At 36.6% G+C, this 72,089-nt stretch overlaps 1 protein-coding gene across 1 annotated transcript; it reads left to right on the top strand.

The window, feature by feature from the left end:
* The first annotated feature begins 22,438 nt into the window (after positions 1-22,438).
* LOC141666783 (uncharacterized) lies at positions 22,439-30,907 on the top strand. The gene is made up of 3 exons (XM_074472969.1): positions 22,439-22,916; positions 28,625-28,855; positions 30,234-30,907. The coding sequence occupies exons 1-3, from the start codon at positions 22,680-22,682 to the stop codon at positions 30,561-30,563; spliced, it is 798 nt and encodes a 265-aa protein (XP_074329070.1). The 5' UTR covers positions 22,439-22,679; the 3' UTR covers positions 30,564-30,907.
* The last annotated feature ends 41,182 nt before the right edge of the window (positions 30,908-72,089 follow it).

Genomic DNA, 72,089 nt, shown 5'->3' on the forward strand with positions numbered 1-72,089 from the left:
CGAGAGAGGAAGCCCGAGGAGGAGAACTAGAATGAGAAGACTGCTGAGGATTTTGACTTGGATTTGATTTGTGCGACTCTATGTAGGCCGGGCATAGTGTGGACCTTCAAGACCGGCACTAATGAGTATCGTCACTTCCCGGCGATCGCTATGAACAGGTATGCCCGTGCATGGAATGCATTTATTTGTGCTAATATTTTGCCTTCTTCGCATGCACACGAGGTCACAGTTGAGAGAGCACAGTTGTTGTGGGGAATTCTTCATGAGGAGTACTATGTGGACCTTGGTGAGTTTATCTACCAAGGAATTCTGAAGTTTTTGAGGGGAGCTAAGCATATGAACATCCCTTATGCATCCACGGTTATGAAGCTGTGCCGAGCAGTAGGAGTGAACTGGCCGGCTCATGAGCAGTTGCAGTTGCCGGCAGCTCCGATTGATTCTGGAACTCTCAAATGGGATGCAGGAGTGGACCGGTGGTGAGCCTGAGGAGCATGGGCTGGGTTATCGTCTTCCAGGAGGGCGTCCAGCATGAGGTGCTACTATGGCTAGGCCTGGGCGTGATGGGGCTGGTTCTTCGAGAGCCCAGGAGGGTGCTGGGATGGCTGATACCCAGTATAGGAGGCTTTCACGGCGGATGGATGCCATGTACGAGACGCAGAGCAGGTTTGCTCAGGAGCTCACCCTTGCGTTAGGGACTGCTTTTCGGGGCCTTGGAGCTGATATCCAGTGGCCAGTTTTTGGTGAGGACTCTGCATACCCGCCGCCTACTCCACCCACTGAGGGTGATGATAATGATGACTTCGAGTAGGTATACCCTGTGTTCCTTTCTACTACCTTCACTGAGGACAGTGAAGATTTTAAGTTTGGGGGTGGTAGTTAAGGAATACTGTGTGTGTGTCATATAGCTGCATATTCATGATAGTTTAGTTCATATAGTTGCATAATTTATGCCATATAGTTTTTTTTTATATAGCTTTAATTGTTTATCATGTCATGTAGCTCATGCATTTACCATGATCCCTTTTGCGATGATTTATCGATTGAATTGTGATATTGATGCGAGTGTAGTGATAGCATTAAAGTGATATTAAGTCGTGTAGGTTGATATGCATGCTAGAAGCACTTGTAATTCCACTAAGTCTTAGAGAATGCGTAAGGGCTAGATTGTTGTTATGATTTGATTGTTTTCGAGGTCAATTTAATTATTATGCTTAGAATTCGATAATAGGCTCTTAGTGATAAAGGCATGAAAAAAAAAAGAAAAAAAATTGGAGTAAAAAAATGGAATTTGTTGCTAGTTGTGGCTAGGCGTCAAATGGCTAGTAGTCGGCTCGCATGTTGTGCGAGTAGTCTAGGGTTGAGCAAGATGGAGCAAAACGCACTTGCTCAGAAATTTTATAAAAAAAAAATAAATAAATAAATTTGTGGTGTTTATGCATAATTGATCAAGAGTGGGCTCTTTGGTATTCGAGTTATTAAGTTCTTAGGGGACTTTGTGCCTAGTGACCTAAGGCTTTTAGAGTCTGGGATCCGCTAACCTAACGCTCGTTACATGGATACCATTATATAAGTCTTTTGTGGACCTCACTCATTGCACGGTCAAATAAGCATTTGTGTTGTAAATAAAAAGCATGATTCCGTAATAAGCTCCAGAATTCTTGTAGTGTTGTATATCACTTTGTGCCTATAATTTTTATTCTTTGTATGATCATGTGATTTCCTTGAGGATAGTCGAGTCATAATAATTGGTCTAGTTCCGAAGCATATCTGTTAAGCATTTGCACACACCACGTTTCTGGCTGTATGTCTGTTGGCATGAGTTTATTGATCTTTAGTTGTCTAACTGCATTTGTTGAGATGTTGCAATTTGGTTGGTTTATTCGTAGTAAGGGGGATCGCTGCATTTTCATATAGATTGCATTCATGCATGTTTTTTATTTGTTTTTGAGTCTGTGACGCTTGAGGACAAGCATTGATTTAAGTTTGGGGGTGTAATAAGTGACATTTTATACCACTTAGAACGTCTTAAAATGGCTTAAATTGGTGTCTTGAAATCAAGTATTTTATGTATTTGATGCATTTTTCTAGTGTTTATGTATTTCAGGGTATTAGTTGCATTTCAGGGGAGTAATCATCAAGAATAAGCCTTGGCATGTGTTCATCATTGAGAGAGGGAAGAAATGGGCAGATTACGGCGAAGGAACGAAGCGAACTCAGGAATTTTCCAGAAGGGTCCTGAGCGCCCGCTCAGCATAGCTGAGCGGCCGCGCAGAAAGCTGAGCGCCCGCTCAGCTATGCTGAGCGGCCGCGCATGGTCGGGGAAAAAAATAATTTATTTTAGGACTTCTATTTCTGTTTGGCTTCCACTTCTATGTAATCTGAGTTTTATGGGACTATTATATAAGTAGATTTGGAGATGTTCTCAAGAGAGAGGATCGTGGTATTACGCAAGGAGCGAAGGAGATAAGGAAGAAGACCGTTTAGTGCACAGCAACGAAGATGAAGCATATTTTCTTGTGATTCTTGTTTCGTTGTAACGTTGGATGCTAGTTTTCTTACCTTGAACCTATTTACTCTTGTGACGTACTCTGATTTAATATAATTAGTTTAGTTATATTTTCTTGTGTTTGTTTATCATGATTTCATATGAACCCATGATGACGATAAGTGCTATTATGGGCTAATCGTGATCATGGGGTTGCAACGGATTTATTATGGAATTCTTTAGTTAATTGTTTAATACTTTAGTGTGTGATGATTATATGATATCTAGTTTTGGTTATACGTATTCGTCTTATGTGCGTCACGAACATATAAGATAGGGTGTTAATCTCTTGTGAAACGACGGTGGATCTTGAGATTTAGAACTTGTCATGCTAGCATAGGTTCATGTACGTTGTGCATGATTAGTGGGTAACTCTAACAGTTTTATTTGCCCTATGTAATCAAAAGGAATAACTTGTGCTTAAATCGTTGTGTTGTCAATTTCTGTAGACATATAGGAACTCAACATAATTGATGACTATTCAACTTCTATCTTGATTGTGGATGTTGGTAGAATGGTATTAGTACAATGAAAGTTGGCTTTTATCAGTTTTGTGTTATTCGATTAATATCATCACTGTCACATGCTAAAGGTAATAACAATGACTATTGAAGGAAGTAGTAATGAAGTTGTGATCTCATGAGTGTTTTATTATTGATAATTTGAAGTGTTAATTAAGTGATTAATTAAGTAGTTAATTGTAGTTAATATTTAGTCAACAATTCTAAGTGTTAGTGTCTTAACATTGAGAAGTAATCATACATTGGTGAGTCAGTTTAATTAGACAATAAATTAGTCCGAGTCTCTGTGGGAACGAACTAGAAAGTATTCTATATTACTTGCGAACGCGTATACTTGCGTGAATATTAGCGTGTGTTTTCGCTCTAACAAACTCCCAAAGCGAAACGACCATACCTTAACCATTACATTATAACAATTTTTTTCGGCAAATATTTTCTCACATCTATTATCCAAACATCAAATTATTTTTATTATAACCCCTAATCCATAACTCCATTAAATTGACCGATTAGGTATACAAGAAATATTTATTTAAAATGGTATATGTTAAGACTTTGTATATCGTTTAGTAATTTATATACCCAACCATACACTAAAGACATATCATAACTCCTAAATCATAACTCCCATATTATAAAGGTATACGTATAGGACATAACTTTATTTCAAATGAACTACGCATATTATTTGAAATATTTGTTCATAATTCCAAATTGAGGTCATAAAACTATGATACATCGTAACCATTCATGTCATCACCATTATAAAATAACTATTATTGTTCAAAATGTTAATTTATTTAATCTTTTTTTCATATAACACTGTAATATATTCTACGACCAAACCAATAACCTCTGCAATTATTTCTATTTTGTGTAGAAGTTATATGAACATAAATTCGTATCTTAAAATACCAAACAATAAACCATAGGCGACATATTAACCCTTAAACCATAATGCAAACATAATAACCCTTGAGTTTTATCAATGAACTTTACCTTTTTTCTATTTTTTTGAGATTATATTTCGTATAAACTTTTATGATAACAATGAACAACATCTATTATAATACTTAGAATATAACATTAATATGGAAGATCAATGAAAACCCCAAAAATATAAATCTTCACTTATATAACATAGCCATTATAGAATAACAAACTATTCTTTCATCATTTTGTAAGATAACACATGGTCTAATTTGTCATAATTATAATAATTAACTAAATACGGAGGATCAATAAAAACCCCAAAAATATAACCACTAAACACTAACTATTCTTTTTCTACCGTGTTATTTATCTTTTTATGTACTTAGATACCACTTTATATAGATGGTGAGGATGGTTGTGCAAAAAATATCACCCAGAATATTGTCTACCAAGAGGTCTTCTATAACTTGCCAAAAACCTAGATGGTGAGCATGGAATACAAGCTTGGCTTTTGAGGCATTTATTCATGAATGTACTACTGGATACAGTGGAGTGATATTACAATGTAGACATATGCAGTATGAAATGTTTTTGCACCCAGAGTACCATTATTAATACATTCCAATTTGTATAAAATTCATGTACTTACTAACCCTGCTTTCTCAATTGTAAATTATAACTCAATTATAAATTACAATTGTAATGTGTCTGTTATTCCAATACAAAATAAGAAATTTTCTACTAAAGACCATTTTATAGTTTTTGATATAAGATAAGTTTAAAGGTTTAATTTTAGTTGCTACAAGTTATTTAACTCTGCTGTATTTTATTCATAATAATCATTGAAGGAAGTCCGGATCATTTAGTCTTTCCCATGAATTAATTTTTATATATATGTAGTGTCTTCTAACCTTTTTTTGCACAGATCAATGAGAAGTATGTTAAATTACCCATTGGATTTGTTGGTGTCAAAGTAGTTTATTTCAATTAGAACACACCAGTAACCTGTTACGTATTAAATTTTTGGTGTCATCACCATTATAAAATAACTATTATTGTTCAAAATGTTAATTTATTTAATCTTTTTTTCATATAACACTGTAATATATTCTACGACCAAACCAATAACCTCTGTAATTATTTCTATTTTTGTGTAGAAGTTATATGAACATAAATTCGTATCTTAAAATACCAAACAATAAACCATAGGCGACATATTAACCCTTAAACCATAATGCAAACATAATAACCCTTGAGTTTTATCAGTGAACTTTAACTTTTTTTCTATTTTTTTCTATTATATTTCATATAAACTTTTATGATAACAATGAACAACATCTATTATAATACTTAGAATATAACATTAATACGGAAGATCAATAAAAACCCCAAAAATATAAATCTTCACTTATATAACATAACCATTATAGTATAACAAACTATTCTTTCATCATTTTGTAAGATAACACATGGTCTAATTTGTCATAATTATAATAATTAACTAAATACGGAGGATCAATGAACACCCCAAAAATATAACCACTAAACACTAACTATTCTTTTTCTACCGTGTTATTTATCTTTTTATGTACTTAGATACCACTTTATATATTGTTCCATTATTAAAATTGCATAAATCAGTTACCAAAAATATATCTTAACCCTTCAACCATAATCCATATACCAAAATAAATTAACCATATACCCCAACTCACAAATCAAAACGACCATACCTTAACCATTACATTATAACAAAGATTTTCTCACATCTATTAACCAAACATCAAATTATTTTTTATTATAACCCCTAATCCATAACTCCATTAAATTAACCGATTACGTATTCCGGAAATATTTTTCTAAAATGGTATAGGCATGAACTACGCATATACAAGAAAATCTCAACTTTAAATGGTACTGCTACACGAAATATTTGTTCAAGTAATCAAATTACTTTCTTTCAAATGAAATACACATATATAAGAAAATATTCAAGAAATATTTTAAATTGACCTATTAGGTATACAAGTAACCAAATTACTTTCTTTCAAATGAACTACGCATATTATTAAAAATATTTGTTCATAATTTAAACTTGAGGTCATCAAACTATGATACATCGTAGCCATTCATGTCATCACCCTTGAGCATTATCAGTAAACTTTACTTTTTTCTCTAATTTCTTTAGATTATACTCTGTATAAGACTTCATATAATGTTTTCTGCTTAAATAATTAAAAATCATATACTAGAATTATATTAAGCCTGCATAAATCATAACCCGCTTAGAATGTTTGCTATTGTATAGCAACTAATTTATTAAGTCGTTTACAATCATACACCTTAAACATTCCATGTTATATTTTCCCAATACTATATATTTTAATAATATATCGAAGAAATAAGTAATTTTTTTTGACAAAAACACATATACGATAACTATTAAGGTATGCCATTATTTAATGATTAAGGTATAAATTAAACGATTAAGGACATAATTCTAATCAGAGCATAGACTTCTGTCATTTTATTATAATTATCGAATGTAATTCACATAATTTTCAGTTGCTTTAGTCCAACAAAATGATTTTAATTTGCAAGCTTCAATTGACCAACTGTTTGGCCTCATCCTATCGAACTGAAATGCATTTGGAAAATAGAAAAAGTCATAGTAATGTAAGGACCACTTACGTTTTATTTATTGCAGATGTCCAAAACTAAATCAGCTATTTTTGTCTCCTTCTAAGAAACACTATTATTTTTTCTACATTTTTTATATGTTGTGCAGTTAGTGAGTATATTGCATCTGTGCTTGATAATGACTACTCATGCATAATTTCTTTTACTTGTACGAGAAAGGAAATTATTTTCCTTGACCAAATAAAGCATAAAAGATTTAAAAAACGATCCATTCTTCTGTTACAAGATTTGGATAAAACAAAGTAGATATTCACATTTACACAGACATTGAAAGACTAAATAATATCTTCATACTGAAAGTTGTACTGCAAACTGTTTCTAACCACATAAAATAGACTATCTCAACTAAGTCCATCATTTTACCAAACTATTGGACTTAACAAATCTCATTTCCTGTAAGACACAGGTGAGAAAAACAACTCCTCAAATTTGTATATTTATAACTTCTTAAGAACAATAATAAGTATGAGGCTCCATTAACATTCATGATGTTAATAAGTATGATAAGGTCAATAAGCTCAAAACTGAAAAAACTGAATGGTCAATACGAGTTAGAACAATGACAGTTTGGAAAGGGATAAACAGGCAGACATAAGAATTTTGTGGGTTAAATGTAATCTTTATTGATGATGAGGTAAGATATCTCAACACTTATTACGTATCAGTTCGGTTGGATGTTTATTTAAGAATTTTGAGATCCACCCCTACCCTATATTTTCTTTCATATTGTAGAGCTGTCGAATTCATGCTTTTATAAGTGCGAAAATTTATGATTTGTTTGCTGGAGACCTGAAAGAAGGCAACATATACAGCATTTCAAATTTTTCATGTCAGAAATTATGGTGGAGATGAGACAAGTAGAGCTGTGAGATTTCAGAAGCATATTTATTTTGCAAACCATATGAAACTCATACCAGAAGAGGAGAATATCACTAAAATTCCACCATTTGTTGTTGATTTGTTTGATTTACATGATGTGGACCGTTTCTTAAGTGATACTCGCTTCTTAATTGGTAAATATATTACCTTCTTTCATTGATAATTTTATTGTACTATGGTAGTTGTAATAAAGTTTAAAGTTTTGGACTTTTGTTGGTTTTAAAATTTCTTTAAACAGATGTTGTTGGAATAATTGAAGAGAATAATGTTAATCTATACCACAACAAGGAGGACAAAAGCAAATCACCCATCAAATTTAAATTAACTGATGGGAGGTAAAAAAATACAATGAGATGTTTTAAATATTTTTCATTTATTTTGTTACAATTTTTTGCAACTATGTAACTACATCTAAATGTTTATATACCATGACAGGCACAATGTCAATGTCACATTCTTCAATGAATTGGCGCTTGAGTTAGAAAAAGCTTTGCTGGAATTGAATACAGACCCAATTGTAATCATTATAGCAAGTGCCAAAGTAAATGTCCATGAGGGTAAAACAAATTAACAGCTTCAATGGTTACAATACTTTTAATTCTTTCATGTGGAGTATGCATTTTTAATCAGATTGTTACAAATAGACTCTATTAACATTAACCAGTTCTTTGACTTAGGAATGTGTTATCATGTTCAGGATCAACATGTTTGAACAATTATCCAGCAACTAGATTCTATCTTAACAGCGACCACTACTATGTACAAATTCTTAAGAACAGGTACAATAATGCGACTATAAGATTAAATATAAAACTCCAGCCTTCAATTAAATAGTTCACATTTCAATTTTTAAAGAGTTGGAATGATTATAAGTTTGATCTTTATAATAATAGTCCAATTGTTTCTTGATTATAGACTCTTGGATTCTTCATCATCTTTAACTGTTATGAATGATATGTAGTTGCAAGTTGATGAAACTCTGGAAATGAAAACTATTGCAGAGATCAAGAAATTGACCCAAAACTATGTTCAGGTGAGGTCAATTACACCTTTATAAGTGGCCATTTATTGTGAACCGTATTTTTACCTTTACCAATTTGAATTGATTTTAAATTGCTTAACGACTTTTAGAAAAATGTTAAATGCCAAATGACTGTAAAGAAATTTGATCAGAAGACTGCATGGTATGACAATGTTTATAGCAACTGTGAGAAAGAGGTGAACATAGTTGAAGGAAGGTGCAGATGTGAGTCATGTAACAGAAATATACCATATCCTGATAAAAGGTATTTGACACATTTTCACTTTATAAGTGGACATCAGCAAATGTTTAGTTTCTTTACAATTATTGTATATCTTCATACTCGGTATTGATCTTATTCGTTAATAGATTTAAGCTGGCTACTGTTTGCAATGATGGAATCGGTAATCTAGCAATTATGTTTCCTGATGATGAAGTAAAATGCATAACTGGAAAATATGTGTTTGACATTGAGTATGATGATAACAAAGTATGCTTGAAAACTTAACACATACATTTCTGTAATAATAGATTTAGTCTTTATACAAAATTTAATGTTCTACTTTCAACTTAGGTAGCAGATGATATACCCTTTCCACCATCACTGCTAGCTTTTGAAAAGAAGGAATATCTCATAACTATGAAGATAGAGGAAAAAAATGTAAACAAGAGCTGCAACATCTACACCGCTACTGAAATTAATTATTCGGTTGAAATGCTGGGAAATTACAATCCAGGGGTAGAAGAGAATACCAAAATCAATACTATTGCCATTACAATGGTAATAGTTGTTTCATTACTCTTTGGATTATGTTAGTTTTTCTATGTCCTAAAAATTCAGTCTCAATTACATTGTTTTGGTTTTACTTAGGATATTGATGAAATAACACATTCAAAGAATAGTCCTCCTACCGGAAAGTCTACCAAAAAAATGAGAGCAAGGCCAAACAATGAAAATGTTCCTTATGAATTTGATGAACATATTCCTCTTGGCAAGTATAAAGTTGTGAAAACTGAGAAGGTATTAACAAACACGCACATATTCCCTTTGAAATTTATAGAGTAATTAAACATACAATTTGTAATTGTAACAATTTTTTTTCTCTGTTCTACAGATATAATTAAGCTTTTGGCGGACCAGTATGAAGATTATGAGCTATTGTCAAAGTGAACTAATTATTTTCGGAAGTATTTCTATGTACCGTTTAATTTGTGTGTATGTGAACATTGCCTGACTAAGCTTTTTTTTGTTATCCATGTGAACATTGATGCTACTCACTATTTTCTTGGATAATAACTATTCAATATCAATGCTCTACCCTTTAGACCTGAGAAGTGAATATGTTTTTAACATAATGACACTTTGAAAATGTAAAAGAATAAGTTTTCCTTTTTTAGAAGATTCTCAAAGTAAAGGCTGAGAAGTGATTTTTGTATTCAATGCTCAACTAAAATTATACCTACTACAGTTGTTGAATAACTCTGTACCAACATATAATTTTATTCTCCAACTATAAAGGCTTCCTTTTCTCATATGAGATATATCTCAAAGTAAACATCCTTACTATACCAAAAATTACATGGTCAGGAAAAGTTTGATTATTTCAAACAACTGAGGAAGGGAAAGTATGATTGGAAAGTGCAAGCAACGGTACAAAGTTTATGGAGGGGATTCACGAGAACTGGAGAGCCTTTCAAAGCATTCAACATATTACTCCTAGACAGCCAAGTCTGTAAATTTCTTTATGGATTTTCATTTTAAGATACTCTTTCTTTTGTTTTTTATGTACTAATTATGTTCTTATGTACAACGTGGCAGGATTCATGCCTTTGTCCCTGGCAGTCTTGCTGATGATCTGGAAAAAGTTCTTGAAGTTGAAAAATATACTTCATACAAAACTTCATTGTGAAAGACTACAAGATGGAGAACAAATTCAGATGTATCCCGAAAAATATTCAAATTATTTTCGGTAATGATAATGTCATAAAGCCTTTGGAAGAAAATTCAGTGAGTATTGAACGTGCATGGTTCGATTTCTACGATCTTGCGGAACTTAAACCAATGGAAAATCAAAATACATATCTAACTGGTATTTCTACTTCACTTCCTATATTTATTTACTATTCTAGGTAATTTTCATCAAACTTATGAATGCATAAGGACCACATTTGCAGATGTAATAGGAGTAATGGAAGATTACGACCCTATTGGAAGAGTGAAAAACAAAAAAAAATCAAGTAAAGTCACAAATAAAATTTAGAATAACAGATGGGAGGTTAGTACATTACTTCAATACCTTCATTCATATACTTCAAACCAATACAAATATCCTTGGTAGTATTTATCTCATGTTCCTCATATTAAATTGACAAATATAGCACAAATGTTCAAGTGACTTTTTGGGATGAATTTGTTGAATTCTTTGCGGATGCTCTTCAAGGAGATTATGAACATCCAATTATTCTTATAATTGGGAGTGCCGGAATAATAAAATGGAATGGTATATTGTAAAAATACTTTATTTTCAGTCAATTAATAAGTTATATGACACAAAGAAACTAATGTTGGACCTGATAGATGAAGCTATCATCTCACATGTTGGAGCAACTAATTTCTACATCAACTACAACCACCACAGTGTTGCAAAGCTAAGAAAAATGTATGTGAGTTTTATTATTAAGGTAGTTCTAAATTTGATCTCAACAACCAAACTATATGCAGCTGCATGTATCATTTTATTAGGATATCAAAACCACTCTTTTCAAATCTCAATCTCTCTACACCTAAGAACCGCTCCCGAAAGATTTACAAAGTTGAAGATGTGAAGAATTTGGGTGAATCTTATATTGAGGTATGAAATAGTCATTAGCTTCCTTCCTAACTTCAAATTTCAGTAGGGAAATATGTTGCGAAAAAAATGGTTATCTAATACAAAAGTACAAAATATTGTAGGCTGAGGTAATCTGTCAAATCAAAATCACTACTTTACAGCAGATTAAATCATGGTGTAATCCTATATGTACTTCATGTTAGTTTAAAAGTTCCAGAATTCATGATGTTGATCAATGTAGTCTCTGTACACGAACTATTCCATATGTGGATAAGAAGTATGTTTCTACACTTTATTTATTAGAAATAATTTAATAATGTAGACTAACAACCATTATACTGTTATCATATAGGTTTGAAATTTATATAAGTGGAAAAGATGAGACAGGAACAATTCAGATTATGTTGGAAGATCGGGAAGTCAGAACTATGATTGGGAAATCTGTATACGAATTGATCAACGAGGTACACTTTAATACTACGGTAGACAATTTACTCATTAGAATCTTTATTAAATATAGCTTATACTATTGTTAATCAATTTGTGCAGGGGAACAAGGAGGACACATTGCCACAAATCTTCAACACAATACTGGATAAGGAGTACACAGTAAAGATCATATTAACCAAACAAAACTTAAAAGAGAAGGAAGAACTATACCTTGCTACATATATAATGGAAGGATTTGACATGGAAATACTATATCAAACTACTCAACAAAGTATCCCTCATCCACTAAGCGACAGTGAACCAACAGTAAGGATTTATAATTCACTCTAAAGTTATAAATTATATATGAATGCAAATGAATCAATAATAATTTACAATCAATTCAATCAAATAGGCATCTGGATCAAGTTTTCATTTGACATCATGTGGACGGTAAACCCAAAGAAGTACGAAGAATGACTTGAAAAAAGGAAAATATTGTTACTATGCATATTTTTTATTAATTTCCCAATACCTTATCTTTGTACAAGACTTTCATGAAGCAAGCAACTAGAACAATAGCATCTTCAGTATTATCAGTTCATTCTCTATTTCTGGAATAATATGCCTACTTTTTATGATTGTTAATAAAATTGACAACATGAGAAAAGGATTAAAATAAAATAAACAATCCAAATAGTCATTCAACAATACAAAACATTCAAAAGTTAACATATAACTCAGTAACTGAGTTACATTCAAATGTTAACATAAGTACTATCATAGCAGGACATAGTTCAAGATTAACATAACTGACCAATAGAAAAGTTCTCACTGTGAACTTTTGATCACTCTCACAGTAAAATGACAAAGAGAGTCAATAGGGCACTCAAACACACATGTGTCCCTAACTTGAAGGTCATTGTCCTTTCTGAAATCTACCCAACAATTAAAAAATTTTGTGCGCTTCCAATGATTTCTTTTTCTGATTTCAAGTCTCCAATAACGGTTGACCTTATACGCCATTATGTAATCACTTTTATCCCAATACGAACGTAGCTCTTTGAATTGACATACAATATCCTACAATATTTATAATTCCTTATATACTAAAACCACTTCGAAACAAAGAAAATAAATATATATAAACCAAATATGATATTAAATTTTTACTCACCACACCATAGTTATTATCATACATATGGAATGTCTGGACCTCTATTTCAAATGTAGCAAGAACACCGCCTCCATCTACACTCTCTCCTAATATTGCAAATAAACATATAAAAATTAATATTAGTCATACAATATTTGCATCCTAATTTATTATATTTGGGTACAAATTTAAATTTAATAAATTTACCAGCAACAATAGGTGCACCAGGGAAGACAATTTCCATATTGTTGGTGTCAAAAGCAGAGATGTTAAACAAAACTCCACCGTCAAATGTAAACAACAACATATGAAAATAATTGAGATCGACAATTCCTAAAATTGCACACATAGAGCTAAATCCATTCACCTTACACGTCTCTGCATCATATGACCCATCAAATTTCTGTCCATTACTTAGAACGAATCATAAATTCGAGCGGACTATCTTTGAAGCACAATGGTCCAGAAATGATTGAGGTGGTTCCTAATATAAATGTGTATGACATTAAATTAATTATAAATCAAAATTACAATTGCAATAAAATTAAATAAATGGTCACCTACAATTTCATCAACAATTCTTTCATCAGGATCAAATAATTTGGCAAATTTCCAACCACCGGCACTCAATTTCACTACAAGAACATACATGCAACATAATGAAAATAGAAAGTAACAAAATACATGACCAATACATATAATAAAGTGTCTTCTTATATCATACCTTGGAGAGGATTGTATGTTTGAGCAGGATGAACAATATAGGGATAATCAATTTCTGAGCAATCACTGCCTAAAATATTGAGATTTAAGTGCGAACGACCATAATACTCGAACACCAGAATCTCTCGTCCTCTAAGTCCAAACTGATTATAAAAAATAGACAAACCTTTCAATATCCCTCTTATTTTATCCAAATTGACTGGAATCATGTATCGGGTACGTAGTTTCAAGTAACAAATACTTGGTATGCGATCGCTAAATTTTGCCCAAAAATCCGAAGGAATACTCTACATATACAACACAGTAATCTGAATTTAGAAAATTAAAATATGCATACTGAGAAAATTACATAGTAAATGATTCATCGCTCACCAGTTTATCCAATTCGGTATCATTATGACTCAGAAGCTTCACAAATCTGGGTGTTACAAGACCAAAAGATTCCATATCTTCAAGGATGATATAACAAATTTGATTAAAATTGGACATGCAGAAGGTAAAAAGATAGTTTTCTAATTTCCGATGATTAATTTCAAAATAGGTTCCAGTAAAACATGTTTACCTTCCGGCAGATGAATAATCCAAGCAGTTTTGTTGTGAAGAAGATTTAACTTTGTTCTTAATATAAACTGTTTTAGTAACTTAATGTTTTGTTAACAGTTGGTGGGTAGATTTTAGTAAGCAATTAATGACAAAAATGTTACAATAGTAAAATAGTCAAAGAATAACACTGCCCAAGACATTCAAGTTTCAAAAAAAATGTCTCCAATTTGAGAGTATCAATTAAAATTCATATTTGCAAAAATTTAGTTAAAAACCTTAAAATTATTTATTTAAAACTTAAGAAAATAATTTTTATAGCCATAGCGTAGCGGGCATAAATACTAGTTTAGCATAAAGTATGTCGTGTGTTGTGTGTACATATATGTCCTTGTATTGCCTTTGTTCGTCTTTATGCCTTGACAAGTATGCAACAAATTTTTTTTTACCAAATAGAGGAGGTGAAATTAATAATAGTAGAATAGTTGAGATCATATTTATTTGTGCTAAAGTTTTTATTATATTGTTATATGTCCTCTTAGAATGGGTTGAAAGAAGAGGGGAGAAAATGGGCAGAAAAAAATATGAAATATGTACAAATTAATGGAAAAGGCAAGAAGAAGTACGAGAAAGTAATGAATTAATAAGTTGTGCCAATTAGTGAAGTCTATAAAGGAGTTTTTAGTTTCCAAGTTAAAATTGAACTAGCTTTTATCATTTTTACATCTTATATTGGTCGAATGAAAACACATATGTGTTCAGGTAAAATTGATCTGAAAAAAGGAAAATCTGGGCAGGAGGTTGCCCCCTTTTCTACCACCAGGACGGCCACGATAACAATGCTCAATCGCTCACCACCCATCCACCCCTCAGCAATAGAAGAGTAAATAGCAACTTATTAAAATAGTAACTTGAATACTAAAAGATTTTTTAACTAGATTTCAATAAGAAATTAAATTCGGCTTTTTTCTGTTTGCTGGTCTTCGAGTATTACTCGTCTCCTATTTACCAGTTACTTACCCCTTTGTCCTGAATAAATCATGGTTGGACTGAGTTGCAGGTTCCATCTATTCATTTTACTTGATTTACCTTAGTGCTCTTTGATAATTAGTACTGTAAATGTCGTGTCTTGTTACATATCAAGAAATAGATTTACCTCATGTTTTAGGATTTTCAATTTGCAACTTTCTTCTTCACCATATATTGTTTTTTCAAGTACCTAATAAAGTTTGAGACAGTGTAAACTGTTCACGTGTATGGTTAGGAATAACGGTTTTAACACCACGTCTACAGTTGTCCTTTAAAAGATTGTGGTTTGTTGTCACAGTAAATGAACTGCCAATTAAGTATATATTGCACTATCTCTTTTTTTCAAATTTTTCCTCCAATCCTCATTAATTCCTTTTAATTTCAATAATTCTTTTCCTTTCCATTCATCTCAACCAAACACAACATTAAGTAATCATTTCTTACTTTTGATTGATATGCACAGGCAGAAGCAATATTCAGGATCAATGCTGATAATGGACAGGACGAGATTGTGAGAAATCAACTAAATTCTGGAGTTGTTCCTGTTATGATATGTGATACCACTGCTGCTATATCATCAGATGCTGCTGATGTAACTGATGACCACAAGCAAAGTCAATGATAGTTAGTTAGAGAATTACAACTGTATTTAGCTGTCATTTCTATTTTGTTAATATATAAACCTGAGTATGTAGTCTTATTAGTTTATTAGAATATATAGATACATCTCTCTCTTATCTTCATATAAGAATATAACTTCAAGCTTTATTTCAATGATGAAATTTGATGCTTGATTGATTCATCTCTGTTGCACAGAGCTCATGTTCATTGTTCTGACATGGTATCAGAGCGGCGATCGATTCGTATACAGGTTCTCCACTGCGTCATCATTATTACTTCATCTTCTTCGTGTTTTCCGTACGACGCCATTGTTACTCTGTGTTTCACCTAATTTTTTTCTTCTTTAATTGCATCTGTTTGATAATTGCAATGATATGCTGCTATACGATAACTTTTGATACTTGGATCCAATTTATATATGTGTAAACAAACTTATTCCGCTGTTATTTCATCGTCATCTACTCCTACAATGCCTAATCAGACTGCATCTACTAGTAATGAATGTAATTTCTGCAAGAGGAAGGACAACGTTCTACTCCTATGAGTTCTGTTCCAGAAAACATTGCAATGAATGTAAAGTTTGCAGGAAATAAATCTAATCAAATTACTTCAGCTAGCTCTAAGAAGAATAATGTAGATGAACTATGTGTCTTTTGTCACAACACAAAACATCATCAGGACAAATGTTTCTTTTTGCATGGCTATCCTGACTGGCATCATCTATATGGTAAACCCAAACAGAAGATGAACGTCGCAGGTGTTAAAAAAGTTGCACAAGTATCTGCCAAGCCATCTGCTTCTACAGATATGATCAGTACTGCTAGTTCAGATGCCTTTTCAGAAGCCCAATGTGTTCAACTTACTAAAATGATTCAGGAGAGCATGAAATCTATGAGCAATTGGACATCTTCTTCACACTTGTCAGGTATTCATAGTGTCTCTTCTGCTCACAATGCTTATACAGCACACACCAAATCCAACATTACCTGGATATTGGATTCAGATGTTACTGATCATGTTGTGTCTGATATTTCTTTGCTCAGTCAACCTAAGTTTGTTAATGCAGTCTTACATTTACCAAATGGAAGTGTTGCTTCCATAACTCATATTATAAATGTTATGCTGACATCTGATATTGTTTTATCTGAGGTTCTTTGTGTACCCTCATTCAAATGCAATCTTGTTTCAATCTCAAAACTCACTGCAGATTCCTCTGCTTCTGTTTTGTTCTCCAACTCCACTTGTCTGTTACAGGACCCTTCCCTGAAGCAGATGGGCAAGATTGGTAAAATGGAAGCTGGACTGTACTCTCATACTGCCATTCCTAATACAACTACTTCTACCTCAAATTATATGTGCAATAGAGTCCATTCAGAACCATCTCTTGAAGCTCAAATCTGGCATGCTAGATTGGGACATCCACCTGCTGTTATTCTAAACAAATTGCCTCTTCTTTCCAATGTGAATTCTTCTTTGTTTACAACTTGTGATGTTTGTATTCAAGCTAAGCAACACCGATTTTTTTCCCCCACCAATCATTGTCTGAGTATGGCTTATTTGAACTCATTCATTGTGATCTCTGGGGTCCATACAAAGTGTATACTCATGGTCGATGCAATAGATTTCTTACTATTATAGAAGAATTTACTAAATGTACTTGGGTTTATTTGATTTCTGACAAGACTGAGGTTCCAATTATTATCTAGAACTTTATTCAACTCATTAAAACTCAGTTTCATGTTGATATTAAAGTTGTTCATTCTGACAATGGTACCGAGTTTGTTAATAAAAATCTTCAAAGTTTCTTCTCTAATGCTGGTATAATTCATCACACATCCTGTTCTCACACACCCCAACAGAATGGGGTGGTGGAACGCAAACACCAACATATCCTTAATGTTGCTCGTTCTCTTATGTTACAAGCGTCTCTCCCTAAGTCATTCTGGGGGGATTGTGTTTTGGCCGCTGTTCATATTCTTAATCTTCTTCCAGTTCAACAGTTGAATTTTAAGAGTCCTTATGAGTTGTTATATAAGAAGTCACCTGATTATACCTCTTTAAAGGTCTTTGGATGTCTTTGCTATATAGATGATGTTTATAGTGCTTCTGACAAATTTAATCCTCGTGGCTTGAGATGTGCTTTTCTTGGTTATCTATTTGAAAAAAAAGGATATCGAGTCATGCATTTAGACACTAAGAAATGCTATATTTCGAGGGATGTCATTTTTGTTGAAAACATATTCCCTTTTCATACTTAACTACTGATCCTTCTTCATTTATGTTTACTTCTCAATCTGAGAATAACCATCATTTTCATTATAATAGTGAAATTGTTCCATCCTCTATATCCTGTGACCATACTCCTGTTACTACTCATGTTCTTTCTAAACCTTCTGTACCTATGGTTGAACAACCTATTCAATCTGTCAGACCTCAACGATCTAAACATGTCCCCAGTAAATTTAAAGATTACACTGGTTTACCAAAACTGGTTTCTAAGAATGCTGTTGCTGATGTGAATTTGTGTATGCATCTAATGCATAAATTTGTGTCTTATCATGTCTTTAGACAACCTTATATCAAGTTTCTAGCCAACATCTCTACTGTTCCTATTCCTTACACCTATAGACAGGCTGTAGTCCATAAACCATAGGCAGATGCTATGATTGCTGAAATTTCTGCTCTCGAAGATAATAAGACATGGGACATAGTACCACGGCCATCTAATAAGAATATTGTTGATTGCAAATGGTTATTCAAGGTCAAATATACTCCTGAAGGTACTATTCATAAATACAAGGCAAGGCTTGTTGCTCGGGGATTTACTTAAACAATTGAAGTTGACTACTTTGAGACGTATGCTCCTGTAGCTAAGATGACTACAGTGAGAGTTGTCATTGCTTTGGCTGCCAAGTATAATTGGCACATCCATCAAATGGATGTCAATAATGCATTCCTCCATGGAGTGCTTAATGAAGAGATCTATATGCGACTTCCTCCAGGTTTCCAACAATTATCAACCGTGTCGCATACATTTCCTGCTGATACTGAGTTGGTTTGTAGACTACGAAAATCTATATACGGTCTGAAACAGGCACCAAGGGTGTGGAATTGTAAATTAGCTACTTCTCTTTTGCACTATGGGTTTGTTCAGGCAGCTTGCGATCACAGTCTTTTTACTTACAAGAAAGATGCTACATTTGTTGTGGTCATTGTGTATGTTGATGATATCTTAATCACGGGAAATTCTGCTGGATTAATTGCTAATGTCAAAACTTTTCTTCATTCTCAATTCAAGATCAAGGATCTAAGGCCTATAAAATATTTTCTTGGCTTAGAACTTGCACGTTCTGCTACAGGAATCTTTCTTAATCAAAGAAAGTATGCCCTTGATATCTTATCAGATACTGGTATGACTGCAGTAAAGCCTTCTGTGGTTCCTATGGAACAGAATCACAAGTTGATTGATAATACTTCAGCTTTTCTGCCCCCTGCTGATATCTCTATCTATAGACGTCTTGTTGGTAGGCTTCTATATTTGACTATTACTCGTCCTGACCCATCCTATGACGTTCATGTCTTGTCTCAGTTCATTTCTTCTTCTCGGACTGATCATCTTGCTGCAGCTTATAAAATGGTCCGATATATCAAAGGCACTGTTGGCCAAGGTCTGTTCTTTCCCCATGATTCTTCTTCTCAACTCACTGCATATAGTGACTCTGACTGGGGTGGTTGTGCTGAGACTCGTAGATCATTGACAGGTTATTGTGTGGTTCTTGGTGAATCTCTCGTTTTTTGGAAGTGCAAGAAACAACCTACAGTATCACGCTCTTCTGCAGAATCAGAATATCGCGCTATGGCTGATGTTTGTTGTGAAGTCAAGTGGCTTGTCTCTCTGTTGCAGACTCTTCAATCTGCTACACCTGTCCCGGTTCCCCTGTTCTGTGACAACAACTCTGCTTTGCACATTGCCTCCAATCCGGTATTTCATGAACGCACAAAGCATATTGACATTGATTGTCACTTTGTGCATGATCAGTTCAAAGCTGGGTTGATTGCTCCTTCTCATTTCAATACTTCTGTGCAACCTGCTGACATTTTTACCAAGGCTTTACCTTCCTATCAGCTTGCTGCTTTACAGTCCAAGTTAGGAGTTATTAATCTATTTGCTCCTCCTAACTTTAGGGGGGGTGTTATGATATGTGATACCACTGCTGCTATATTATCAGATGCTGATGATGTAACTGATGACCACAAGCAAAAGTCAATGATAGTTAGTTAGAGAATTACAGCTGTATTTAACTGTCATTTCTGTTTTGTTAATATATAAACCTGAGTATGTAGTCTTATTAGTTTATTAGAATATATAGATACATCTCTCTCTTATCTTCATATAAGAATGTAACTTCAAGCTTTATTTCAATGATGACATTTGTTGCTTGATTGATTCATCTCTGTTGCACAGAGCTCATGTTCATTGTTCTGACAGTTCCAGTAGGCATTGATGTACACTGTTTGGCTGGTCTCATCAAGGTAAATTGTAGTGGAAATCTTTTTTGAATCTTTTATATAAAAAAGATTTATTGCATGTATTTATAGTGCCATAACTTATTGCATATATAGAATGTATCTTGTGTTATAAATTTCCATTAGCTGTGTGCATTGTGTGAAGTGTAGTTTCCATACTGTCAGTTGCCAGCCTGGGCCATGCTTAGGTATAGAATCACATTGATGTCCCAAAAGAGTCTATGCCAAGGTTAAGATGATCAACACTTTGAAACATTACTTTTTTTACTTTCAGTTCCAAGCTAAATATATAAGTGTTTATCTATGAATTTATAGCCTTTACTTTGTTAGCTCTAAGCTAATTTAAATAACTTGAGTGAATTATTACTTCAATAATCAGCTTCACGTACCAGCTTTTATTGTTTTAAAAATCAATAAATAGGTTATTATATTACCTGACATAATTATTTCGGGAAAAACATGTTGACAATCGTACTAAGGCTAAATCGTTGATATACCTGATTCTCGTAGTCACTGCCCTAGAAGTGGAAAAATAAATTGTCATCCAGCATGGCTGTCAACATATGTGGAACCTCTACTAGTGTGTAGTCATTTTATATCAGAAGGCTAGCGTAGTGCAACATAATCATGGAAGTAGACGATACCAACTTTTCCTTGTATTTCTTTCAGCTGCTGACGCTACATTGTTTACCTGATATCGTCATCTTCATAGTTTTCCAGAATTTTTTAGATGATGTACTTGTATGCTTTGAAGAACTATGTGCCAAAACTATTTTCCATTGCAGCTTTATAAATTTGAGACCTTTCAGTTTATATATATACGGTCGGATTCTGTATAATTCTGAACCAAAAACCTTAATGAGAACCACTAGGAGTCAACAGATTGAAAATCATGGAGTCTTTATAAAGGTATAAGGTTGTTACCATGTTTAACATGACATTTGCTTGCATAATTTGTAGGAAATTAACATAAGTTAAACTCATTATGATATGTAGGGTAAACAATTGGTATTATCCCTGTGCTTGCACAACTACCTCCATGATTGAAGAAAATTATTTAGACTTCGTAAAATCATGAAGTTTAGAAAATATTCTAAATCTTGTGTTCTGGTTTGTGGCTATTATGCTATAGACACCTGTCTGTCAACTTACTGTTTAATAATTTACTGAAATGATTTATGACCGTTAGTTTTATTCCCCTCAGGTGTTAGAGGTGGCAAGTTTGTTATTGGTTATTTTGTCTTTGTCTGACTATTGTCTCTACATATAGTCATGAGTAGAGGTGGCCAAACGAGCTGTCCGAACAAACCGTGCCGAATTTTAGGCGGGCCGATTCAGCTAATACAGGACTCGTGAACGGCACGCATAACTGGACAAGTTGTGCCGGGCTCGTGCCGATTCAAGAAATGAGAGCCCGTCAATGGCTCGCGGTTTAGACGAGTCAAACGAGTTATACAATTGTACTAGTTGCATGCTGCGATTTATTAAAGCAGGAGCCCGGGCCGTGCCGAGTTGGCGAGCCGAGGCGAGCTGCATCAATATTTTATATTTACTGATTTCCATTTCCTGTCCACACACTTCAGTCCATCAGCCACCACTTCAATACAATAATATTTATAATTAATTAATTTAATAAAAAGCACAATGAATCATGTGATGATTTAGACTGTTGCTGTCTTGCTAATATTCAAGGAGTGATGATTTAATTTAGTTAGTTGATTACTAACACGGGCCAGGCGGTTCACGGGCCGAATAACGATTAAGCCAGGCTCTTATTCGTTTACGAATTATACGGGCCGGTTCGCGTGCTGTGCCGGTCTGTTCGTGGTTTTAACAATCCTGATTCGTGTTCGGTTCGCCTCTACAGAAACCGGCACGCAACGAGCCGAGTCAAGCGAGTTTTAGGCGAGTCGGTTCACGTGCGTGCCGAGCCAAACCGGCTGTCTGGCCACCTCTTAGTCATGAGTTGTAATAGATAAGGCAGACTGAATATTTGCTTCACAGACCCTTTTTTAGCATTCCATTATTTCTCTCTGAGTCCATCTGTAATGGCATCCTTTTCTTGATCTATTTTACTCTTTATGGTATCAGAGCCAACCATTGCAAGTTGTGTCAAGAGTGGATACATATATTTCAGTCTCATTTCTTTAAAAATTTGTCTCTGTCATTTATTCAAACACCTTCATACCTTCTTATTTCTTCATCTTTCATCACTCATCACACAATGTCAGGGAATAAACTCTCTTTTCAGGATCTTATGAATCCGTTGTACCTACACCCATCAGATGGAGCAACTTCTGTTACAGTTGAAAAGCTTCAAGGGTCGTCTGATTACAGGGCTTGGAAAAGGGCCATGGAAATCAATCTAGCTTCAAAACAAAAGCTGGGGTTTTTCACAGGAGGAGTGCCGAGACCAACCGATCATGTTCAAGCAGATCTCTGGGACACTTGCAACAGTATGGTAATCGCTTGGCTCACTCATAATGTGTCTCCCTCTATAATGCAATCTGTTATGTTTATGAACTCTGCTGCTGATATTTGGTCTAATCTTGAGTTGAAATTTCAATTAACAAATGGTTCTCATAAATATAAGATTAATAAAGCAATGTATGAGTTACGACAGAACACTATGTCTATTAATGAATACTATACTGCTATGAGGGTTTTATGGGAGGAATTAGATACACTCAACACTTTACCCCATGTGTCTAACCCCAGTGCTGATGTTAAGACTCTACTGGAAACTATAATGTCCCAGAGAAATGAGAGTCATTTATTTCAGTTTCTTAATGGTTTGAGTGACATATATAACCCCCAACGCAGTCATTTCTTATTATTAAACCCACTTCCTTCTGTTGAAATTGTGTCCGCTGCCTTGCAACAAGAGGAAGCTCAACATGAAATGTTGAATTTGAACTCGTTAGACAATGAGTCTGTTGCTGTGTTTAGTAAAACCAATGTGGCAAGAATTGATAAAATTTCTCTGTGTTCTGCGTGTGGTGGTAAGGGTCATAAGAATGACAGGTGCTGGTATGTCATTGGGTACCCTAAGTGGAATTCTAAACATGGTCAAACACCCTCCATCCCCAACCCACGTTTTAAGCCTCCATCAAACCCAAAGTGGAATGCAGGCAATAAAACAGGGGCTCCTAAAACTGCTGCTACTGCCCAAGTCACCAGTCCCTCTTCTTCTTTGTTTACACCTCAACAATTGGCTCAACTAGCCCAACTAATGCCTCAGTTAGCAATGCAACGGAGAGGTTCAGATACTGATGAGGAATTAGAGCAGCCTTTTTCAGGTATGATGTCTGTCTCCACCGCAGATTCTACTCTAGACTCATGGATTATTGATTTCGGGGCCACAGATCACATGACCCCAGACTTTCAACAGTTGTTTAAGCCACAAACTCTGGCATCTGCAACAAAGATCAACCTACCAACTGGAGCTCAGGAACATATCTCTCAGTTGGGAACTGTCAAGTTGAACACTGGTTTAATCTTGAAGAATGTTTTATGTGTTCCTAGCTTCCACCATAAACTTCTGTCTGTCAGAAGGCTTATATCTGATAATAAATGCCAAGTACAATTTTATAGTACTCATTGTGTCATCCTTGACAATAGTACTAAAGCTATTAAAGGCATTGGAAAGGCTCATCAGGGGTTGTACTATCTTATTGATCACCTGTCTGGAAATATGCCTGCTTGGTTGGATATTGAGACACCCAGTAGCTCTAACTTGGCAACTTCAAATTCTGATGCCATAGAACTTGATAAATGGCACTACCGCTTGGGACACGCCTCTGCAGCCAAACTCAAATTGATACCTTGTGTGCTGCCCTTTCTGAATCAGCAAGCAAAAGTATGTGTTACTTGCCCTATGTCAAAATTTACTAAATTGCCTTATTCTTTAAGTGATTCTCATGCACAAAAACAATTTGATCTTATCCATATTGACATATGGGGTCCGTTACAAAGAATTCACTAGAGGCAAGTATAAGAATTTTTTGACAATAATGGATGATAATACAAGGCACACTTGGGTTTATTTGCTTCAGTTTAAATCATATGCTCTCTCAGCCATTCAAACCTTCTTGAATTATGCTCAAAAACAATTTAAGCGAAAAATCAAAATTATTCGTTCAGATAACGCCCTTGAATTTGATGACCATGCCTGCAAGGCATTTTTTCACCAAAAAGGGATCCTCCACCAGACATCGTGCGTGAGGCGACCTCAACAGAATGCCAGGGCGGAGCGTAAACACCGACATATTTTGGAGGTGGCTAGATCTTTACATTTTCAAGCTGCATTACCTCTACAATACTGGGGAGAGTGTGTGATGGCAGCGGTGCATATTATTAACAGGTTGCCCACTGCGGTTCTGAACAACAAAACCCCATATGAGTGCTTATATACTGAACTACCAGACTATAGCCTAATGAAAGTGTTTGGGTGCCTTGCCTTCTCAAGCAACCCTACTGAAACGAAGGATAAATTTTCTCCAAGAGGGGTCCCCTGTGTTTTCTTGGGCTGCCCTGCAAAAAGGATACAGGCTCCTAAACTTGTTGATAATGAAGACTTTTGTGTCTCGAGACGTGCTCTTTCATGAATTTGTTTTCCCTTTTCAATCAACATCAAAGACGTCTTAGATGCATCCTATACCGCAAGCTATCCCAACTGCTCCCATACACTGGCATATGAAGATATATTTCCTTTCCCAGAGAGCACTGTTACATCTTTGCCGATTGAGACATCAAATCAAGACTCCAATGTTGATACTCCAGTAGAGGAAGACTCTGCCAACACTGAACCACTCTCTGTGAGACGATCTACTAGATCTCATTATGTCCCAGCTTGGCAAAAAGACTATGTTACAACCTCTGGAATAAACAATTTGGTTGTCACATCTGTTCACCCCACCTTCAGTTGTTTCATGTCTACATTGACTGCTAATTCTGATCCAGTGTATTTCAAAGAGGCTGTTAAGCATGACCATTGGGTCAAAGCCATGAACGTCGAGCTAGAGGCACTGGAACAGAATAATACTTGGATTCTCACCACTTTCCCCCTGGCCAACGTGCAATAGGATTTAAATGGATTTATAAAAAAAAATTCAACCCTGACGGAACAGTCTTGAAACATAAAGCACGACTTGTAATACTGGGATGCAAGCAACAATATGGGCTTGATTATCACGAAACCTTCGCACCAGTGGCCAAGATGACCACATTGTGAACGTTACTAGCAGTGGCTGCAATGCAGGATTGGTATACCATTCAAATGGATGTGACCAACACATTTTTACATGAAGATTTACTAGAAATGGTGTACATGAGTCTTCCTCAAGGCTACACAAATATGGGATGTCGTATTGAAAAATACCAGTCCTCCAAAGCTTCTGATGTGTCACCTAAACTGGTATGCAAACTTCAGAAATCCCTCTATGGCTTAAGACAGTCTCCACGGCTTTGGTTCTCCAAATTTTCTGACACTATTCAACACATGGGCTTCATTCAATCCAAAGCTGACTATAGCTTATTCATTCTTCACTCTCCTTCCAACATTACACTTGTACTAGTCTACGTGGACAATCTGCTGATTTGTGGCAACTGTCAAAATTCGATTGATGACCTTAAACTCATGTTGTCCCAGTCCTTCAACATGAAAGACTTGGGCCCGGTTAACTACTTCTTGGGTATTGAGATACATAGATCCTCAGATGGGTTCTTTTTATCTCAACGAAAGTATGCTACCGACATCTTACATGAATTTGGAATGACACATGCCAAACCACTAAAGCTTCCTTTGGACATAAAGCTAAAACTGACAACAGATATGGGAGACCCTATTCTAGAACCATCTTCCTACCAAAGGCTAATAGGTAAGCTTATTTATCTCACAATCACACGACCCGATATTGCCTTTTCTGTGCAAATCTTGACTCAGTATATGCAGAAACCCACCTCTGTACATATGCAAAGTGCAAAACGCCTGTTGAGATACATCACTGGCACCGTCACTCAAGGTATTCTGCTGACCTCTTCTACTGCTGCACATTTAACCGCATATTACAATAGTGACTGGGCTGGATGCACAAGTTCCCGAAATCAACTTCTGGGTACTGTATTTTTCTGGGGGATTCGCCAGTTTCTCGGAAAACGAAGAAGCAAACAGTGGTTGCTCGTTCGTCTGCAGAAGCAGAGTATAGAGCAATGGCTCTCACTGCTTGCGAAATCACATGGCTGTCAACACTCGTGAAGGATCTGGGCATACACAATCTCTCTCCTGCTATACTTATGTGTGATAACCAGGTGGCTATAGCCATTTCTGCAAACCCTGTCATGCACGAACGCACTAAACACTTTGACATTGATTGTCATTACGTTCGAGATCAAGTAAAATCCGGGCATTTAATCACTGAGCATGTGTCATCCACGGATCAGGTTGTTGACATAATGACAAAGATTCTTCCTGTCAAACTACATCAATCACATGTTCACAAGCTGGGAGCTTCACCAGGTTTTCCCTCACCAGCTTGAGGAGGAGTATTATGCTATAGACACCTGTCTGTCACCTTACTGTTTAATAATTTACTGAAATGATTTATGACCGTTAGTTTTATTCCCCTCAGGTGTTAGAGGTGGCAAGTTTGTTATTGGTTATTTTGTCTTTGTCTGACTGTTGTCTCTACATGTAGTCATGAGTTGTAATATATAAGACTGAATATTTGCTTCACAGACCCTTTTTTAGCATTTCATTATTTCTCTCTGAGTCCATCTGCAATGGCATCCTTTTCTTGATCTATTTTACTCTTTAGTGGCCATTTCTTTTCTAAATATTCGAGTATACAGGCTAGACTTCTACTGAAATTTCCTGAACCAAGGTTCCATAGTTTAAAGTCATGAAATATCTCCTTGCGTGGATATATGTGTGTGTGTGGGGGGGGGGGGGTAAGGTCTAGGTTAAAATCTTCTGTAACAACCTTAAATGAGAACAATTAAAGATTTAATAGACAGGAGATTTTGAATCTTTAAATATACGTATGCCTTAATCGGGGAACTGTGAACACTTGAAGGATATTTAGAAACATCAAGTTTGAACTTAGTGGGAAGTATCACAGATTCACAGTAATAAAGTAAGAATTCAACATGTCCAATATTGAATATTATTGGTTCTCAATTAAGATTCCTTGCATTGTAGCTTAGTGTATGTTACTCTTTTCTCGGTAAGAGCTTGAGGGTTAGAGTCTCAGTGGTGACATAATCATGTGAGTATATTAATTTTGTGGTTCTTACTTCCGGTTTAGTGATAGTGTGATAGATATGATCACCCTTTTGCTTTAACATGGTTGTCGTAGACTTGTAGTCAAAATGCCATCTATAATATCCATAAGCCAGCTTCTCATCTTCTTAAATCTGAAAGTAAGAAATCAGCATGATCTACCTAAAACTATTACTCTGTATTATATAATGTAGAAGCGTATTATGTATTTAAGTTTTTATTCGAGCATGGGTTTGTGGTATGGTAAGACAGCTCTTAGTACTAGGTTATCTCTTCAGATCTATAGCATTCATATTATTATTATAAGCATGGAGACCTGAAGACTTAACAGGATATTATTCTTGCAAAGAATGAACCAAACAGGTTGTTTTTAATGAACTTGAGCAACCCTGCTTGCTGCGTAGTTAATGAGATCACTTTAAGGTATCAAGTTTGAATATTTTTGTTATTCTAATTAATCCTATTAGTTTCAAATTAGAGTCTAAATGAGGTTAAATATTATTAGTTATATTATGTTTATGATTATAAGTTTTGGCCACAGTTTAGTAAATATAAATACTCATAAAGCATTTTGATTAGCTAAAAAATTCCACCTGGTTTCTGGAAATGCTATTTTTGAATTGTAATGGTTGCAATTAGGTTTTCCTTAGCAGCAGCTTTGTATTAATAGTTTTTTGATGGAAGTAAGGTATGGGGATTAATAGTTGTTGCACATGCTAAAAGAAAATTCAGTTTGAACCTAGTGCATTAAATCATTAATGATTCGGTATATATAGGTATGGAATCAAGTACATTCTTAAACATGTATTTATACTATTCATCAAATCCCTGAAGAAGTCTAAGCTCGTTTGAATTGTATATCTATAATCATTGTCTATCTGCTGCTGTAGGCATGGTTCAGAGAACTCCCTGCCGGTTTGTTGGACACGCTATCACCTGAGCAGGTGATGCGGTGCCAAACAGAAGAAGATTGCTCTGCGCTTTTGAATCTTCTTCCCCCGACAGAAGCTGCTCTACTCAACTGGGCCATTAACTTAATGGCTGATGTTGTTCAACAGGAACATTTAAACAAGATGAATACACGCAATATTGCTATGGTATTTGCACCAAACATGACCCAGGTGAGTTATAGTAGATCTGCTATGTAAACCTATGCTATGGATATCCATTTAAGTTTACGCTCCACCTTTTTGTTTTGATCTTATGGAAATTAAAAAGCCCATTGTTGCAGGAACTGTTAGAAGAATATATATAGGGAGCTACTCTAGTCAGACCCCTTATAGTAAGGAACTAAAACCTTAAATATAATTTTGTAATTAACTTTTATAAGTTTTATTATAGAAATAATTATGCATGAACATATATTTTATAATTAGTTCATCATCCAGTCACTGCAAATCCTCTGCACCACCATTGGCACCTTCCTGGCCACTACCAGTCCTGTACCTTCACCACCCTGCTGTTCTAACCACTTTCACTTTCATTACGACAACCACTGCATCATTATCCACCACCACTTTCACTACCACACAACAAACCACAACCACTTTCACCACAGTACCAACACAACAACAACCACCATCATAACAGCCACTGCCACTACCACATGCATTCTTAACAAGTTCAAAACACAAATCGCCAAAAATTAGAGCCTCACAAAGTCGTCATCATTTCCATCCCTAAAAAATTACTAAATTTGAACCTACTCGCAATTCGTTAAATTCCACTCGAATAAAGTGACTTGTAAAAATGAGTACATTTTGACATTGATAAATTTGCCGAAAGTCTCAGCTCATTGAAGGTGAATTTGTATTTATATATAGAGTGCTCCAACAACATCGAGGTGAAGAAATGATGGAGCTGTAAGTTACAATGAAAGTGGTGTTAGATATGGTAAAGAATGGACGTGATAAAGGTGTGCCAATGGAGGAAGAGGAAGGACATGGTCAAAGGAAAGGAGGTGGTGTCGGAATCAGTATAATTGATTGAAAATGAAAGAAGATGAAATTTGTTGATCAAAAAATGGGTGGCAAAGATTCAACATACATATAAAAAATATGAGCCGATATTTACTCTAAGTTCTCAATTTAATATAGGGTGTCATTTGAGCACTTGTATGAATGTGTGTGTGACCACTAGGCTATCCCATCGTGTTGAGGAAGAATATATATTAATCAATTTTTTTCCCAAAAAACACACTGGTAATTATTTTGTAGTGTGTTTTTTGCCACTGGAATATCACTATGTCTATATTTTATCTTTTTTTTAGTATTAATGGTATTATGCACAGCATAAACATAATCGTTCGGTCAAAATGTAGTTTAGAATTGAAGTATTATCGAATTTTCACCAACACATCAGAAATAGCACAACTTCCAAGTACACCTAATTTATGACAGTCTAGTAAGAGAGAGAGTTTGTGCCTACATTTTAAACTGAAGCTATGATACACATCAATCCTTTTTCTCTGCTTACATATTCTGTTTTACCTGCATGCAGATTGCAGATCCATTGACTGCATTGATGTATGCTGTACATGTCATGAACTTTCTTAAGGCGCTCATTTCAAAGACGCTGAAAGAAAGAGAGAATGTCATATCACAAGCATGCCCTGGGTCGCAAGTGGACTCTTCCGATGAGAATGGGCGTCAGGGTGCTTTACAGCCGTGCCGTGAAGTAAGTGGTGAAGAAGATGAAGGAAAGGAACAACTCTGTCATGCTGAAGATCCTCAATCAGAGACTGTGTGTGACAATCAAGTAAGCTACATCAGTGATGAAGAGTATCTCAGTTATACTACTACAACTGAGGATTCTGATGGCGGAGGATAAGGTGACACTCTCGGTCGTAATTCCTCTGTCGGTAATTCAACAGAATCAAGCTTGTCTAGTGCCGCAAAAAGAAAGGTTGAAGATACTGCTCAAGGGAGTGTAATAGGTCAGTCAAGTCAATCAAAGTACAGTAGTAAAATTTCTGAAAAGATCAGTGGCCCACAAATTGTAGTTCAAGCTTTCGGATCTATCGGTGGAAAAGGAATTAGCAATTTCAGCAGCAACGACTCGAGTTTGGAGCGGCTTGAACGCAAGTCAATATTGTTGATGCGTCCGACTAATACTCTGACAAGATTGAATCTTTCCTGAATTCACAAGTTTGCATAAAAACTGTCCTTGGTCGATTTTTAGTTGTGTTTTCTACAGCATTGGATGGCTGCCCTTTTACCATGCTATATCAAATGTTCCCTCTCTCCTAACCAATATTTTTAACCATTTTTTATACTTTTATTTTTGAATATCTTTTTCAATTTTTTACATTTTAAATTATTTTAATAGTAAATTTTTTATAATATAAAAAGTAAACTCATCTATTATTTATTTCCACTATATTCATTTTATATATAAAATGTTAATTGGGACCATCATTTTACTCGTTTTTTTATTTTTTCACTATTATTTTATTATTTTTTTTAACTTTTGTACCCAACCCAAATATAAGTAAATGGTTGGGACCGGAGAGAGTATTTTCTATCACTAGGTTATCTCATCAAACTGTTGATGCTAAATTTTCATCAAGCACATTACTATCGCCATGTAAATTATAGGATTTGCCGAGAATGGTGTATACCAAATCTTGTCTAAGCACAGTTGTAAAAATGGACTATCTTTTGGATAAAACATGTAAAAATAGGCATGCTTTAGGAGGATAAAATACTGAAGGACTATATTAATATTTAAGGCAGCAGAATTCCATGTTGGATAACTCCCCAAATTGCAACCAGAATTAACACCACAAGGTTTATAGATAAATTATAATCATAATTTTGGATGAATTTAACAATCAACCCCCCCCCCCCCACCCACCATATATATATCTTACTCCAAATAAATAGCACATCCTCTCACTGTTCCATTCCTTTTCCGAGTAAATCTCTCCTCAATACCTCTCTCTCTAGAGAAACAAAGAAAAAAATAAATAAACAACTTATTTATCCCCCTTGAACTCTTCCCTCAAACTTGTCTGTTCACTTTATCATCCCCCCCTCCCACAAGGATAATAAACATAAGCAGAGCCATGGCAGCCTGTAGAAGCCTTCAACACATATTTGACAATCCCTTACCTTTGAAATCCCTTGAAGAATCTTTATGCTCCGGATATGATTCATCTTCACCATCATCACCTTTCTCATCTTCCTCGTGCTCTCCTCCTTCATCGTTTTCGTCTTGTTCGCCTTTTTCATCTTTATCATCAACCTCATCATTACCTAAAGATTTTGAACCACCCAAACCTAACTTCCAAAGAAGACAACATTGTCATAGTGATAGCTTTGTTTTGAGTTTGGGAAGCTTATCATTATGCACAGAAAATCTTGGTGAGGATGTTGACATCTCCATCAACAGAAACAACAATGATTTGAAAAAACAACAAGTGGTTTCAAGAAACAATCATATAAGACACAAATCAGAGGAGGATCTTTCATATTACACAAAGCATTGGCTTCCGAGTATATCAAGAATAACCGGAGAGGAAATACCTCCACCAATATCGAGTATTAGAAGAAACGGAAGGCCTCGGGTGTGTCTCAAGTCCTTTAGATATAATGGGAGATTTGTTCTCAAGAAAGTGAGAATGCCGAGTCAAGAATTGTACCTGCACTCGTGTCGACAAGATGGCCGATTGAAGATGCAATTTGTTCACTCATTTTATCAAGACACAGTGGAGGAGGAATAACAGGATACAAAGGAATCAATAAGATAAATAGATTGTGATCAAATTTGCATGGGAAGGATGATAGAAAGAAGATGAGGTGAAGCTTAGACATTTTACAGATTTCTTTCTTTTTCATTGCTTTGTATTTTTGCATGGAAGCTTCTGAGTTTTCAGTGCCTGCTGCTTTTTTCTTCCGTTGAATTTGAATATTTATGGTAGGTTGTTTGATTCCATATTATTATACTCATTTCCCAAAATTTAAACATATAACCATAAAAAATTTAAGCTAAAGACTATTAACATTTTTCTAAAGGGAAAGGCTTAACTAATTCGACATTGTTATAATTGATTGTAATTTTTAAGTAAATAAAAAAATAGCAAAGTTAGTCTTGAAAGTAGAAATTCTGATAATGCATTGGATGTTTTTGTTCTTTAACTTGGCTATAAATACATGACCTTGCTGAGTGTAAAACTTGCACCAAGCATTTCTAATATATGCTCTCTACCTTCCTCCGATTATCATTTTTTCCCTCTCAAATTTAGTAGCCCCTTCAAATATTATTAAAACTAATATATTACAACACGTTATCAACACGAAGCTCTGCCGAAACTGAAAATGTATAATTTTAATTTAAATACACATATATATGGGGAGACGTGGTTACACCCTTTACATATTATATATATATATATATGACCGAAGTAGACGTGGTTACACCCTCTGGTAATATTTTAAATATATATGGTCGGAGCACCGCCTATTAAAATTATTTTACGGTACCATTTAATTTTGGGTAATACCGAAGTATAGTGGGAACCTTAATTTATAAATTGCATAACTATCGGATAAAATTTTTTGCCCCTACTAGCTTATGCAGGATTGTCCACTTTAATTTATTATTGGTCGGAGATAACTTGCATACGTAAACGTCCGTATGGTGGGTAAAAATCCATTTGTCATCTTATATATAGATCTGTTTATAGTATCAATAATAATAATGATATATACATTGATTATTGCATACTTGTTAACGCACCTGATTAAGCAGGATTTTATGTAATATTTACATTGATGAATTAAAATTTAATAATTTTCGTGTTAATTCAAATTTTCGTTGCTTGGACATTTCTGGCGATAATTATTTATGATGGGTACAAGATGTAAAGTTGCTTTTGGGTTCAAAGAAATTAAGCGACACAATAAAGGAAGAAAATAAATTTACGGCTGAAGAAAACTTTAACTCTATAATTTTTTTCCGGCACCACATGCATGAAGATTTAAAATATGAGTACTTAGAAATCGAGGATCCCTTTATTTTATGGGAAAATCTAAAGGATAGGTTCGATCATCGGAAACTAGTTTATCTACCAGCAGCTGAAAATGATTGGGCTAATTTAAGATTTCAAGCTTTTAAGAGTGTCCGAGCATATAGCTCTGCTTTTTCAAAATAAGTTCTAGGCTTATTATTTGTGGTGAGAAAGTTACGGAAAAAAGAAAAATCGATAAAACACTATCAACTTTTCACCCCAACAATATCAACTTAGTAGATATGTACAGGGAGCGTAAATTTACTATGTTCGGGGATCTTCTATCAACTCTCCATGTTGCTGAACAAAATCATGAATTGGTGATTAAGAATCATCAATCCCGTCCAACAGGATATGCCCCATTACCTGAAGTAAATAACATGTCATTCCAGCATAATGTACGTGGAAAAGGATATAGAGGTGGACGAGGCCAAGATTGGTACAGTGGACGAGGTCGGATCCACGGGCATTTTCGTCCATATAACAACTCTGGTCACTGGAAGTGGCAATCTGAATCATAGAGTAAAAGAAAGGCACCAGGAGGAGGAAAAACTGAAAATATTTGCTATAGGTGCGGCATGGATGGGAACTGGACACGTAATTGTCATGCCCCAAATCATCTTGTTAATCTATACCAATCTTCTCAAAAATCAAAAGAAAAAATGGTAGAAACAATTTTCACCAACAATAACATAGATGATTTCCAGAGAATCACAACCGGAGGAATAAGCATTAATGGTCATAATGAACCTAACGAAACTCCCATGTGGGAGGCTGAAGATTAGTTTCATATAATTACTATAGTAGTGTGTATTGTGTGCTTTATTATTTGAACTATATAGCGTGTTATGTTCTTATCAAATAAATTATGTTTCTTAATTATATATAGAATGGATTCTGAAGATTTATGCATTGCTGATTGTGGTACAACTCATACGATTCTACAGAACCGAAAATATTTTACCCATATAACCAAAATCGAAGCTCAAGTTGGAACGATTTCCAGCGTATCTAATATAATCGAAGGTTTTAGAAAAGCTAGTTTTATCCTCCCTAATGGTACCCATATACACATTTCAAATGTATTATATTCTAGTAAGTATACTAGAAATCTTTTTACTTTTAAAGATATCTGACTCAATGATTTTCACATCGAAACTATCTCTGAGGCTGATAGAGAATATCTTCTTATTACTTTCGCTAATCCTAGAAACAAGAAGATTTTAGAAAAGTTTTACTCACTTTCCTCAGGATTATACGTGCTAAAACTTAGAACTATTGAGTCACACAATTTCATCGCTTCCAAACTCATAGATCCAAAATCTTTTACATTTTGGCATGAAAGATTAGGTCATCCTGGCGTCTCTATGATGTGTCGTATTATAGAGAATTGTACTAGTCATCCTCTTTAAGATTTTAAAGTTTTTTCCAACAATGACCTTCCATATTCAGCATGTTCTTTAGGAAAATTGATTACTCAACCATCTCCTACTAAAGTTCAGCTTGAAAGCCCATCTTTTTTAGAAAGGATCCAAGGTGACATTGATAACTCCGGTCTGCGGGGCTGCTCCTTCCGATGCCACACCTGGTCCTTCGTGGTGGTTGAAGTGTAGCTATTGTGGGGTATCTGCAAAACAACACCGGAGGGGGGTTGAGCTCCGCGGCGCCTCTAGTGTGAGAGTAAAAACTCGCTTGGGGAAGATGGAGATAGATTGGAAAGGAAGGTGGTTGTGAGTGTATATTTGTGTGTAAGAGAGGGTGACCCCTAAACCCTTACCCCTTGGGATATTTATAGCCCAAAGTTAGGGTTTAGGGGTTGGTACCTTTTGATCAGGGCCGTTCGTTGTTGGAGGCGGAGGGCGCCTGGCTCGGATAGATTGCATACACGTGTCCATGCAAGGACCACCTTTAGGATGCACGAAAGGTGTGCTAACACATATCACGCTTGTATCATTTGTTGGTTGTTGATAGATGTCATTTTCACATTTCCACGTGCCCTCTCTCGGTGGGCTGTGGGGTATGCTTGTGTGTGGGGGACCCCTCCCGAGCCTGCTCTAGCTGGGGTGGACTCTAGCTGGGAGATGATCCTGATTCTGGGTTTGACCTGGGCCCGGTTACTATCCTAAGCCTGGCTCTTTTCATTAGCTCATCCCGGGTGAGGGGGTCTTGGATGTCCAACTAAGCTTGCCTCACCCCAGAGCTAGGTTGGGCTCTAGCCGGATTGCTTATACCATATCATTTGCCCCCCACTCCCTTATGTAAGTTTTCTGGATGAGGGAATAGAGTAGGAGTGTAAAACTGTTTTTACCTTTAAAAAGTTTTGCTTCTTTCTTGCCCCCCCAACCGGGTATGGTGTTATAAAGACCATTCCAGATTCAAGTGGAAGAAATTCGTTATCTTAGAAAAACTTTGTTTCTTTCTTGCCCCAAATCCGTGTATGGTGTTGTAGAGACCAAGCTGGATTCAAGTGGAGGAAATTGGCTGCCTTAAAAAAAATTATTTCTTTCTTGGCCCCTAATCCGGGTATGGTATTGTAGAGACCAATCTGGATTCAAGTAGAGAAAATTGGTTGCCTTAGAAAAAAATTCTGCTTTCTTGGCCCTTAATTCGGGTATGATATTGTAGAGACCAATACGGATTCAAGTAGAGGAAATTGGTTGCCTTAGAAAAATTTTGCTTCTTTCTTGGCCCCTAATCCGGGTATGTTGTTGTAGAGACCAATTTGGATTCAAGTAGGAGAAATTGGTTGGCTTGTTAAAATTTTGCTTCTTTCTTGCCCTCCAATTCGGGTATGGTTTTTTAGAGACCATTCCGGATTCAACTGGGATGGTGGGATCCGGTTAAGAGGTTAGGACTCGGGTAGAAAGCTTTGAATTCCGAAAATTGGGGGAGTTGTAACATTTTTTCGGTTTCCCCCTGATTATGAATTATGGGCAGTTACTCTCCTTTAAAAATTGCCCCACAATCATTATACTCTTTAATGGTTGGTATATATATGTATGTATATGTATAGGTGTAACTGAAGGGTTGGCCAATCCCCGGTTGCCACGTGGCATGGGTGGTTCTCCCCCTACTCCCCTATAAAACCCTGCCCCTTTACTCTCTTTTTCTTTTTTATTATTCCAACATCAAAACAAACAGCAAACTCTCTCTTCTCTATGGATTTTTCGGCGAGTCTTAAAGTTGCGGGCTGCTTGTTCTTCTTCCACCGTGGTTGCTTTTCGTCTCCCCCTTTTTCTCGACTCTACTCGTAAGTTTCCGTGCTTCTCTTTTCTTGTTTTCCCTTTTTTGAGTTCTTTCCTGCTACCTTTTATCTCCATCCGTAAATTCGAAGTAGGATATTGATTGGTTGTGTTGATTTTGCGGCAAATATTTTCATTTCATCGTTTATTTCATTTTTGATGCTTAGATCTATATAGGGTTTGTTGTTTTTGTTTCGAAATTGCCTTGGATTTTTCTGGGTTTGCATATGTGTTCTTGATGTTCTTGGTTGGGATGTATATAAGTATGTGTAAAAAGGGGTATAATTTGGTCTTTGATTTTCGTATAAACTGTTTCTAGGTTAGGGTTTTTGTTATAACCGGGTTTGGGAGTGTATACCCGGCTATGGGTTAGTTTTTGTGTTTGTGTTAGCCTTTTTAGCTTGGTGGTGAGTTTATACCCAGGTTTTAGGGCATACCCGGGTATGGGTGACTGAAAATTGTTTTTGGTTTTGTTTTTTGATAAGTAGGGATATAGTTTTGGGTAGTGTTGATCCAGATTTGTGATGTATGGCCGGGTTGGACTTACATTGTTGGTAGATTATGGTAGAACTAACATAACGTGCCGGGTCCGGACCATTTAGTAATAACATAAAATTTGTAGGAGTCCAGACTAACTAACATTGATTTTAATAGGTATATGGTCAGGACCAAACAACTTGCTAAGAGATCGTTTTCTTGCTATTCGGGTTCTTCAAGTCAGGAGAGTGATCCGGATTCTTCAAAGAGAGATCAGATCCGGGTTATGATGAGTAAAACTGCTGCGACTTTGACTGAGGTTATCAGTAAGTTCTGGTATAAGAAGCTCCAGGATCGGTCTATGACCTTCACTCCTGAGGGGTATTGGATTGATGTGAAATATCATTTTGTGACTAAGGCTAAGGATGTTGATGATGTTGTTTACTATATGAGGATTAAGTATGAGAAACAACCCAATGGTCACCCCGAAGTCTACAATTAGGGAGCACTTGATCGGGCTTTCTCGGATTTTCTCATAAGCCGGGACCATTATGCCTTGAAGGACCATTTTGCTGAAGCTGATCCGGCTGAAATGGATAAGGCGGTCTGGGCCACATTCCAGTTTACCCCGGACATCGAGTTGAGATGGTCGGAACCCCGTGAAAAGATTTATCACAGGCCGACAGATGGCTTCTTTCTAATTTGGATGGAGCATCTTAGATCCAGGTGGAATCATCGATGCCATATGTTTATAAAGCACCTCTGCAAACATGTTAATAAGATATCTCCAATACAGATTACGCCCAACGGGATCAAGTCTATAGCCTGGTTCATTGCTTATTGTACTAAGACCGAATTCCAGCCTACCATGAAGTTGTTCCATCATCTTTTCTACTTGTCGAAATCAAGCTAGAATCCGTTTTATAAGATCCGGTTCCGAGCTGCTGAGTGTGGACCGGGTAGGTCCAAGCTGATTATACATTTGATCTCCATAAAGTATTGGAATGGGGAGATAATCTTATTGAAGGGTATGGACTTGGCCTACCTCCCTTATTTCACTCTAGAGGGGATTCAGAGGAAATTCCACCCAGCTGTTCTTGAGGGTGAGGCTATTGAGCAGATTAGCGCTTTTTGTGACTGTCTCGGGTTCCATCTTACCCGGGATACCTTTCTGAATCATAAAACTTTGTTCAAGTTTGGGTGTAAGTCTATTTTTTTCTGTATTTTTGGATTTCTGCTTTGTTCATTCCCGGTTATTCTTTTCATTTGATATCCGGATCATATATGGTGTGCTTACCCGGTAGTACTTAGTATTTTTGACTTAGTCTTTCTTGTTTTTCTTTCAAGTTTTCCCCACTATAATCCGGATCTTGTTGCTGTAATATCATCCTCTGCATATGTTGCCTCATTCAATAGCCTCGGGCTTGCCTTCAAGAAAAAGAGTGTTGTTGGTGCTGGATCCGGGTCTGCAAATGGTAAAGGGGGAGCTGAGTCCTCTGCTCCTCAAAATGAGATGAATCCGGGCTCCGAGTCCATGCATGTTAAGGAAAATCCATGGACCGACCCCATCATCTCCACCCCGTAGGAACTACGAGAACCCGAGCCCACTCACAAAAGGAAGAAGAGTTTATCGGCTTCGAAGCCTCCCCGGGGAAAAACTGTTGTTGCTGATCAAATTGTGTGTGATTCTGAAGGGAGGGATCTAGATGGGGAACCGGTTAAGGTGGGTACTAAGACCCTGGTAGATCTTGCTGGATTCATGTCCGACATCCTGGGAGACGAAGACTGGGATGAGATGGAGGGATCCGGGATTCCTGCAGCTTTCAAAAAAGTTACTGGGCATTGAAGGTAGGTAATTTCTTCTCGAACTTCGGTTCACTTACCCGGGTAGAAGTTTTTGACTTTCTTATATTTTCTTGCTTTGTTTTAGGTTGGAAGTGCTATTGCTCTTTGTTCTGATATAGCTTTCAACGAGGTTCGGGAGGCCAACAAGATTGCAGATTCTGAGAAAGAGATGGCGGATAACTTGAAATACGAGTTGGATGAGACCCGAGAGGGGTTCAAGATGGTTGAATCCGGGTTGAACAGGCAGCTGAATGAGGAAAGGGCCCGGGATGATGGTCTTGCAAAGGAGGTTGAGAAGCTCAAAGCTGATTTGGCTACCAAGGAAGCTTTGAACAAAGAAGCTATCATTGCTGAGTTTAAGGCTAGTGAGGAGTAATACATGGTCGTCGCTCAAGTCGGGGCCCTAATGTTCAGAGAGCTTGGGTTGTAGCTTTGAGGCATGTCAAGACCGATCCCGGGGCAAGCTGGCCAAGTTTTATTCAGGAGTTCCTTGCTTCCAAAGATGTAATTGAACAGAGGAAGGATGAACCGGAACTGTATGATGATCCCAACCCCAGCTTCCTCTAGGTTGTTTCCGGATTTACAAAGCTGTCTGGGGCATGCCTATGTAATTATTAGTTCTCTCGTACTATGTTATTTTGGAGGATTTGTGAACTTCGAATTTGTCCGGATTGGTGTCCAATCCGGATAGCTATTTTTTTAACTTGGTTTCATTTATTGTAACTAGTTGTTTGCTTTATAATGGTTTTATACATAGAAAATATTCTAAGTTAAAATTTTGAATGCTTCAGCCCGGGTATTAATCCATATCCGGGTTGATGCTGGCTTTATATTACTTTCTGTGCTTGGAAAATATTCTAAGTACAAAATAATTGCTTTCAACCCGGTTATGAATCCATAGACGGATTGATGTTTGATCTATCTTTCTTGTTGTACTTTAGGGAAAATATTTTAAGTACAGAATTATTGCTTGCAACACGGGTATCAATCCATAACCGTGTTGATGTTTGCTTTATCTTGTTTTTTGTACTTAGATAAAATTCTTAGTACAAAATGATTTTTGTCAACCCGGGTATGGATCCATAACCTGTTGATGTTTGCTTTATCTTGCTTTTTGTACTTAGATAAAATTGTTAGTACAAAATAATTGCTTTCAACCCGGGTACTTAGATAAAATTATTAGTATAAAATAATTGCTTTAAACCCGGGTATGTATCCATAACCGGGTTGATGTTTGCTTTATCTTATTCTTTGTACTTAGATAAAATTCTTAGTACAAAATGATTGATATCAAGCCGGGCATGGATCCGCAATAGGGTTGATGTTTGCTTTATCTTGATTTTTATATTTAGATAAAATTTCTAGTACAAAATGATTGCTTTCAACCCGGGTATGGATCCATAATCGGGTTGATGTTTTCTTTGTCTTGCTTTTTATACTCAAAAAATATTTTGTGTATAAAATACTTTCTTTTAGCCCGGGTATGAATCCATAACCGGGTTGATGTTCAAATTTATTAACTTTCAACCCAAGTATGAGTCCATATCCGGGTTGATGTTTGTTTTTTGTTTGCTCTTTGTATTTAGAAACCATTCCGAGTATAAATTGATTGTTTTCAACCCGACTATGCAGCCGGGTTGATGTTTGCTTTTGTTTTCTCTTTGTACTTCGAATACATTCCGAGTATAAATTGATTGCTTTCAACCCGGGAATGAATACATAGCCGGGTTGATTTTTACTTTTGTTTCTCTTTGTACTTAAAAAATATTATGAGTATAAATTGATTGCTTTCAACCAGGGTATTAATGCATAGTCGGGTTGATTTTTGCTTTTGTTTGCTCTTTGTACTTAGAAAACATTCCCAGTACAAATTGATTGCTTTCAACCCGGGGTATGAATGTATTGCCGGGTTGATTTTTGCTTTTGGTTGCTCTTTGTACTTTGAAAACATTCTGAGTATAAATTGATTACTTTCAACTTGGGTATGAATGCATAGTCAAGCTGATTTTTGCTTTTGTTTGCTCTTTGTACTTTGAAAACATTCCGAGTATAAAGGTTGCTTTCAACCCGGGTATGAATGCATAGCTGGGTTGATTTTTGCTTTTGTTTGCTCTTTGTACTTAATAAACATTCCAGAGTACAAATTGATTGTTTTCAACTCGGGTATGAATGTATAGTCGGGTTGATTTTTGCTTTTGTTTGCTCTTTGTACTTAGAAAACATTCCGAGTGTAAATTGATTGCTATCAACACGGGTATGAGTGCATATGCGGATTGATGTTTGCTTTTTTAATAGTAATTGTTTAAATAATAGCTAACTTAAACATGAAATTTCTTTTCATTAATCTGAAATTTTCTTCATACAAGAATTTGGATTATAGAATGGTTGCTTGCCATAGGGTATAAGTTTTTGATTGCTTTTTGTTGCTCTCTCTATTGATAAAATTTTCTGAGTCTGAGTTCATGCCAAATATTGGGGATATCAGATTCATCCATGTTCGTTAGCTTGTAGGTTCCTGGTCTGAAGACTTCTTTGATCTTATAGGGCCCCTCCCACTTGGGCATCAATTTCCCAGTATTGGTTGGATCCGAGGCTTTTGTGTCTCGAAGTACCAGGTCTCCAACTTGAAAGTTTTTAACCCTGGACTTCTTGCTGAAGTGCTCCTTAGTTTTTTCCTTGTATTTTTCCATTCTTGCTATAACCTGGTCCCGGACCTCATCAACGAGCTCAATATTTGTTCTTAGCCCCTCCTCGTTGGCTATCTCATCGAAGTTGATCACTCGGTGAGAAGGGGATCCTACCTCTATAGGCAGCATTGCTTCTATTCTACAGGCTAGCTTGAAGGGGGTTTCACTTGTGCTTGTTCGTGGACTAGTCCTGTAGGCCTACAATATATTGGGCAGTTCTTCTGGCCACTTGCTTTTGCTTTCTCTAAGCCTCTTCTCGATGCCCCGGAGAAGGATCCAGTTTATCCCTTCTACTTGTCCATTTCCCTGGGGGTATGCTACTGATGATTTTTTGTGCTTGATACCTCCCTCTTGGAGATAGGATTCAAATTCTAACCCGTCAAACTGCGGTCCATTTTCTGATACCAGGACTCTTGGGATTCCGAACCTCGTCAAGATATTATCCATCAATTTTATACAATCTTGATGCTTTATGGTTCTCATTGCCTTTACTTTCACCCACTTAGTCATGTTGTCGATTGAGACTAATAGGTATCTTAGATCTCCTCTAGCCCGGGGGAAGGGTCCCATAATATATATCCCCAAATAATGAAGGGGATTTGAGATAGGACTAATGAGGGTAATACTGGGATTAACCGGGATACGTTGCTGAAAATCTGGCACTGCTTGCATTTTTCCATAAATTCAACTACATCTTGGTGGATTGTTGGCCAGTAATAACCCTGCCTTATTATCTTGTGAGACAGGGCCTTCGCAGACATATGATCTCCGCATATTCCTTCATGGATTTTTACTAAACAATATTCTGCCTTTGCTGGGCCAACATATTTCTGGATAGGGGAGGAGAAGATTCAGCGATAGAGTAGTCCTTCTTCAAGAAAGAACTTTGTTACCTTAGCTTTTAATCTTTGAGCCTTCCCTTTGACATCCGGGAGGTCCCCCTTTTCCAAGTAGTTGATTAAAGGAGTCATCCAATTTGGAGTGTTGTCTATCTCCAAGATCTCTTCAGTTTCTATAGTTGGCTTTTACAACTCCTCAAAGTAGACAGAGCAATCTAGGTTTGATGAGTCCTGGACCAGCTTGGACAGGGTATCGGCCTCTGAATTTTCTTCATAATAGATTTGTAGAAATTGACTTCGTGGTATCAAGGTAAGGTAGCTCTGGACCAAAGCTTGATACTTAGCTAGAGTTGGATCCTTCGCTATGTACTCACTGTTTGTTTGCTTGACTATAATCTGGGAGTCACTATAGATGTTTAAGTCCTTGACCCTGAGGGTCCTCGAAAGCTTTAATTCCGCAATCATGGCTTCATACTCTGCTTGGTTGTTTGTTGCTGAAAAGCCAAAAGATATGGCCGTTTGGATTATGAAGCCATCGGGACTCTTTAGGATGAGCCCGGATCCTGACCTCTCATTTATTAAAGATCCTGACCTCCCAGGTTAGGATCATTATTGTTGTCTGGGTCAATGCTCATGGGCGTGGGCTCATCTTCCGGAAAGTTGCATTATACGATGAAATCAGCCAGTGCCTGGGATTTGATAGCGGTTCTTGGAATGAAACTCAAGTCGAATTGACTTAGCTCTACTACCCAATTAACAAGTCTTCCCGAGGCATATGGCTTGTGTATTATCTTCCTTAAGGGATGATCGGTCACAACCCGGACCTCCCTTCCTTGGAAGTAATGTATAAATTTTCTGGATGTTGTGACTAAGGTAAAAGCAAACTTTTCTAGTCTTGGGTACCTGGTTTCGTAATCCTTTAGTACCTGACTAACATAAACTCTCTTCCCTAATCAATGCTACTCTAACTACCAGGGCTCCTGCTGACAAGTAGAGGAATAGGGTCTCCCTGAGTTGGGCTTTAATTAGGATTGGTGGCTGGGAGAGGTATCTTTTGATTTCTTCAAATGCTCTACGGCATTCTGGGCTCCGGTTAACTTCTTTCTTGTTTTTGGCTCCTTTCAGCAAATCAAAGAAAGGTAGACTTCTCTCTGCAAGCTTTGAGTCAAATCTTCTAACTACTGCTAGTGATCCTGCTAGCTTCTGCAAAGCCATCTGAGTCCGGGGGGGTTCATTTCCTGGATTGCCTTTACCTTCTCCGGATTGGCTTTGATCCCCCGGTTGCTTATCATAAAACCTAGAAATTTTCCTGCCCCTACTACAAAAGTGCATTTTCTGGATTCAGCTTGAGTGAGTGCTTCCTTAGATTATCAAAGCATTCTCTGAGATCTTCGATGTGAACCAGGATGCTTGTGGACTATGAAATCATATCATCAACGTAGGATTCTAAGTTTCTTCCAAGCTGGGTCTTAAAAATCTTATTCATTGCACGCTGATAGGTTGAGCCTGCATTTGTCAGTCCAAAAGGCAGCATGATGTAAGCATAGACGGGCCCTGTGGGTGATGAGTGGTGTCTTTTGGATATCTTTCGGATTCATCTTTATTTGGTTATACCTCGAGAAAGCGTCCATGAAGCTTAGCAATATGTGTTCGGATGTGGCGTCTATAAGTTGATCAATGTTCGGGAGAGGGTAGGGGTCCTTTGGACATGCATCATTCAAGTCAGTATAGTCCGCACACATTCTCCATTTTCCATTTGCCTTCTTTACCATGACCACATTAGACAACCATTCTAGGTATTTGACTTCGCATATGATTCCGACTTTGAGTAATTTTTCTACCTCTTCATCTATGGCTTTCTACCTCTCTGGGGAAAAATTCTCTTTTTTTGCTTAACAGGCTTTCTGTTTAGGTTGACATCTAAGCTATGCATTTTCTCTTGGATCCAGGTTGGATTCTATAACTTGAACTTCTTTTCCCGCAACATCCCTTGAGCAGGGACGGTGTTTCTTATTGCTCTGCTGCTTCCAAAGGACTGTGGCCTTCCTCTTGTTGTCTTGGTGAGTTTCTTCCATGACCAGGGCCTGGCTATAACATCTTTTTGCTAGTTTATAATCGCCTTTTACCTCTCCTCCCTAGTTGGAGTTGGGAACTTAATTTTCAGGTGTGATATAGAGGTGATTGCTTGCATTCTGGTCAGAGCCGGGCGACCAAATATGCCAGTGTAGGATGAGGGAGTGTTGATCACGTAGAATTTTATGACATGGGTGACTTTGTTTGGGATTGATCTGAATATGACAGGCAGGTATAGGGTTCCTTAGATCGGGGCCAAGTTGTTCCCAAATCTATAGAGGGGGTCCTCCCGACATTCATTTGAACGGACACTCCCTATTTTCATTCGATCCACAGTATGCTTGAAGAGGATGTTAACCGAGGAGCCATTGTCTATTAACATCCTTTTCACTTCATTGTTAAAAATATCAAGTGTTACTACCAAGGCTTTATTGTGATTGGGATTGACTCCTTCGCAATCCTTACTGCTGAAAGAAATTATCATGTTCGAGAAAGATTGGATAGATAATACTTCATCGTCTGAGTCTGGGCTGCGAGGAGGTGAGTCTGAGCCTCCTAGGACTACATTCACCATATTCTTTCCTTTCCTTAATCCTTCTCCTTTCTGATTGGTATCTCGGGGTATAGACTGGATTAGGTTCCCCTTCTTGACTTGCTCCTCAATGAAGTACTTGAGCGACATGAAATTCTCTATTTTTTACCATGCGTTTCATGATAATCGCATTGCCTGTTGTAAGGCCGCCTATAATAACTCGAATTTTTGAGACCTTGTAAAACGTTTAATGAATAGTAACCCTGACAGACGGGAAAAACTTTTGAGCCCACACTATGTAGTGCATGAGAAAATGAGTTTCAGAGTTGATATTACGATTATACGTACCAAATAAGTGTATGTAAACGGTATTAGTTTTCGAAGAAAACGAACTTTGAAAAATGACCATATTTACGAATCATCGAGGATTACAGGAATCATAATATAATTACGAATATAAAACCCTACGGAATTATACCCAAGTATGATAATTCAAAACATAAGGAATAAATACGAAAGGAATTACGTCGCGAACCATTTACGAGGAAGTATTACGAAATCGTTTAAGCAACCGAGCGAACGTGTAAACGAATAAATAAACGTAACCCACTAACTAACCATGGTAAGAAAGTAACCATGGTAAGAAAGTAACCATGGTTACTTTATCAAATCGTGAGCTAGAGATAGGATTATCAACCAAGGCTAATGGAATAGTAAGCTAAGGAAGCTAAGCAAGTGGCTTAGCTTGTAATCTACCACAAGCTAGTATATTTGTCCATGGATTTGGCAACAAGAATAAACCTAGGATTCTAAACTAGGAGAATATCAAATCAATATAAGATAACCAACATCATTTCCTAGAAACAACCAAGGAAGCAAGCATAAAAACACTCCCTCTCTCTCTAAAACCTTCCATTCGGCCTTCTTCATCAAACCAAGAAATTCAAAATCAAAACCTCAAGTTCTAGCCATGGATAAATCCTCCCATTAATTATCAAGCTTCCTAACAACTAAACTAAGGTAAAATAAATCTTTTATCCCTTTTTATTAAGGTTTGATGGGTGAAATAAAATCAAAAAAGTTGCTAATGAATAGTATGAATAGTAACTCTTCTTTGGTTTCTTGATTTCAATGGTGATTTTAGGTTCCAAAAACCATACCAAGCACTCCCAAGACTTCACCATCATTAAGAAAATATCTCAAGCTTTCAAGAACGGTAAAACTCTTTGACCCAACTTTATTTAAGATTCAATTTCAAGATCCTTTTAGTATGTAGTTGTAAAACTAGTTTTAGTGGTGATATTGTTGAGATCTTGATGTTTAGTTAAGTAGATTTAAGGTTGATTATTGTTGCCTCAAGAACATGATGTTCTTGAGAATATTTAGTGTGTTGATGATGATATGATGATTTTTGGGGGTAATGTAAAGGTTTAAGGCATAAACGAAACTCCGATCGTAAACGTAATCTCGCTAAAACGAACAAAACATAACTTTAAGTTTCTGCAGAATGTATCGAAGATGTAAACTATAGATTCTTGAAAATTAACCCTTTTTATTATAGAAAATATTATATGGATCATTTAGGCGATTGAATTGCTTGATTCCGATTTATGGATCAAAAGTTATGGCCGTTTTACTAAAAGTGATTTATGCGACAAAAACTGCTACGAATTACGAATTTTGAAAATATAAAGGATCGACTTAAGAAGGTTCATAAATCATGAAATTTTTACAGAGAGTAGCATATTGAGTTTCGTAACTTCCATAAAAATTTCAAGTAAGAATAATGATTTTTCAATTTTATAAAAATATCGGAGCCGAGACCGCGCGATTAGAAACCGTAGAATCCATAAACGGAACCGACGACGAAAATGAAAATGAACTTAAGATACTTTGAAAAAGGAAGCGACCATGATGTGAATAAGGACTTAAAGGAATAATAAGGGTAATGTAAGTTGAGAGGGTGCATATTGATTAGCGCATGAGTACGGGTAGCCGTAAATTAGAACGGGACCTACGAAATGAATTGTGTTCATGATTATAGATTTCCGAGCGGAACCTAGAGCATCATTGCATTTTAATGTTGTGTTGTGAAAGGATTGTTTTATTATCATTGCATAAATACCATGCTTGACATGATACGTAGTAATTGAACTTTTCGAAAAATATAGCGATGTTGTACGATAAGTATATATCATAAAATATTTAATTCCGCTTTAAGCGTGACATATGATTATAAGACCGAGAGTCGATCGGGATTTTAAGATGAAAACCTGGGAATCATTCCGGTGATATTATGGGACGATTACAAGTCCATAATAGTACGTTTTAAAGGGACTCAACGTCCACTTACGAAACATTAAAATACCTCAAACTTTTAATAAAATGATTTCCCAACGATCATATTTCCTCAACTATATTTTATTGTTCGAATAATAAATATCTTATACCTATTCCTTTATTATGGAGAAGTATACTCCAACGATTATTTATTTCAAACCTGATTAAACATTAAAGATTATTAATTGCGTAGACATAAACTAGTTGAGGATTATTATTTTAAATATTCTTTTAAAGAGTAAACTCATTCGAGGTTTAATTATTTATCGATTATCATTTAATTAATTATTATTTATTAAAGGGTTTATTTATGATATAAAATTATGAACCTGATTTAAAATATTTCTGATTTTCGAAAAATCATTCGAATAATTTCAGATCGTCGGAGAATATTGCTCGACTTATTTTTATATTTTGAATATAGTTTCAAAGAAAAACTCCCCCTTATTTAATTATCTATTGACAACGGTCAACTCACATCCTTAGTACTTCCTCCGAAAACTTTCAGAAGTACATATATATTTATATATGAAGTAAAGCTATACCTATCAACAAGCAAAACGCTTGGGGGAACTTCGATGTGGTTCGAGTTCTCGGGATATGATAGGATCTCCTAAAGGACAAGGGAGGGATAGGATCCAAGTACTTCATCTATTGGATAGACTACTGGTACTGTAGGAGACGGTACAACATGTACCTAAGGACCTGCGAAGTGTGTGTATACCCGAATTGAGGACACATAGCCCGTATGCGGCAAGGGTGATAACCGGGATACGAAGATGTCGTGCTTCTACTAGTAGAAAAGGTTACTTTTATCGTAGTACGACTGATCATTATATGCGGTGGCTCCAACGAATGTCCTATGCTTCCAATTGGAATTGTGATGCAATACCGTAACCCAAGCCTAGGTGCTGGGTTTACTATTAAGGTATTCGCAGGTTAATAAAATCCAATAAAGGATTTTTTTCATAAAAGGTGTGTATCACCAAGGGAAATAATTTTCAAATAAAACGTAATTATCATATATGATGTTTTACGTAAGTTTATCATACAGTCATTTTTATACTGTACATTATTATGTTGGACACTATAGTTCACTCTTGCTTTCTTTTAAATGACACAACACAACAGTGAATCAAGATGCCTACCATGAGAACCACAGCCAGAAAACGGGTAGGAAATGGCCAGCTGTTCCGTAGATTGTTTGGTGTTGTACTGCAGGTAGTCCAAATAAGCTGGATTGGTTTTCAGTTGTTTTTAGTTCGGCTTATTTATAAGTATGACTTATGTAAGGTAATAAATAAGAAACGTATATTTGGCCGACGGCCTAGCCTTACTTAAAGGTTATTCCCCGGTAAGACTTAATTACTTTTGGGCTGTAATAATTATCACTTTGCGGTTTAATCTACTCTAGTAATGAATGTTTCATTTCCAAGACAATAACCTGTAAGTGTGTGTGTGTGTGTGATAAGTGTGGGGTCTTAAAGTGTGAGTATTTATATCTTTTGGTGTGAGGTATGTGGTATATAGTGGTTTAGATGGCGTGGCCTCCGAGATTCCCGACCCCGGATTTGGGGCGCCACACTGGCTTTTCGGGGGAGTCTGCATGGGCTTCGACGGGTAGTACAATGGCTTGTCTTTAATCTCGTTTAGTATTTCCTCCCTGGTCCTATAAGGGGGGGTCCAATATAGCTCCATCCTAGGCTCCCCGGCTTGCCTAGTTGGTTCTAGGTCACTCTTGGATTCCGTCTTAGGAACAAGTCTCTGAAATATTGAAGTATTCTGCACCACATGGGCCTGCTGGCTTTGTTGGCTTTGCTTGAACTTTTTTTCCTAATGGTAACCCCATTTCGGTCAGTAATCAGAGTTCTTGCTCCTAGATCCTCCGTTTCGGGTCATCCTCATAGCCTAGAGCACATCTGTTTCTTTGATAAATATGGCTGCCATAGAGTAGGAAACAACTAGGCTCTATGGTTTCTTGTTGATCAACTCTACAATATACCTTTCATTGTATTCCGGGTCCAGGTTTCTCCGAAATATGCTTAGTGCCTCCCGTTCATCTAAGTTTGAGATCTTATTGATTGCTTCCTAAAAATGCCTCATATAGGCTGAGTGACTTTCATTGTCATACTGGCGGATATTTTTGAGATGGCACATGTGCAGCTCATGTGTCTTGTTTGCTCGGAACCTCTTGAGGAAGGATCCGCAGAATTCTTTACAGCTCAAGATTCTTCGGGAGGGGATCTTGCTAAACCACCTTTGAGCCCCCCTTAAGAGTCGATGCGAAGAACCTGGACTTTGTTAAGTCATTGTAGTAGTATATCTTTGCAGTTTGCTCAAAATAATTCAAGTGTTCTTATGGGTCTCCCAATCCGTCAAATGAATCAAAGTTATAATGCTTGAGGTTTTTCTATCGGGAAATGGCCTCTAGAGAATGACTGAAGGGTGTTAGAGTTTCCCCAATCTCCATTCCAGAGTCCTTCTCCATCTTTCTTTGAAGTTCATAAATTATATCTTTGAGGTCCTTCTGCCCCTCCTCGTCATCACCAGAAATGACCTCGGGGGTGGGGTCCTTCCTGGTCCTCTTGGTCTTGGACTTAGTTAGTAGCCTCTCCCCTTCTAGATGTATTTTTTTTTGAATCATTAGCTCAAGCTTTGCTTCTTCTTCTCTTCTAATATGTTTTCTCATCTCTTCCAACCTCTTCTTCCTGGTTCCTTTAGTCTCTTTCTTACTTTGGTCTTTTTTATTTTTCTTCCCTTTAGTTTTGATTCAGTCAAAGACAGATCTTCTAGATTGCTGAGAGTCCCTGGACTCTTCTGGATCATCCTCTTGTTCAAATTCTAGTTGAGCACGTGCTTGCTCTTCCCTGTAGAGCCTGATTGCTTCAGCCAATTCATTGCTGGTTAGGTTGGCCATATGCTCCTCGACCACTGGAACATTGGTATACTTATATTGGGTCAGCTCAATGAGTTTTCTGGCATCCCGGGGTGTTATTAGCCTCTCCATGACCAGGGTATATGTCAGTGGTTGCTCATGGAGTGTGTCTCTGTCGGCCCTAGGGTCATGTGCCTGAGAATGGTCCTGGACCTGAGTACTTGCGGAAGGTCTCCCAACCGTACTCTTTCCTGCTCTTGCCATTATCTCAAGTGTACAAACAACAACCGACAAAGATTTGAAACTAAAAATGTATATATAAGTTGCTTTTTAAAGATAGCAAAAATTTCCAGAACAACAGCAAACAAACTTTTTGGGGTTGCTAATAATATTGGGGAATAAGTATAAAGGGGTCTAAAACATGAATTGACTATGCAAGCTAAAGAAGATCTGGGTTTTAAAACAATCAAAACTATCTATAGCACACACAAACGTGGCTCAAAAGCAAACAAAACTGGGCTCACACAAACGTGGCCTAAAATGACGAGCAGACACAAACGTGGCTTAAATAAACAACATTCATGGTTATGAGAGAGTATGGTTTCTTGATTTCTTACAGGTTAAAGAAATAGACTCTTTTAAGAGCTTGTTGTTGAAGGTGAACTCAGGGGCAACGTGACCCAAGGATGGAGAGCCCCTCCTTCTAACTCCAAATGATAACTCCGGTATGCGGGGCTCCTCCTTCCGATGCCGCACGTGGACCTTCATGGTGGTTGACGTGTGGCCACTTTCGGGTATCTGCAAAACAACAACGGAGAGGGGTTTAAGCCCCGCGGTGCCTCCGGTATGAGAGTAAGAACTTGCTTGAGGAGGATGAAGATAGATAGGACAGGAAGGTGGCTACGAGTGTATATTTGTGTGTAAGAGAGCGTAACCCCTAAACCCTTTCCCCTTGGGGTATTCATAGCCCAAAGGTACGGTTTAGGGGTTGGTACCTTTTGATCAAAGTCGTTCATTGTTGGAGGTGAAGGACACCTGGATCGGATGGATTGCATACACGTGTTCAGGCAAGGACCACCTTTAGGATGCACCAAAGGTGTGTTGACGTGTGTCACGCTTGTCTTATTTTTTGGTTATTGATAGTTGTCATTGTCACGTGCCCACGTGCCTTCTCTCGGTGGGCTGTGGGGTATGCTTGTGTGTGAGGGACCCCTCTTGAGCCTACTCTAGCTGGGTTGGACTCTAACTGGGAGGTGATCCTGATTCTGGGTTGGGCCTGGTCCCGGTTACTATCCTGAGTATGGCTCTCTTCATTAGCTTATTCCGGGTGAGGGGGGTCTTAGATCTCTAACTAAGCTTGCCTCATCTCAGAGCTGGGTTTGGCTATAGTCGGGTTGCTTATACCCTATCAGACATATGTGGACCAATACACCCATCATCTGGCCCATTTAGGTACTTCATGGTATTAATTGATGCCTCAACTAGATGGTCTCATGTTTGTCTTCTCTCAATTTGTAATGATACTTTTACAAAATTACTTGCCTAAATAATCAAATTACGAGCTCAATTTCTAAATTATTGCATTAAGTCAATTCATTTATATAATGTCGGTGAATTCACATTTGTAATATTTTTCGACTACTGCATGTCTATAGGAATCTCAGTTGAACACCCAATTCCTCATGTACATACACAAAATGGGTTTGCCGAGACCTTTATCAAAAGACTCTAACTTATTCCAAGACCGTTGTTATTGAAAGCAAAATTACCTACATCTATTTGGGGTCATGCTGATAGGTGGAATTTATTTCCACTTAGAACGCTTCATAAAGACTCGAATCGGTGATTTATACTTAAGTTATTTGTGTTTTTGATATATTTTTATAGTGTTTTGCATTTCAGGGTATATTTGGAAGAAGGAATAGATTTTACATTGTTTCAATGCTAAAAGGGTGTTAGGATGGAGTCTTGAGAGTAGCACGAAAGAAGCCAGCAATTGAAGTCAAGGAAACAAGAAAAATAGAATTTCCGGAAGATCAGGGCGGCCGCGCTAGTCTTGGGAGCGGCAGCGCCCATTTGTCAGAAACTCAGGGCGGCCGCGCTATGTCGGATTTCAGGAATCCTGATTCTATTATAAGATTGATTTGATGGACTCCTGATCTATTGGGCTGGTATTTAAAGACTTTTAAAAGACAATTTTCATATAGAAGAGGAAAAATATAGCAACAAGAAGACCATATAGCACAATACAACGAAGGAGAAGAAGATCTTGTTTTTACTTGTGATTCTTTGCTTAAGTTGTAATCTTGGATGCTTGTTTTCTTTGTTGTTTGAACCTAATACTCTTGTTAACGTACTTTGTTATTATTCAGTTATTTCAGACCTAGTTTATCTTAGTTATTTACCATTCTTTTATTGGAACCCATGGCGATGATGAGTTCGGTTATGAACTAATCGTTGTCATGGGGTTCTAACGGATTTACTTATAGATTTCTATAGTTAATTGTTTTGATACCTCAGTGTGTGATGATTGTATGATATCATAGTATTGGGTGTACGTATTCGTCTTATGTGTGTCGCGAATATATAAGATGGTTTGTTAATCTCTATTGAAGCGACAGTGAATGTAGAGATTTAGAACTTGCCATTCTAGCATAGGTTCATGTATTTATTGTGCATGATTCATATGTAATTTTAACCATCTTACTTGCACTATGTAATCACGATAGATAACATGTTCATTAAACCTTTATGTTGTCAAATTCTATAAACATATAGGGTCTCAACATAATTGGTGTCTATTCAGAGTCTATCTCTTTTGTGGATGTCTGGTAGTAGGGTATTCGTACAACAAAAGTTGGCATTTACTAGTTTCGTGTTATCTGATTAGTTATCATCACCATTGCATGTTAAGGTTAAGAACAATGACTTTGAATAAAGTATTTAATGAAGTTATAATCTCATGTTTGTCTCATATAGTTAATTCAATCACTTTTATTATTAGTTAATCTGCATGTTAGTTTAATCTTAGTTATAAACATCTCAACTTGTTATTGTCTTATCATTGAGCGATAGCCATACCATTGTTGTATAGGTGCATAATCTTAAGTTAACTAAAAAGAGTCTATATGGGTATGAATCTGATTTATATCTTATACTACTTGTGAACGCGTATACTTGCGTGTAATTTTAACTCATGTTTTCGCCCTAATACACGCAATACTTCATGCTGCTAATATTATTAGGATTAGACAAACTTCCTACAACCAACATTCTCCACTACAACTGGTACTTGGTCAAGTTCTTAATATTTCTCACTTCAAAATTTTCGGAAGTGCTGTATATGTCTTGATTGCTCCACCACAAAGATCGAAGATGGGAGCTCAAAGAAGAGTAAGTATCTACATTGGTTTTGATTCCACGTCTATAACTAGATATCTGGAGCCTCTAACCGGAGATTTATTTACCGCAAGATATGCAAATTATCATTTTGACGAGTCTATGTTTCCTCCCTTAGGGGGAGATAAACATTCAAATAAATTTAATCCTGACCTAACATGGAATGTATCAGGATTATATTTTCTAGATCCACATACTAGTCAGGCGAACTTGAAGTAAAAAATTGTCCATCATTTTCCTAAAAGGTTGCAGAAGCAGAAGTTGGATAAGAAATTTGCTAAGTTCTTGGAAGTTTTCTAGAAACTTCACATCAACACACCTTTCGCTAAAGCTCTTGAACAGATGCCTAGCTATGCGAAGTTTATGAAAGGTATTCTCTCTCGGAAAGTGAAGCTCGATGACTTAGAGACTGTTGCTCTTACGGAGGAATGCAGTGATGTGCTGCAACAGAAGTTGCCTCCGAAGCTTAAAGATCTTGGAAACTTCACTATTCCTTGCACCATCAGAAACTTATCGTTCGACAAGTGTTTATGTGATTTGGGAGCTAGCATCAATCTGATACCTTTATCTATCTTCAAGAAGTTGGGTTTACCTGATCCAAAGCCTACATATATGTCCTTGCAGTTGGCCGATCGTTCTATTACATATCCATGAGGCATTTTGGATGATGTCTTGGTCAAGGTGGACATACTCATTCTTCCTGCTGACTTTGTAATTCTTGATTTCGAGGAGGATAAAAAAATTCTCATAATCTTGGGAAGACCATTATTGGCTACTGGTTGAACCTTGATTGATGTGCAGAAGGGTGAGCTCACTATGCGAGTACAGGATCAGGATGTGACCTTTAATATTTTCAATGCCATGAAATTCCCTACTGATGAAGAGGAGTGCTTAAAAGTGGAATTGGTCGATTCTATGGTTACTTCAGAACTTGATCAAATGCTAAGGTCTGATGCCCTAGAGAAAGCCTTGATGGGGGATTCAGATAGTGAATATGATGAAGGTGATGAGCAGTTGCAGTACTTGAATGCTTCTCCTTGGAAGCGAAGGTTGGATATGCCTTTTGAATCTCTTGGATTGTCAGAACTCAAATATGCTGAGGGGCGTCTCAAGCCATCTATTGAGGAAGCTCCTACACTAGAGCTTAAACCTTTGCCTGAACACTTGAGGTATGCATTTTTAGGTGATGCATCTACTTTTCCTGTTATTATTGCATCTGACCTTTCAGATAGTGATGAGGAAAAGCTCTTAAGAATTCTGAGAGAGTTCAAGTCGGCAATTGGATGGACTATAGCAGATATTAAGGGAATCAGCCCTTCTTATTGCATGTATAAAATTCTGCTATGGGAAGGAAGTAAGCCGACTGTTGAGCAATAGAGGAGGTTGAATCCTATCATGAAGGAGGTCGTGAATAAGGAACTTTTTAAGTGGCTAGACGCAGGCATCATTTATCCTATTTCCGACAGTTCTTGGGTGAGCCCAATTCAGTGTTTGCCAAAGAAAGGAGGCATCATTGTGGTTGCTAATGAAAAAAGTGAGCTCATCCCGACTCGAACAATCACAGGGTGGAGAGTGTGCATAAATTATCGAAAGCTGAATAAAGCCATAAGGAAAGATCACTTTCCACTTCCTTTCATTGATCAGATTCTCGAGAGGTTGGTTGGGCACGAAAACTATTATCTTCTGGATGACTATTCGGGCTATAATCAGATCTGCATTGCTCTAGAAGATCAAGAAAAGACTATCTTCACTTGTCCGTTTGGTACTTTTGCCTTGAGAAGAGTTTCTTTTGGGTTATGTCGTGCACCTACCACATTTCAGAAATGCATTATGGCCATCTTCTCTGACATGATTGGTCAGAATGTGGAGGTGTTCATTGATGATTTTTTTATGTTCGGGATTCTCTTGATGAGTGCTTGCAAAATCTTGGCACAGTTCTTAAAAGGTGTGTTGAGACCAATCTGGTTCTCAACTGGAAGAATTGTCACTTTACGGTGCAACAGGGCATCATTCTTGGGCACAAGGTCTCTAGTAAAGGTCTTGAGGTGGACAAAGCCAAGGTGGGATCATTGAAAACCTTCCTCCACCAATTTCTGTTAAGAGAATCCGCAGTTTTCTTGGTCATACGGGTTTCTATCGGCGGTTCATTAAGGATTTCTCTAAAATCTCTAGACCATTGTGTAATCTATTAGAGAAAGATGTACCTTTCAAGTTTGATGATGAATGTCTAGCTGATTTTGAGAGCTTAAAGAAGAGCTTGATCACTGCACCTATCATATCTGCACCTAATTGGAATGAGCCTTTTGAAATGATATGCGATGCAAGTGACTATACAGTTGGAGCAGTTCTTGGGTAAAGGAAGAACAGTGTATTTTATGTGGTCTATTATTCTAGTAAGACCCTCAATGGTGCTCAACTGAACTACACCATAACTGAGAAGGAACTCTTAGCCATTGTCTACGGTTTTGAGAAGTTTCGATCTTATTTGCTTGGGACGAAGGTGACAGTTTTCACTGATCAGGCTGCGATTCGCTATATCATCTCGAAAAAGGACTCCAAACCTAGATTGATTCGATGGGTTCTTTTACTTCAGGAGTTTGAGTTGGAGATCAAGGATATGAAAGGTACTGAGAATCAAGTTGCAGATCATCTCTCTCGGTTAGAAGATCCAAGTACAACTTCACAGGATAAGATAGTGATAAATGAGTCTTTTCCCGATGAGCAGTTGTTTGGGGTGCAAGAAGAAGAACCATGGTTCGCAGATATTGTGAACTATCTTGTGAGCAACATTATGCCCTCGGACTTAACTTATGCTCAAAGAAAGAAGTTTCTTCATGAGGTGAAGTGGTACATGTGGGATGAGCCATTTTTGTTTCAGCAAGGAGCTGACCAAATCATCAGGAGATGTATTCCGTACAGTGAGACGGAGGGTATCTTGCGAGACTGCCATTCAACTGTTTATGGAGGACACTATGGTGGAGAAAAGACAGCAGCTCATATCCTTCAAGTAGGATTCTTATGGCCTACATTGTTTAAGGATGCGCATCAGTTTTTTTGAAGTGTGATCGCTACCAACGTGTTGGTAATATATCCAAAAGGGATGAGATGCCTCTCAATGTGCTTCTCAAGGTTGAGGTCTTTGATATTTGGCGAATTGACTTCATGGGGCCATTTATCTTATCATGCAACAATCAGTATATTTTTTTGGCAGTAGATTATGTCTCAAAATGGGTGGAAGTTAAAGCTTTTCCGACAAATGATGTGAAGGTAGTGCTCAATTTTCTTCACAAACAGATATTTACAAGATTTAGAATTCCAAGAGTCATAATTAGTGATGAGGTATCGCATTTCTGCAATCGCAAGTTCACTGTTATGATGTAGAGATATAATGTGAATCATCGCATTACTACAGCCTATCATCCTCAGACTAATGGTCAAGCTGAGGTGTCTAACAGAGAGATCAAGCGAATTCTGGAGAAATTTGTATGTCCATTGAGAAATGATTGGTCTTTGAAGCTCGATGAAGCTGTTTGGGCATATCAAACAGCATTCAAGACTCCGCTAGGCATGTCACGATTTCAATTGGTTTATGGTAAAGGATGTCATTTTCCTGTGGAGCTAGAGTACAAGGCATATTGGGCTTTGAAGAAACTGAACCTTGATCTGACTGCAGCTGGTAAGAAAAGGATGCTTCAATTGAACGAACTTGACAAGTTCGGACTTCAAGCATATGAGAACAATAAAATGTACAAGGAGAAAGTTAAGAGGTGGCACGATAGGGGTCTAGTGCTCAAATCATTTGTGCCAGGACAACAAGTTCTTTTGTTCAGCTCTCGTCTCCGTCTTTTTCCTGGAAAATTGAAGTCGAGATGGTCAGGGCCGTTTGTTGTCAAAACTATTTTTCCACATGGAGCGGTGGAAATTTTTGAGAATGATCCAGGCCAGGCACTCAAGGTGAATGGACAGCGTTTAAATCATTACTATAGAGATACGGCAAACCGTGAGGTGGTTAGTGTTGTTTGTATTGTCAACTTGATCTCGAAATTCTACGTCAAGATAGCGACGTAAACTAAGCGCTTCTTGGGAGGCAACCCATGTTTGTTGTACATTAGTAGTTGAGAAAAGAAGAACAAAAAAATTAGAAAAGCAGGGCAGTTTTTCCAGGAGCACAGTGCGGTTGAGAAAAGAAGAACAAAAAAATCAGAAAGCAGGGCAGTTTTTCCAAGAGCACAGCGCGCCCGCGCTGGGAAGCGGGGCGGCCGCGCTGAAATAACAAAAAGTGAGCGCGCTCGCGCTCTCATGCGGGGCGGCCGCATTGGTGCCTAGAGAGAAAAAAAAATACAAACCGAAAATCAGAAAAAAAAAAGAGTTACACACTATAGTTATACAATCTCTTTGTACCCAATTTTTAGTCCTAAAAACACCCCATTATCCCCACTAAATCCAAAATCATATCCCACTTTTAGTATAACCCTATTTCTAATTCTCTATATATACATACACCTATATACATCCATATCCACCTTAATTTTATTCTCACAAACCCTAAATCTCTCTACACACCTCTCTTATCTCACTTAATCTATTTCAATGGCACCAAAGAGATCCCGCACTCAAGGAAGCAGCGGCACTAACCCCGCCTCTACCGATACTTCGAGCGTTGGGGGTACGAGGCCATGGTTTGTTACTCCGGTGGCGAAAGAGGAGTACACAAGGTTATTGTCTAAGCAGATAGCGAAAGAGAGGGGTTTTCCACCTTCGGGTAAGAATGGTAAACTTCTCGAGATGATCTTGGAGATGGGATGGGTTTTGTTTTGTGAGGAACCCGAGGCTGTGCCTATGAGTATCGTTCGCGAGTTCTATGCGAACGTAAAAGCTGATAAGAATGGATATTCGGTGGTGCGTGGGTTGACAGTGGACTATAACCCGGAGGCTATTCGCAGGGTTATCAACCAACCTGTGAGGAAGCCAAATCAGGAGGAGTGGATTAATAAGACGGGCGAGGACTTTGATTTGGATTTAATTGTGGCTACGCTGTGTATCCCGAAGACACAATGGAAGTTCAAGAGAGGATCGAACGAGTATTTCAATTTCCCTGCTTTATGCATGAACAGTTTGCTCGTGCTTGGAATGCTTTTATTTGTGCGAATATGCCTTCTTCTCATGTGCATGATGTGATTATGGACCGTGCGAAGTTGTTATGGGGGATTTTGCAGGGATATTATGTGGATCTCAGTTATGTTATTCATCAGGGTATTTGCGGTTTATGCGTGGAGGCACTACGTGGTCTATCCCTTATGCCTCGATTGTGACCAAGCTTTGTGTTGCGGTGGATGTTCATTGGCCCGCACACCGAGTGCCCCCATCGACAGTTCTACGATCTTAAGTATGCAGGAGTGGTATGGTGGGCATGCTGACGAGAAAGGACTTGGGTACACCTATGATCATTTGCCGGGTGGCCAGCCAGCCGATCAGATGTATGCTGGTGTTTCGACTCAGGCACGCAGAGCAGCATGGAGAAATCAAATTGGTGAGGCTAGTTCTTCACAGCAGCAGCCGCAAGAGACAGAGGATAGTGCTGGTTTATCCTCGACGCAGTATAAGTGTTTGACGAGGTGGATGGATGCGATGTATGAGTCGCAGAGCAGGTTTGCGCAGGATCTTACTCAGGCATTGGGTACAGCTTTTCGAGCCATGGGGGTTGACATACAGTGGCCAGTTTTTGGAGATGATTATGTGTATCCGCCTCCTGACACTCCACACACAGATGATGATGATCCTTCTTCTTCCGAGTAGGTATGCCTTGATTCCTGGCTATTACCTTCATTGAGGACTGTGAAATTTTTAAGTTTAGGGGTGATAGTAAAGGAATATTTGTGTGTGAGTCCATATAGATACATATTCATGATAGTTTAGTTCATATAGTTTGCATATTTGTCATGTAGTTATTTTTTTTGTTTTGCGTATTTGTTATCATGTTAGTATGTTGCATATAGTTGCATTGGCATTATATCAAGATCCCTTATATTGCTTTTCCGATTAATTTGTGATGTTGATTCGAGTGTAGTGATGTCTTATAGAGGAATGTTAAGTCTTAACGAATTGATTTGCATGCTAGAAACAAGAAAATTTTCACTAAGTCTTATAGGTTGCTTGAGTGCTAGATCATGATCATGACTTGTTTATTTGTCGAGGTTTAATCACTTGTTTATGTCTAGAATTTATGTTATTCTCTTAGTGATGAAATAACATGGGTTTTAAAAATTGGAGAAAAATATTGGATATCAATGCTATTTATGGCTAGGCGTCAAATGACTAGTAGCCGGCTCAAATTTATATGAGTAGTCTAGGATTGAGCTAGATGGAGCGAAACACACTCATTAACAACATGAGAAAAAAGAAAAAAAAAGAAAAAAAAATATGTGTTATGCATAATTGATCACGAGTGGGCTCTTTAATACTCGAGTTATTAATTTCTAGGGGACTTTGTGCCTAGTTATCTAAGGTTTTTATAGTCTGGGATCCGCTAACCTAACGCTAGCTACATGGGTATTATTGCATAAGTTTTTTGTGGACCTCACTCATTGCACGATCAAATAAGCATATTTGTGTTTTTTATGTGTTATCAATAAAAGCATGAACCCTTGTATAACTCTGATAAAATTGAAGTGTTGTTAGTCATTTTGTGTTTATCGTTTATTCTGTTTATAACCTTGTGATTGTCTTGACGAGAGGTGGGTTATGATTATTGATCTAGTTTCGAGAGTATATTTGTTAAGCAATTGCACACACGCACGTTTTTGGCTTGTTAGTTGATTTGTGGGATTTGATTGAACTTGGTGCGAATAATTGCATTCTTTGAGATGTTGCTCATTGGTTGGTTAATTTATTCTAAGGGGATAGTTGCATTCATGCATTTTTGTTTTGTTCTTTGAGTATTTTTATGATTGAGGACAAATATCGATTCAAGTTTGTGGGTGTGATAAGTGGAATTTATATCCACTTAGAACGCTTCGTAAAGGCTCGAATTGGTGATTTGTACTCAAGTTATTTGTGTTTTTGTAGTATTTTACATTTCAGGGTATATTTCGAAGAAGGAATAGATTTTACATTATTTCTATGCTAAAAGGGTGCTAGGATGGAGCCTCGAGAGTTAGCACGAAAGAAGCCAACAATTGAAGTCAAGGAAACAAGAAAAAATAGAATCTCCAGAAGGTCAGGGCTGTCGCGCTAGTCTTGGGAGCGGCCGCGCCCATTTGTCGGAAACTCAGAGCGGCCGCGCTGGATTTGAGGGCGGCCGCACTATGTCGAATTTCAGGAATTTTGATTCTATTATAAGATTGATTTGCTGGACTCCTGATCAGTTGAGATGGTATTTAAAGACTTTTAAAAGACGTTTTTCATATAGAAGAGGAAGGAGATAGCAGCAAGAAGACCATATAGCATAATACAACGAAGGGGAAAAAGATCTTGTTTTTACTTGTGATTCTTTGTTTAAGTTGTAATCTTGGATGCTTGTTTTCTTTGTTGTTTGAACCTAATACTCTTGTTAACGTACTTTGTTATTATTATTCAGTTATTTCAGACCTACTTTATCTTAGGTATTTACCATGCTTTCATTGGAACCCATTGTGACGATGAGTTCGGTTATGAACTAATCGTTGTCATGGGGTTCTAACGGATTTACTTATGGATTTCTATAGTTAATTATTTTGATACCTCATTGCGTGGTGATTGTATGATATCCTAGTATTGGGTGTGCATATTCGTCTTATGTGTGTCGCGAACATATAAGATGGTTTGTTAATCTCTATTGAAGCGACAGTGAATATAGAGATTTAGAACTTGCCATGCTAGCATAGGTTCATGTATTTATTATGCAATATCCGGGGAAAATTATGTGAATATTATATGTAAATGAATAAATATTATGTGTTTTATAAGTTCAAAATGATTATTGCCATAATATTAGATGTTATAGCTGTTATGTGTGTTTCTGTGCGGGCCAGAAATTTTTTTGATTGATTAATATATTTTAAAACTGTAATTATATGAATCGATCTGTAATTTGGACTCGTATTTAATTTACGTCCTTATCAAGGTACCTGTTTTATCTCATTTATATGCATGTAAATGTATTTTATGCATATTCGGGTTTTTCTGTTAATTTAAGTATCGTTTTGGTTTTTCAAAAACGAACAGACCAGGACCTCACCCGGACGTTAAACCCCACAAAATCTGTGTTTTTATTTTTATAAAATTATTTCAAATACCCAGTATTTCTGTATTTTTAAATTATTCGCAATTTTTGGGGAATTTTGACATTAATTTTGTATTTAATTACTTTTAGAATCATTCCCCGTAATTATTATTTTGGGGCCTATTTAATTTAATTTGGGAATAAAAACACCCTTATTTGATTTTGGGTATTTATTTTACAATTAATATAAATAGCTGAAACTGATTTTATTTATTCATTTTATTTTATTAAAATTCAGAAAATTCATAAAAACCAAGAACAAGTTCTTGGGGGTGAAATCTTCTTTGTCAACTTCAAACACAGTTTTTGATTGATTCTGGAAACCAAATCGGACGTTCTGTATATCAAATTGATCCTCGTAACGAGCCCGTTCTATTGGTATCAAAATCACGAATCGAGGTAAAGTATATTGCAAAATCGAATTTTTGGATATTTTTGTTTTTGAGAATTCTTTTTTGAATTTTAAATGATTGTTTGATGTTTTTGTTAATTGATTATTGTTCCTGGAGTTCTAAGGATTGATTTGGTATATTAATTTGTTGATTTTGGTTTCGATTTAGTGAAATTTGAAGTTCTTGATTTTATTGATTTTTGAAATCGAATTTCTGGAATGGTTAGTGATTAGTCGATTGATTTAAGAGTATGGATAGATTGTATCAGTTCTGAGCTTCGTTTTGACAGCTAATTCGTTGAAGTTGGTTAAGAAATGAATAAAATCGAAGTTTTCCGACGAACTCATGGAAAAATATTAGTTTTTAGCAGGAAAAATCAACCGCCGAATTGTTGGTGGTTCTTAATGGCTGGAACAGGGTTCTGGGCTGCCTATGTTGCTGTGTGGATCGAAAAACTGGATCAAGGGTTGTGTTTTGAGCCCTGTTTGTGTCCGCCGGAGGTTCATCGGAGTCCGGAAAACTCGCCGGAAACTGGGTTATTCTTAGAATCCGGGCGGCGTTCAAGCCTGACCCGGGATCTCCTTCAAAACCCGAATGGGTTGCTTGCAAAACCCGGGTTTGATCCCCATTTTTATGAAAATTAGTTCAACAAAGTGTTTTTGAAATTTCTTTTTTTTTTTCAAAAAAATTGTTTTCTTATTTCCAAAAATTATTTATTTTATTTCTAAAAATCATTTAATTATATTTTTAATTCTAAAAAATATTTACTTAATTATTTAAAATTACTAAAACTATTTTCTTTAATTATTTTCAAAAATACAATTTGATTTAATTATTTATAATTTATTTTTGTTAATTATTTATGAGTTTAATTAATTGATTAATTCATTTAATCAATTAATTTTATTTATAAATAGTTAAATAAATATAAATTATTTATAATTAATTCAAATAATTCTTAAAAATTATTTTTAAACTTTTAAAAATTATATTTTGGTATTTAAAAGTCAATTAATATTATTATTAATTGATTTAATTTTATTTACTTCTCATTTTATTCATAATAAATAAACCGTTCGTCCGTTTAATACGAAACGAACGCGTACAGACTCAGAAAAATATTACGCTTTCAATAAAAATAATTTTGAGGCCTAATTTATTTTGTATTGCAATTTCATTTGAGTTAGGTATCAGTATGAGTAGGTATTTAATTGATAAACACCGTTATTAACCCATTTCAGTTCTGAACGTTTTAAAACCTATCTGTTGACTATCTAATCTATGTGTTATATGGAATATGTGATTAGATGTTATATGAGTACCATGATTACGTGCTATGTGGTATGCATGCTATCTGTTTACAGTTTTAAAATACCATGATTAGTTATAAACGATCGGGTAGATGTCAAGACGTATAGTTACGTCGATTGAGTTTGGTTCTATTAGTTAAGATAGTCCTTTTATTTATAGAATCGAATAACAAGGAGTGCGGTCAAGTGTTAGATGGAGATAGTACCCAGCAGCTATAAACCAAAGTAATAGTAAGAGGTTATCGATAATATCAGGCAAGTACCCTAACTTCACTTATCGTTCAAGTGACGTTTATTTCGAATCATATTATGCAAGTTTTTATATCTTCACTTATCATTCAAGTGATATTGACTCCGAATTTTATTCTTTCCATTTCTCTACTATTCTAAGTTCAGAGTAGTTAAATGTTTTACATTTCGTTACAAATTACTCTATAAAGTGAAGCTTTGAATTGAGATTAGCGAATAACTAATTGTTCTGGTTATTTCGCCATTGATTGTTGAGATAACTCTGGATCATGAGAAATGGGGAGTTATATGGTTAAGGATGTCATTTGATTCGACTCCTTTGACAGAAAATTGTTTTTTATGGGTTGGATGGTTGCGTAAGAGGCCGTGGCGGCGGTCCAACGTGAGCTATATGTTATACAGGATTTAACACCTTGCTAGGCTGATATGTGCCTTGGGTACGTTTTGTTTAGTTGGATATGCTTTGGCATACCGGTGTTGCTCCGCGGCTGATCACCAGCGGCAACACACCGTCGTTCGAGGATTCCATTCCCAAAATAAAATGCATATGCAAATGTTGTCTATTATCTAAATATATATCAGTTTTTGATACTGTTCATGTATTGTGGTTTGGTTTTGTTCATCAGATATATTGTTGTTGTTATTCTAAATCATAAGTTATATACTGTTTGCTGAGCATTTCTTTCGCTCATACTTATTTCATATCCTGATTCTTTCAGCTAGGCCAGGGCAAGCTTGAGTTTCAGGTCTTACCAGAAGTTGTGTGCTTGTAGATAGTGTGGTGTATTTTCTAGGTAGACAGTTTGGGACGCTTAGCTAGTCTGGAGGTTTGTAATAAAATTTGAATAAGTTGTAAAACTAACTAGACTTATGGTTTGTAATAACAGTTGGGTTGTATTAGTGCCTGTTTTATACTATAACCTGTGATCGATCCAGTTGCATGCAAGTGGTCATATCTATTATATTATTCCACTGTGATTATTTTATCTTATTTTATTGGCTAGTGACCCCCAAATCTAGACCCCGGGTTTGGAGGGCGTCACAGGTTGGCATCAGAGCTACATGTTATGGTCACTGAAACAGGCTTAGGATTGTCATAAGTGAGTCATAGGAAGATCACATAAGATAGGCGCGTGTAGTTTAGCTCTTATAGGGTTAAATTTAGGTTATTGGGTTGGGTTATAGTTAAGTTATTTAGATTCCCTGTTTTGTGTTTAGCTCTTGGCTTTTATGCCATTGCTTTGCTATTTTGTTGGTTTTGAGGATGGTAAGAAGTGATGAAAAATAGGTTGGAAGGTTGTGTTGCAACCCTATCCACTGTTTGTTGGGTTATTTGAGATTTTGAACAAGGGTTTAAAAGGTTTGGATAATTCTTCGTTAATTTTCTTTGTGTTATTATTCTCGAGATAATAAGCAGGATTATGTGATAATCATGTCACTTGTGTTAATATGGTAGCAAGTTTATGATATTTTGAGAAGAGGTAATGCTTGAGAATTTTGATATGCTAAAGAATTGCTACATATTTGGCACAATGCTTGACAAATTATTATATATGTTGCTTGTTTTCTTACCAGAATAATGGCACCAAAGAGAAGGATTAATTCAGGAGAGGATCGCACCGAGAGTCGGATGGACCCAACGATTGTCCAGATGTTGGGACTGATGCAGCAGCAGGTGTTGCATCTTACGCAACAGCAACAACAGCAGCAGCAACAACAGCAAGCAGCAGCACCACCTGCAGTGACTTTTAAGTAATTTCAAGCGGTGAAACCACCTGAGTTTAAGGGAAGTGCTGACCCCTTGGAAGCCAATGCATGGCTCAAGGAGATGGAAAAGGCTTTTGACTTAGTCGGAGCGGGAGCTGAACAGAAGACCAAGTTTGCAAGTTACTTTCTAAAGGGCGAGGCGAACTATTGGTGGGAATCCACGCGAGCATTGGAAGGAGGAGAATTTATAACTTGGGAGAGGTTTACAGAGCTATTCCTGGAGAAGTATTTCCCGAGGTACATGAAGAATCAAATGGAGATCAAGTTCTTGAACTTAACCCAAGGAGATCTTATTGTCGCTGAGTATGAAGCTAAGTTTACTGAGTTAGCAAGGTTCGTACCAAACCAGGTTGATCCACATGAAAAGAAAACTAGAAGATTTAAACATGGATTGAAATTTTGGATTCAGAATAGGGTGGCCATGTTTGAATTGACATCATATGTGGCAGTGGTTCAGAAAGCAATGGTGATTGAAAGTAAGAGTGATATGTATCAGAAAGGAATGGATGGGAAGAAAAGGTAAATAGAAACCTCAGGAGGAGGCTAGCAACAAGGTAACTTTCAGAGCCGTTTCAATAAAAGGACAGAGTTTCAGGATAATAAGAGTGTGGGATTCAAGAAACCACAACCAGGAAATGAGAACCGTTTTCAGAATTCAAATCAGCAGAGGCCCAATCATCCACCAGCGTCAGATTACAAGTTTTGTGGTAGAAGGAACTTTGGAATTTGTAAGGCTAATGTGTTGTGTTATAAGTGCAATCATAAGGGACACTATGCTAATGAGTGTCGAAGTTAGACTACAGCTCAGAAATCAGGGACATTGTGCTTTAAATATGGAAAAATGGGGCATATTTCCAGGGACTGCCAGACAACTGAACACGTAGCTAATGTGGCGAGGATTGAAGGACCACCAGCAAAGGACCAGCCAAAGGCCAGGAAATTCAACATGAGTATAAAGGATGATATTCATAGTTCATACGTGGTTGCAGGTACGCTTCCAGTCAACTCCGTAGATGCTAAAGTTCTATTTGATTCTGGAGCTACAAGGTCATTTATTTCTCAAAGTTTTGTTGATAAGCTGCATTGCGAAGTTAAGTTGTTAGAACAAGTGATAATGATAGAATTAGCTAATAAGAACCAAGTTTCCGTCGACCAAGTGTGCCCGAGGTATGATATTGAGATAGGAGGACATCATTTCTATGCCAACTTGATACCTTTTTAAGTTGGGAGAATTTGACGTTATTCTATGAATGGATTGGTTGTCAGAGAATAACGCTCAGATTGATTGTAAGAATAGGAAAGTAAGACTTTAGACCTTGGATAGTAAGAAGAAGGTGATATTTTTTAGGGAGTAAGCAAGAAAAGAAATTCTTAATGATAACTCAAGCGAAAAAGTTATTGCGTCGGAATTGTGAGACGTATTTGGCCCATGTGATAGACACCAACAAAGAAGTTCCAATACTCGAAGCGATTCCAGTTGTCAATGAGTTTCCAGATGTCTTTCCAGACGATCTTCCAGGATTACCTCCGGATAGAGAAATTGAGTTTTTGATTGATCTAGCACCCGGAACGGAACCAGTTTCTAAAGCTCCGTATCGGATGGCACCAGTAGAGATGAAAGAATTGGCAACTCAGTTGTAAGATCTTTTGGAAAAAGGAGTTATAAGACCCAGTGTATCCCCATGGGGCACACCAGTACTGTTTGTCAAGAAGAAAGACGGGAGTATGCGACTGTGTATTGACTATCGAGAACTGAATAAGTTAACCATTAAGAACAAGTATCTGTTCCCAATGATCGATGATTTATTTAACCAATTGAGAGGCGTTGTATGGTTTTCCAAGATTGATTTAAGATCCAGATATTATCAACTGAAGATCAAGCCAGAAGACATTCCTAAGACCACATTCAGAACCAGATATGGGCATTATGAATTTTTGGTAATGGCATTTGGATTAACCAACGCACCAGCAGCTTTCATGGACCTGATGAATCGAGTATTCAAGAAGTATTTGGATAAATTCGTGATTGTGTTCATAGATGACATTCTGATATATTCCAAGACAGAAGAAGAGCATGCAGAGCATTTAAGGATAGTGTTGGAGGCACTGTGACATGAGAAATTATACGCAAAGTTTTCAAAGTGTGAATTTTGGTTAAAAGAAGTACGATTTCTTGGGCACGTGATTAGCAATAAAGGAGTGGAATTGGATCCGGCAAAGATTGAAGCTATAATCAACTATGAGAGACCAAAGACACCAACGGAAGTAAGAAGTATCATGAGACTAGCAGGTTACTACAGAAGATTCGTGCAAGATTTTACAAAGATAGCTACACCGTTGACAAAGCTCACTAGAAAGAACCAGAAGTTCGAATGGGATGAGAAGTGCGAGGAGAGTTTCCAAGAATTAAAGAATAGATTAGTATCTTCTCCAGTGCTAGTCTTACCAAATGATAAAGGAAATTTTGTAATCTACAGTGACGCATCGTACAAAGGATTGGGATGTGTTTTGATGCAGCACGACAAGGTGATAGCCTACGCTTCAAGACAGTTGAAACCACATGAAGAGAAGTATCCAATGCATGATCTTGAATTGGCAGCTATAGTGTTTGCATTGAAGATATGGAGGCATTATCTTTATGGGGAAAAGTGCGAGATCTACACGGACCACAAGAGTTTAACGCATATCTTTACCCAGAAGGAATTGAACATGAGACAAAGAAGATGGCTAGAACTGATCAAGGACTACGACTGTACTATCAACTATCATCCAGGCAAAGCGAATGTGGTGGCGGATGCTCTGAGCAGAAAAGAAAGGTTAAACATGATCATTTCATCTGAGGAATTGATCAAGGAGTTTGAGAAGCTTGAAATAGAGGTCAGTACCCCAAGTATGTCTACAGATGTATTGTGTGCAATGTCTTTTCAACCAGAACTATTAGAGAAGATAAGAATATGTTAGGAAGAAGTCATGAGCCATGAACGAGACAGTTTGACAAGAGAAGAGATAGGATGTCAAAAGGATGATAAAGGGATATTAAGATTTTCTTCCAGAATATGGATACCCAATGTAGTCGAGTTAAAAGATGAAATTCTTCGAGACGCTCACAATTTCAGATACTCAATTCATCCCGGGAGTACGAAAATGTACAAAAACTTAAGAGAAAACTTTTGGTGGCCAAGTATGAAGAAGAAAATTGCAGAATGGGTAAGTAAGTTTTACCCTCTCCAGCGAGTCAAAGCGGAACATCAAAGGCCCAGTAGACTGTTACAACCATTGGACATTCCAGAATGGAAGTGGGAGCATATTGCGATGGATTTTATAGTTGGGTTACCAAGGACTAGGGAAAATCATGATGATATTTGGGTTATTATTGACAGATTGACGAAGTCAGTGCATTTTCTTCCTATTAACGAGAGATTCTCAATGGATAAATTGGTTCGATTATATCTGAAAGAAATTATAGTTCGACATGGAGTTCCAGTGTCCATAGTTTCAAACAGAGATCCTCGATTTAATTCAAGATTTTGGAGAAGTTTTCAAGATTGCCTTGGAATGAAGCTGAACATGAGTATCGCGTATCATCCGCAGACAGATGGTCAGAGTGAAATGACAATTCAAACTATTGAAGACATTCTAAGGGTATGTGCTCTAGATTTTGAGGGAAGTTGGGACGAACATTTTCTATTAGTTGAATTCTCCTACAACAACAGTTATCATGCCAGTATTGGAATGTCGCCTTATGAAGCTTTCTATGGGAGGAGATGCAGATCTCCAATATGTTGGGAAGAAGTTGGTGAGAGGAAGATTTTGGGTCCAGAATTGATCCAGCAGACAAAAGACAAAATAGAACTCATTCGGAAAAGATTAGTAGTGGCTCAAGATCGTCAACGCAAATATGCTGATCCTGCCAGAAAGGATATGGAAATTGAAGTTGGTGAAGCAGTACTATTGAAGGTTCCCCCTTGGAAGGGTTTATCAAGATTTGGAAAGAAAGGAAAGCTGAGTCCGTGTTATGTTGGCCCTTTTAAGATTTTAAGACGTGTGGGAAAGGTTGCTTACGAGTTAGCGTTACCCCCTCACATGCAGCATATTCACAATGTGTTCCATGTGTCGATGTTAAAGTGTTATTTTCCCGATTCAAATCATGTGATAGAATACGAGCCAATCGAGATTCAGCCAGATTTGTCTTTTGTAGAGCGACCAGTGCAGATTTTAGACAAGAAAGAAAGAGTGCTTAGGAATAAGTCTGTGTCTTTAGTGCGAGTCTTGTGGAGGAATCCCAAGGTTGAAGAGTCGACATGGGAGTTGAAAAGCGAAATGCGATCCAAGTATCCTCATTTGTTTTCCTAGGCTGATTCTGAGGATAGAATCCTGTTAAGGGGGAAGGATGTAATATCCGGGGAAAATTATGTGAATATTATATGTAAATGAATAAATATTATGTGTTTTATAAGTTTAAAGTGATTATTTCCATAATATTAGATGTTATAGATGTTATGTGTGTTTCTGTGCGGGCCAGAAAACTTTTCGATTGATTAATATGTGTTAAAACTGTAATTATATGAATCGATCTGCAATTTGGACTCATATATAATTTACGTCCTTATCAAGGTACCTGTTTTATCTCATTTATATGCATGTGAATGTATTTTATGCATATTCGGGTTTTTTTTGTTAATTTAAGTATCGTTTTGGTTTTTCAAAAACGAACAGACCAGGACCTCACCGGGACGTTTAACCCCACAAAATCTGTGTTTTTATTTTTATAAAATTATTCGTATTTCAAATACCCAGTATTTCTGTATTTTTTAAATTATTCGCAATTTTTAAGGAGTTTTGACATTAATTTTGTATTTAATTACTTTTAAAATTATTTCCCGTAATTATTATTTTGGGGCCTATTTATTTTAATTTGGGAATAAAACAACCTTATTTAATTTTGGGTATTTATTTTACAATTAATATAAATAGCTGAAACTAATTTTATTTATTCATTTTATTCTATTAAAATTCAGAAAAATTCATAAAAACCAATAACAAGTTCTTGGGGGTGAAATCTACTTTCTCAACTTAAACACAGTTTTTGATTGATTCTGGAAACCAAATCGGACGTTCTGCATATTAAATTGATCCTCGTAACGAGCCCGTTCTATTGGTATCAAAATCACGAATCGAGGTAAAGTATATTGCAAAATCAAATTTTTGGATATTTTTGTTCTTGAGAATTCGTTTTTGAATTTTAAATGATTGTTTGATGTTTTTGTTAATTGATTATTGTTCCTGGAGTTCTAAGGATTGATCTGGTATATTAATTTGTTGATTTTGGTTTCGATTTAGTGAAATTTGGAGTTCTTGGTTTTATTGATTTTTGAAATCGAATTTCTAGAATGATTAGTGATTAGTTGATTGATTGTATCAGTTCTGAGCTTCGTTTTGACAGCTAATTCGTTGAAGTTGGTTAAGAAACGAATAAAATCGAAGTTTTCCGATGAACTCATCGGAAAATATTAGTTTTTAGCCGGAAAAATCAACCGCGAATTGTTGGTGGTTGTTGATGGCTGGAACAGGGTTCTGGGCTACCTATGTTGTTGTGTGGATCGAAAAACTGGATCGAGCGCTGTGTTTTGAGCCCTGTTTGTGACCCGGGATCTCCTTCAAAACCCGAATGGGTTGCTTGCAAAACCCGGGTTTGATCCCCATTTTTCTGAAAATTAGTTCTACAAAGTGTTTTTAAAATTTTCTTTTTATTTTTTAATTCAACAAATTGTTTTCTTATTTCCAAAAATCATTTATTTTATTTCTAAAAATCATTTTCTTATATTTTAAATTCTAAAAATTATTTACTTAATTATTTTGAATTCCTAAAATTATTATCTTTTATTATTTGTAAAAATATAATTTGATTTAATTATTTATAATTTACTTTAGTTAATTATTAATGAGTTTAATTAATTGATTAATTCATTTATTAAATTAATTTTTTTTATAAATAGTTAAATAAATATAAATTATTTATAATTAATTCAAATAATTGTTAAAAATTATATTTTGGTAT

The sequence above is a fragment of the Apium graveolens genome, chromosome 6 (genome assembly GCF_009905375.1).
Source record: "Apium graveolens cultivar Ventura chromosome 6, ASM990537v1, whole genome shotgun sequence".
Taxonomy (NCBI): Eukaryota; Viridiplantae; Streptophyta; class Magnoliopsida; order Apiales; family Apiaceae; genus Apium; species Apium graveolens.

Coding starts and splice junctions, on each gene's coding strand:
- LOC141666783 (XM_074472969.1), top strand. CDS start 22,680: ATGTCAGGGAATAAACTCTCTTTTCAGGATCTTATGAATCCGTTGTAC. Junction 22,917..28,624: donor GGGACACTTGCAACAGTATG/GTAATCGCTTGG, acceptor CTGCTGCTGTAG/GCATGGTTCAGAGAACTCCC. Junction 28,856..30,233: donor TTGCACCAAACATGACCCAG/GTGAGTTATAGT, acceptor ACCTGCATGCAG/ATTGCAGATCCATTGACTGC.